Source organism: Astyanax mexicanus, chromosome 24 (assembly GCF_023375975.1).
Source record: "Astyanax mexicanus isolate ESR-SI-001 chromosome 24, AstMex3_surface, whole genome shotgun sequence".
NCBI classification, from domain to species: Eukaryota; Metazoa; Chordata; class Actinopteri; order Characiformes; family Acestrorhamphidae; genus Astyanax; species Astyanax mexicanus.
In genome coordinates, this window is record NC_064431.1 from 26,079,670 (window position 1) to 26,151,758 (window position 72,089).

A 72,089-nucleotide genomic window follows, 5' to 3' on the forward strand; every position below is an offset into this window, starting at 1 on the left:
AATTACATAGTGGACAATGGATTTAATATTCCGTTTTATTTTTCTTTTACCAAAAGTTTGGGTTATAACTGTTCTGAAGCTACCATCCAACAGCTAGTTAAAGTTCCACAAATCACATTTTTGTTGTCAAATGCAACACAGATGTGAATATATTTTTCAGTTCCGATTTGGGTGATCTTCATATGTGGTACTAAAATCTGATTCAGTCTAAACAGCCAGATCAATATATATATATATATATATATATATATATATATATATTTTTTTTTTTACATTAATTCAACGAGAAATGTGCCATAAATGATTGCTAGGAAGAAGGTAAAGTGGACTTTTGCGCATAGTGTGAACAGTCTAAAAAGCCTAAAATCAAATTTGGGCAACTTTACCTGCTGTGTGAATGTAAATCTAGAATTGTGATAAAATCGTAATGAAGCGTAATGAGTCATTTCCAAAGCTGTGCAAGCCTTAATCCACATTCCTTAATCCACAGTGTATGTTCCAGGAATGCTACAAAATCTTAAAAAAAAATTTAATATCATTGAAAAGTAACTTTATTTTTTCAGTCAAGTATTGTGACAAACTCACATTAATGAGTAATGTTGCCTTGCCATGAGCACATTGACCTCACTCACCAAGATAACACCTCACGCCATACGAGTGTACTTGTTGTTCATAGGAATTACTAAATGCACTCAATTTTTACTCTGGACTTGAACCTTCTCTTCAAATTACAATCAGACTCCACGGAGAAAAACGCACTCAGTAGTCCGTAATGGCGCCCAGAACCACAAAACACAATATGTGCTTTATTGCCCGTGCTAACTCAGGCCTTCAGGTAACAGATTTAGCAGTAATGGGCTACATAATTTTCTCGGTTCGCAGCTCCCGCTAGTTTATGTCTGTGCTCACTGGAGACGGTAATGACAGTAAAGATAATGTCGTTCACGCCCAATAAAAGGAGGGAAAAAAAGCCAGGCAGTCGTATTTGAAATCTGCAGAGTGCACTAACCCATGTCTTCAAATTGGAGCAAACGGCACGGAGAAAAAAGCGTCTTCCGAGAAATAAACATTAGATAATTGGGCAACATTGTCCCCGCTGATAGGCCCGCACGTCGCTCATTGGATTAGTTGCTTAGCAACCTATCTGCTAAGCTTGTTGTCATGGATTCGAGAGCTCTGGATGCCCTCTGAAATGCTCTGCTGACCACTGATAGCAGGGTGAGGGTGGAGGTGAAGCTTTGACTGTCTATGTGTGGAGATATGTGCACAGTCAGTTTCGCTCTTTGGGGACAAAATTTGTCCATAATGGTAATGTTACCTGCATTATGCTGTATAATGCACATAATAATAAAATATATAGTCCAATTCTACAAGATTATCTTTGGTTTCTTAAGGTTGGAGTAGATTTAATATGGTCATAGCAACATTTAGATACAATAAACAACAATAACTGTCTTTATTCTACTCTTAAAGGAAGGATTTTCTCGAGAATGTATTTGAAAAACATGGACAATAAATGGCCGAACAAATTTTAGACACCTGATTTTCAACAGGTTCTTCTAAAATCAAGGAGAGCAGTTATTGCATTTATTCTTTTAGAGCACAACTTTTTCTCTAGATCTAATAATAAAAAATGTAGAAAATAATAGAAAACATTGCTGTGAGGACGTGATTGCTTTTAGGCACTACACTATTGATATCTTTAAAGAACCTCTAAAACCCCAAAACATATGGGGTTGTGGTAATTTCTGTTCTATATGCGTGGGTGATATGTCCATCTACTTTGGTACGCAGACACATCTCAATATGCAAATCAGTCAATTATTTAACACCGCCCACTGCTGACGCCCAACCATCTGCATCTCACCACTATCAGAGGTACACTGCTGCTGCTGCAGCTTAGCCAATCAGCTCTCCCTCCTGCCCTGCCTCTAAACCCATACATCACCCAGTGCCCCTCCCAAACTACCCCTCCCATTTTTTTGCCTTTTTCAAAGTGCAAAAATCAGGGGGTTTAGTTATCCTTTAAAAGTATGTTTCAAATGGGTTCTTCAAAAAAATCTTTGGTACATAAACTTTTTTTAAAAAAGTTGCACCCAGGAGGAGTCCACCGACAGGAATGAAACTTGGTGGGTAGTTGTGCCAGATTGTCATGGAGTGACTCAGCATGGCAGCAGATCATCAACTGTTTGTTCTCATGTGTCACATGTCTATTAGTCTTGGTGTCGCACTATAAGGTACACTTAAAATACTTTAATTTTAACAAAAATCGACAGTGCACTTTATAATCTGATGTGCCTTGTTTATGAATTCTACCAGTCAGGTTGTAAAGAGCTGTAAAGCCACTCTGCTGAAGTACAGATTTATACAGGAGTTTCAGTTTAGTTTTTAAGCAGTATTAGCATTAGCCACTAACTGCACTATGCAACTGCTTTTTGACAGTTCAGATGTGAGTATTATTGGCTTGTAGCTTACTGCAAACCTCACCTAGCACTGCTGGAGCTGCATTAGCATTACCGTTAGCGGTTAGCTGCTTCAGCTTTAGTGATATGGAAGTCTAAGCTTGCTCTAAATAAACAGAAGCGCTTTACTCACCAAAATAAACATTTTTTAGGAGTGAAATCTGTGTAGATTAACATCCAGGGCTTGTTTGACTTGTCTAACCCATCTGAAATGTTTTTTTTTTTTATATAGAATTACAGTTTTGTTTACTTAACTTAGTTTTACAGGTCTCGCCACCCAGAGGAGAGACCTGCTGACCTAGAAGGAAAACATGGTGACACCCCTGTTCCTTACTAGAGTCGCATGAAATGCGCGTTATAATCCGGTGCGCCTTGTGTTTTAAAATACACTGAAAAATTAGACGTTTATTGACGGTGTACCTTATAGTGCTAAAAATATGGAACTATGCCTCAATAAATCACTTGCCCATATGAATCTAAATGTATAATCAGTTATTGGTTCTGGTAGCCTTTATCTCCCTTCTGAATACTGTAGCAATGCATCCAAGTATTTGTGTGACTATTTTTGCAGCCGCTTCTTTGACGATGAGTGTACAGACGCAAATAGAGGAAAACCCTCCTTTACTGTTTGCACTGTGTGTCTGTGTATCTGGGCTATATATACGCATACCCTGCTCATTCCTATTCTTGGTTTCGCCATGCCACAAACCGAACACTTTAATGGGCTCATTTCCCCGCAGCATGCTAAGTTTAATCCTGATTATTTCCGCCGGATTACTTCCGCTGAATGCAGGGCGGGCTAATGGCATTCGCCAGACGTATTGCAAAAATCTCACCTTTTGTTCCTGCATTTAATCGCGTTTCCCTGCTTTTGTGCGCTCCTACGAGCATGGTGATAGGTTTAGTCGCCATGTACGGAAAACGAGGTTATGGCCAAGAGCTCGCAGCATTTGCATCCAGGTTGTCAGGAGAAATGGGAATTTCAAAAAATGGGAAAGCCGCGTTTAAATAAAGCCAAAACAGCTGGAGGGCCTTGCTCTGTTTACTTCAGCATCCACTGAAATGTCTGACATTTTCATGCCAAGGGTCCATTCTGATCCTACTTTAAAAAAAAAACATCCTCAGGGCAGCCTTAACAACAGCGTTGTTGCATATGGAACAAGCTTTAAGGTAGTAGTTCCCTTAAACCCTGCTCTCCTGCTGTCCTTTTTTTTTACTTTCTCTCCTTAAACTCCATAGCTTCCATTAAAAGACCCATCCTGCGTTGATATGGATGAGTTCTGAAAAGGTATTAAAGTATTAAATTGTATTAAACATATAAACATGAGCTGAAACTTAATTTACGTTCAACATCATTCATTCCAAATATCAAAATAAATCTAACCTTTATTTATTCTATCTACAGCGTATGCATTCTTCTTATATCATAGACTAGTGATACAAATGATACACTAGTTACACCCAAACCAATACCTGAGCAAACACCTCCTGAGACACATACATTTCACATTAGTGACTGTGTAGGCTGGCAACACCTGAGCAACCACCTCAAACACCATAGTAATCAAATTGTATACAGATGAAACCACCCAACATACAGTACCACCCTAGTGACCAGATACTGTAGTGTACATGATCCACCTGTGTTAAAACAAACTTCTGAATGGTTGCTACGGTACACCAGGTAGTTGCTCAGGTGTTTTCAGCCTACACTGCAAATAAATCCATCTGCAAAAACTAGACAAAATATAGGTAAATTAATATAGTAAGCAAAAAAAAGTTCCTTTGTAAGATTTCTCAAAATATGCAATCTCAAGGTATCAAAATTAGTGAAGTTGTCACATCCTCGCTATGTTTCCCTGTGTTTTTCCCTTTTCCTAGTGTGTTTCCCCAGTGATTTTCCATCACGTGTGTCTAATTTGTAGCTCCGCCCCTTCCCAAGGTGTTCATTGTTTCTTGTTACTATATATAGTACCTATTAGTCCATGTTTATCGGGCGGTCTTTGCACGTTCCCGTGTTGTCTGTCTCGCCACGTTATTGTTAATCCTCGTTTCTTGGTTATTTGCATTTATACGCTCTTGTTTATTTCTAGTTTGTTGTTTCACGCTTATTTCCTGTCACGTTTAGTTCCTGTCTGTTTCCTAGTTTATTACCTGTATATGTTTACATATTTACCCCTTGTATATATTCCCTAGCCCTGTTTAGACACTTTCTGTTTAGCTTAGCTCTTTGTTGGTTTTCCCTGTTTGTTTATGTATATATATTTATTCGTTATTCCCTTATTTGTTTATCTGTTATTTATTAAAGTCTGTCTTACCCGCTTATAAGTCTGCCCCCCGTCTGCTCCCCTTTTCATTAAAGAAGTAAGACTTTTTGGTACCACTTTAAAATAAGACTACCTTTATAAAGGGTTTATAAATGGTTTACAATGAGTTTATTAATGGTTACTAATTAGGTTGTAAATGCCTTAAAATCATTAATAATCAGTTATAACACATACGTAGAAAGGGCAACAATGACCTGTTGTTTGACAAATTGTAAACCCACAGCCATCTATATTGTTGCCCTTTCAACGTATGTGTTATAACTGATTATTAATGATTTATAAGGAATTTACAACCTAATTAGTAACCATTAATAAACTAAGTGTAAACCATTTATAAACCCTTTATAAAGGTAGTCTTATTTTAAAGTGGTACCGACTTTTTTTTGCAAAAATCAATGATTTTATGGGTTAGATTTGGACGCAAGAATCAGAATAGCTTGACCAGTGATTTTTGTGCTTATTTTGAGTTCAGTAACTTAAATTAATAAGGAGAAAAGTTTAAGTAAGGCTGATTAAAATCATTATACCTACAATACGTAAAATAATTTTTATTTACAATACTTAGAAAGACAAAAAGATGTATTGCCTTTTTGATAAATCATTTCTCTCGCTAAGATTTAGTTTTTTTTTTTGAGTGTAGCAACTGTCTGAAGGCGTTTTTTTAACAGAATTTTTAAAGAGAAAAAAATGTTAAAATAATAGATATCATTAATAATTAATATCATTAAACGTTTCATGTAAAGTATCGAAAAAAGGCACCAAATTTTTTTAGACCTTTCGGTACTCGGTAATAACCAGACATTTCGGTCGGTACCTTTTTGATATCGAATTTCGAAACCTCGCCCTACTCACACATAGCCTCGTATAGCCTTTGTCTCAGCCTGTATATGTGCAGCTGTCTTGTGTTTCCTTTAGGAAATGCACTTATTTTGCTTCTCTTAGGCATCATGCTTTCACTGTAACACTGTCTTGGGGTTTAGACTGAGAGAAGCAATGCAGGAAGAATGTAATAGAATAATTGCTTTGAGGTCTTCTTTATCTCTCTCTCTCTCTCTCTTTCTCTCTCTCTCTTGTCTGTGAGTGGAGTGTCTGTGGTGTGAAAGAGGCTTAAGTGAAGGAGAATGATGCTAATTGTTGCTCATGTCACTCTGCATCCGATGTGCTCAGTGAAAGAGTGTCTCTCTCTCTCTCTCTCTCTCTCTCTCTCCATTCCTCCCTCCCTTCCTCCCACTTATGGCAGAGCCACACTCCGCAGCTCAAGAAGAGAGAGAGTGAATTTGACATGCTGCCGCTCTCTCTGTCATGTTCACATTTCATACAGCACTACAGCAACTGCAGCAATACGGGCGCGTCGTACGAATGTGAATGCTGCATACCATGAGTTATATAACACAGTGCACAATCACATCCCATGTGGGTCAAATCGATTCAGCCTATCACTGACCGGTGCTGTTTATTAGACGTACCATTACACTATTAATGCACCTAAAACTGTATTTTAAATCCACTTTTTCTTGATCTTTGTGTCATACTATAGGTCTCTTTGAGTTGTAAATGGATGCTGCACCTGAAACTATTCTTCAACCTCCATTGTCTGCAGTAGCTATTAAAAGAAAATATTCAGAAAAACGAGTTTATCAGCAACAAATGGTACCATTTTGTTATGGAATGATTTATAAATGACTCAACAATATATGTGTTTAATTGACTGGCATGTGTGATAAGTCATATTTGGCCATTTTTGGAGGAAACGAAGCAGAACAAGACAAGAAAAGACAAGATAATCCTTCATTAGTCCAACAGTGGGGACATTCAGGGATACCAAGGCACTCAGTACAGAAAATGGATTAAATAAATATACAATATATACAATATAAATAATAAAGAGTCAATAACGCTTAGGATTGTATTTACAAATGATTGCATGCTACCTCTTAATTGCACAGGGGTAATGGAATAATATTTCACATTATGTTACACTGAATTCTATAACGTTTTAAACCTGAGAGTTTTATTTACCTGGAAGAATAAGTATATCATAATGTTTCACAGAATGATTCATGAATGACTCATACAGTAACTCTGTTCATAGGCTCATGAATCACATTACAGGCTAGTGATATCACAGACAGGTAGATACTGATGAAGATGAGAGCAGCAAACAGAAAAGGAGCTTCAGTAAAGCAGTATAGAGCCACAGTCTTGCTCAGTGCAGTAAACCAGGCAAGTGCCATCTAGTGTTAGCCTGCCTGCATTTCAGCTGACTATCTCTCAGCTCCTGAATAAACTGAACTGAGATCAGAAATTATGAGCTATTTGAACAACAAAATAAGACCCGTGGCCTGCAGGACTGAGCCCAGGTGTGCTGAGGTCTTACATCTGCCTCTTCTGACAGGTGAGATCCATGTGGACACCTGCCAGACTGTATAACATCCTAATAATGTGCTCTGATCCACCCTGTAGGCATATTACTGATGCTGTTTCAGCACACAACACAGCACACCTGTACAGACGAGCATGAAGGCCTTTAATGAAGGCTGTACTGTAATTCATACATGTGGTATATAAATATACATTAGTGCTGTTAGTCAATCGTGCCACAGTAACTGCTGGTGTTGCGATCTCTGAGGATCTGACAAAATAAATAAATAAATAAATAAAATTACAGTTCTCCAAGTGCAAACAAATCATGTGAAAGCTACTTTCCACAGTCAATTAAAAAAAAAAAAACTATATGCATGGTTTGTAAGCTGCTCAAGTTTCATTGATTTAATCGAATCAATGGATTTGGAAAATGAGTCGATCTTGTGAGAGGTTTGAATGATCACCCACGACAGTTACATCTGCTAGACAATCAGATGCCAAATTTTGCCAAACAGCTGGTCTGAAATACATGCTCAGGTCAAGGTGATGAAAAAAGGCCAGGCGGCTTGCTTATGCAACCTAAAAAATAAATAAAATTTTAAAAAATGATCTGAGCCACAAAAAAAAAAAAAAAAAAAAAAAAAAAAAAAAAAAAAAAAAAAAAAACTCATTTGAGTCACTTTAGTCTGATGTGTGGTGGTGTATGGAAGGGAAGGGCCAGGACAACAATAATCTTTAACCAATCTTTATTTTCACTCAGGAAGACATTGAGGATGACCCTCATTTACAATGTTGCTGAGCATATACAGCATCAAAGAGATTGAAAACATTTAAGTAATTAGGAATAAAATAGTAAACAAAATAATAAATAAAATAAACAAAATAAATACTAACTTCAAAATCAAATGTTTAATATATATGAATTAAACAAGTGCAAAATAGAAAATTCTAAGACCATATAAAACAAGTTGACAAAATATAAAATAAACAAATAAAAATAAAAAAGGCAATAATAAGTAAAGTAAAATAAATTAATTAATTAATAAAAAACATAAGCAAAATTAAATGTTATAAAAAAAAGAAATATAGAAATAAAATCTATTAAATTAATATAAAAAGGAACCAATTTACTAAACAAAAAAAAAGGGAGAGAAAAAAAAAAGTTAAGTCACAGGCTTTCTGGTGGTGTTTAGAAACAATGTTTAAAATGGTTGTGATCCCAGTGAGCTGAGCTTCAACATTTCGTCTAGTGAAGCTGGTGCACTGTAGCTAAAGGCAGATTCTCAGTTCACTAAAAACTCTGATCCAGCCACTGGAGCGAGACTGATTAGCAATTAAACGAGATTGAAAGACAAAAAAATAATAAAATAAAATAAAAAAAAAAGTACAAAAAAATAAAAATACAACCAGTGGAACTACTTGTGTACAGACTCAGAAGAAAAAAAGAGAAAGAAAGAATCAAAAGAGAAAAGGGAGAAAGAGAGCAAAAGAGAGGAAAGCAACAGTGTGTGAGAAACAGAGGCTACATACCCCAAACCTTCACAGCCAAACAATTTCACAAGTAACACAAAGAGCACACTTTCCCCCATGAAGACAATCACAGATGAATCCATTTATCTGGCAAAGACCACCTCTTATCAACCAGCAGCAATTTCAGCAATAACAAACAACATCGCTTGGGCAGGTCTTAAAAAGCACCAAACAGGAAGTGTTGTGATGTCACCTCCTGCTATTTTGGCGGGAAACCTGTCAATAAAAGTCCCCCCAAACAGACACAATGGTTTTCTCTCAGACTGAAGGAAAATAAAGGTGGTGCCCACCACTACAAACAGCTACAGAAAACCACCTCAGATAAGTAGTTTAGTCTTAATCTTTCAACTCATAGTTAAAATAGTTTATTAATACATGTTTAAATAAAGTTCTAGTCAAAAATGCCAGATATTTTTATGTTAATTATTGTATTCTTATATTTTTTTATGTTGTAGATTTTACGCTCCTTTAGGTGGTTAACTTTACAGTCAGTTAAAATGGCTTAATGTAGGTAATTAATTTAGATTAATTATGATATAATCTAAATTAATCTAAATTAATCTAAAATTAATTTAGATTAATTATGATATAATTTTTACCAACATTTGTCTGTGTCTATCCAGAATGTCCTGTTTATATCACAATGTCCATATTTGGATTTAGCGGCTGAGAATAGCTCTGTCAAAATCCTATATCACAGTCACTCCTAGTAGTGATATGAGAAACATTAGCAGTTTAGTGATATGTAGGTTTCTCAGGAACACTTTCACTGGCCTGCCTGCTCACTAGATTTATCACAAGTTGAGAATTTATGGGACCAACTTGTAGGACCACAGCTTTAGCAACTTTGAGTGTGCACAGGCCTTGCTAAAAAACATTTGAGAGTAAATGTGTTGCAGGATGACCTTCATAACCCTGTATGTTTTCATGTTTGACTGTATTTCATCTTGTGTCTAGGCTTGAGGTTCCCAATAGAGTAATAGTCTTGTTTCAATTGTACAGTTTGCGTTTTTTTTCCCCCCCCAATAAACAAGTTTTGCTTTAAAGGAACAATCATAATAAATGTGAGTGAAAGTGTGAATATGCCAAGTCTTACTCTGTAAATGTAAACGATTCAGTGTTTAAAATGTCCAACTTCACTGTTAGTGTTGGTGGTAAATTTACCTAGCTATGGTTTGCGAACCTTACTGAAGCTCAGTGATTACCTGTTTAGCAGAAAAATTCAGATCATCCTTTTGTATAGCTGCAGCACACAGCTTTTGTGCTATGTTCTATACCTGGCAACCCTGCGTGTTGAAATGGGACTGGAGAAATTCTTAGATCTCAGATTATCTGCCCTACTCTGTTTTGGTCTCCAGAATTATTATTTTTTAATGCTATTTATATTTTAGATAAAGATATAGTTTGATTGCATTACAGCAAAGTAAAAATTGTTGTTCAATTTTTTTTCAAATTAGAATGTTCTATTCACACAGGTGTGCTCCTCCAGTTATCCGTATTGTGCACTTGACTTGCAGCGCTGTGCATATCTGTTATTAATAAACATTTTTCTTAAATAATAGGTCTATGCTTCTTCCGTGTTGCAATGTTATCATTCTGAACAGACTTTTCTCATTTAAACAGCCCAAATATTTTTAAAAGCTCTGCTTACTAAAACGTTTTTGGCTTTAAATCAAGCTTGGGCTAGATTTTGGGCCCGATCTAAGCTCTAGGTGGAATTATGATGGGCAGATTCAGAGGCTACAACCTACACAGATAACCATGATGTACTGCACAGTTCTAATAAGAAAATACTGATCTGATTTTATAAGTTACTAAAGAAAATATAATCCTTAAGGGTCAATTCATTTTGTAGTCACTTTTATATTTATATATATATTTTATATTTTATACTCTATTCAAACAATGAACTGGACTGTTACAGTATACTAACATGCTTTCACCCAATATATTGCAGATTATTTAAAGAAAAAAGGCCAACTGATAATATAAAGCTGTGTAAACATTGTGTATGTGTGTGTTTACATCCCTGGAGGGTCTTTTCTTACCACTGTAGACTGATGGTGGGGTATCTGACCTTGCATTGGCAGGCAAAGACACACACAGCTTCAAATGAACAGCATCTCACACGCTATACTCTGGGCCAGCCTGCAGGCTTCACTCTGACATGAAGCTGACTGATGGGTATCTGCAGGCGACATGTCATCCTAGAGGAAACTGTGTGTAAGCACATCTTCACAAGCCTTTCGAGGCAAGATCTAGAACGATGAACACACACACAAAATGAACAGTAACCCATATGCAGCACTGTAGGCTTAGTAACCTGCAGGTTTCACTTTGACACAAAGTCACTGATAGGATTCTCTGGGCTATAAATGATCCAGTATTGTGTATTTAAATGAACAATAGCTCTGGAAAAAATTGAGAGCGCTTAAAAATTTAGTTTCTTTGATTTTACCAAATTGAAAACCTCTGGAATATAATCAAGAGGAAGATGGATGATCCTAAGCCATCAAACCAAGCTTAACTACTTAAAGTTTTGCACCAGAAGTGGCACAAAGTTACCCAAAAGCAGTGTGTAAGACTGGTGGAAGAGAACATGCAAAGATTCATAAAACTGTGATTAAAAACCAGGGTTATTCTACCAAATATTGATTTCTGAACTCTTCTGACTTTAAAAACTCACTAAGACTTTATGAATTATGTCAGGTCTGAAAGTTCTGCATCTTTTATTTCAGCCATTTCTCATTTTCTGCAAATAAATGTTCTAAATGATTATTTTTATTTGAAATTTATGTGAAAGTATGTGAATGAACTTTAAAAGTTGGCTTGGAAAAATGCGCTATCTAGGTTTATAGGTTTAAAAAAAAAACCTTAAAAATGTGTGTTGTATGAAAACTGTAGCACAAGTAATGCAGTTATCTGCTTCCACGTCCAAAGCTGTGGGAGGAGTAGCGTTTAAAATAACACAAATAAAATAAGAGGAAAAACAGTAATTTGGCTTTTCCAAGCCAACTTAAGTAATATGAAAATAATTGAAAGGAGGCTTTAGCACCCTGTTGGGTGACTCCTAGATAAAAGATAAGATAAAGTTACATAAGATACAGTTGGGCACGTTTTTGGCACATTTGCCCACAGATGTTGTAGCTGGGCCTGTAGAAGCTACACACTCGTTGCCTTAGCTAGCATCCCAGCAGTCGGTCTCATAAATGCTCACCTGCTAATAAATGTGGCAATCAAGTATTCTCAAGTGCAGTTGCATAGACCCTTAAAACAGTTATGATGGAACTGGCTCTCATCAGGACTGCCCTAGGAATTAAAGTCCAAGAGTTTCCTCTGTTGCACAGGAGGTTCATCAGTTCATCAGAGGTACCAACTTAACTGCACCCCATATAAGAGCACCTAAAAGCTTTAGGTTTTAGGTTTTTAGTATTTTGGTTTAACACTTTTAAGTTACTATATGATTCCTTGTGTTGTGTTCCTTCATAGTCTGGATGAGTTAATTAAACATTAAACGAAATGGTGTGTGCAGCTTTTGACTAGTACAGTATACCAAGCATTAATATGATCACAGTATGATGTTTTGTCCACATTGTGCTGTCCTGGTGTGTTGGTAAATATAAAATTAGCTGTGTTTTAAGTGCTTGCCTTCAGTTGGCATCATTTAAGCCAAGCATGGCCTCTTTCTTTCCTTCCAGTTCTCCTGCCTGGAGGAAGATTACAGTCCAGTTATCACAGTCCGCTGTGGGCTAGGCACCAACACCAAGCTTTTAATAAAAATAGACGTTGTGTACAGTACCAGCCAGCATGCTGGGGTTAGTGAATTCAAATGAATTCACCTCCACAGTCCAGTCATTTATATTCCACGCGCTCGCTGAATTAACCTTTATTTACCGTTACATAATAGTGCATAACGTGCCCCCACTCTCTCTCCCTCTCTTATTTTCTCTCTCTCTCTCTCTCTCTCTTTCCCTCTGACTCATTCTGTTTCATCTAACAACTTAGTAAGGGCTTTCTAGGAGCTGTGGAACTTCCATTCATGCTGCTTCTTATGTTTCTTTCTTCCTTCAGAAACTAGACTACACTGTAAAAAAAAAACATTTCCGGAAAACCTGTTACTTTCTTTTTATAATATCTTTTTTTTATTATTATTATTGTACCACCCATTCAAATGCTACTCGGCTGTATATCTCACATCACTGGTGATGCCACAACACAAGAAGGGTGAAGACTACCACGTGCCTCCTCCAATACATGTAAAATCAGACTCCGCCTCTTTTATAACTACTGCTGATGCAGCATTGCCAAGTAGCATCACATCGCGTTTGGAAGAAAACGCAGCGACTCAGTTTGGAAACATCAGCTCACAGACGTCTTGTGCTGATCGACATCACCTTAAGAGTGATGAGAGGAAAGAGTGCCATCTAAACACCCAGAGAGACCAAGGCAAATTGTGCTCTCTCGGGGCTCCAGCAGCCGATGGCAAGCTGCATGACTGGGATTCCAACCAGCGATCTCCCGATCATAGTGGCAGCACTTTAGACCGCTGGCCACTCAGAACCCCAAAAATGACATTTTTTACAGACATTTTCTGTTACAAATTGTCTGTACTGTTACTGATTACGAAGAACAACTATTAGATTAACCATCAGATGTGATAAAATCCATTGATTAAAAAAAGGTAGGTCAACTAGATTTTTACACTGTGTATCTATCATTTGTTCAAGATTATAAACTAAAAAATATATATTAATAATTTATATATATATCTGCTGCTAAAAACCTGAATCAGCTTATGAATTACTCAGTAGGTGTGTTGGAACAGGGAATCACCAAACTGTGCTGTTCTACTGCCCTCTACCTAAAGCCCACTTTAAGCCCCTCTCTCTCTACTGGGGACTCCCCACAGAGTAAAATAGGACAGTGGTTATGTTATATAACTGAGACTTTCAGTCCCACTTTCAATGAGCTGGGGTAGACAGACTATATACACTTTACACAAGTAGGAAATACAGTACATAGAAGGACAAAGTATTGGGACACCTGTCCATTTATATATTTTTCTCCCAAATCAAGCATGTTAACTCTTTAAACCTTGGAAATACAGCTCTGGGCAATTAAAAATTATGAGTTTATTTGATTTTACCAAATTGAAAACCTCTGGAAGATAATCAAGAGGAAGATGGATGATCACAAGCCATTAAACCAAGCTAAACTGCTTGAATGTTTGCACCAGGAGTGGCATAAAGTTGTCCAAAATCAGTGTGTAAGAGGAGAACATGACAAGATGCATGAAAACTGTAATTAAAAAACAGGGTTATTCCACATAATATTGATTTCTTGACTCTTAAAACTTTATAAATATGAACTTATTTTCTTTGCATTATTTGACGTCTAAAAGCTCTGCATCTTTTTTGTTATTTCAGCCATTTCTCTTTTTTTTTTGGAATTTGGGAGAAATGTTGCCCGTAGTTTATAGAATGAAACATTATACCTGTAAATAGCAAAATTAAGTTCTTAACTCTTATTATTGCAATTGTCCCATGATTTACATTATTTTCATTGACCCTATAATAGAACGCTGTGGGTCACCGCAAAATATGAAAAACTGTTATTAATAAGATTTTATAGTAGTTTCTGCATAATGATTAATACCAGTATAATACAAATAGGGTTCAAAGGGTTACAAACAGATTGTCCTACTTTAATTGGAGTAAGATTTTTTGTTGGTCTCTACTGTCATAAAGAAATATTTATGGGATTTGATTCCATTAAAAAAAGGAATGCAGAATAAAGCAGCTGAATGCATTCATTAAAAGGAGCATCTACGACCATTTAAATATATTTGGATTATCAGATAATATTCACTGTCTTACACTGTATGTATTTTATACTAAGCACACTAGGTATTTGTTAGGCTTTATTGTCATGATATATATTCACTATATTCACTGTACCAAAATACATAAAACACAGGAATTCATTCATAATACAACTCTTTTTTTCAGTAATAAAGTGTGAATAACTGTTCCCGTATTAGCATTTATTTCAGACGCACTGCGCTCGATTTGTTCCACGTGGATAAAAACAGCTCGCGCTATAAGCCTTGTTTTGATTTCTTTTACCCGCCCGTTTTCCGGCTGAACGGACCAGTTGTGCTATGATTGGCTAGATGCGTTCTTATGCTGTGATAGTATTGGCTACTTGTATCCCTTCTCCTGTTGGCTACTGGCATTCTTCATTCCGTGCTAGGATTGGTTACTTGGCTACACCCTTAACCCAATGTTTTATTTTTTCCAATACTATAGAGAAACACATAATGAACCATACAGTAGTTAAACAAACAAACCAACATAGTCAGCATTTGGATGCACTTATCTGAGGTTAAGCTGTTAACTTAACTGGTTCTGAATCAGTGAAACTGATGAGAGCCAGTTTCATCATTACATTTATGATAGTCTTTGTGATTGCACTTGAGTTTTTTTCTGGATTGACTGACTTTTTTTTTTTTAATTAGTTCAGTAGTTACTCAAATATATTGGCTATTACCATCCTTAATCCTGTGCTATGATTGGCTAGTACTGAAATATATTAGATACTATCATTCTTAATCATGTGCTATGACTGGCTAGTACTTGAGGTCTTTTCTGGTTTAACTGATCTTTATTTATTTATTTTTATTATTTACTTACTTGAGTAAGTTTGCCATAATATATGGATTCGAACATTACTCAAATATATTTGCTACTAGCATCCTTAATCCTGTGCTATGATTGGCTACCCTCGTGTGTCGGGATTGGTCACTAGCATTGCTCCCTCTTTTACTATACTTCACTACTACCATCCATCATGTCGTAGAATTGGCAACATCCCGTGTTCTGTGCTATGATTGGCTATTATCATCCTACATTCATTCTTTGACAGGAATGGCTACTAGCGTTTCTCATCCTGTATAATGATTGGCTTGTAGATGCCTCTTGCATCAGGATTGGCTAACAGCATTCCTTGTCCTGCATTATGATTGGGTAGTGGTTGCCTCAAGAACTCAGATACTCAGATAGAAGACCTATGAATCTGTACTATGAATGATCTTTATTATTATTCATCCTGTGCTATAATTGGCTAGTAGTTGCCTCTTTTGTCAGGATTGGTCACTAGCATCCGTCCTCTTACTATTCTATACTTGACTACTATCATCCATCATGTGCTAGGGTTGGCTACTAACATCCACTCATCCACACACTCATCCTATCTCCTGTGCTCTGATTGGCTCTGAGTTGTGTAGTGCTTTGGCTCTGATGTTCACTATAAACACTCACCAGTGATTGAACTACTAGCCAATCAGAGCGCAGGAGGGCGGGGCTCTGCCTGAATACGGGTGGTAAAGAAAGCCCGCGGTGCCACAGTCAGTGCGTTCCTCGCTGTTTACGCGTTCCCACACCGATCAGTGCGCTTTTTTATCGTTCAGGAGCGAGAATGGACTCCGCTAATCAGGTAGGTCGCCGACCACGATACTTTTTTAATAAATTAAGCGAAGAAAAAAATACGACAAATAGAATAAACTGGTTTTCTCTTCTGGTTTGTATATTTTTTTCCAGATCGTTGCCACTGGGACATTTCAGGTGCTGAAAGTGCCACTGGGGTTTATTCGCGTTTTGGAGTGGGTGAGTGCGCGCGCGCGCTCGTGCCTTTTCTATCCATTCATTCACAGCAAGTTGATGGGAATTAAGCTGATAATGGAAAACAGGGAAGGCACTGTACTGGGAGATGTGGAGTAGTATTTGAGGCGACAGCCATGTTCAATAATAACAGCGCGCGCCAGGCTTTGATGCTCCATCATGCGCGCGGCGAATAACGTGTACCTTATACAGTGCAACGTGGCGTTTGCTTGAACCAGGGTGTATTGGGGTCTTTTGGGACATTTGGGGTGTTTTGTGTGTGTTTTTGGTATTTCAGCGCACTGATGCTGGAAAAGTTCCTTTTTAATGATTGATGTGGTCCCATAAACAGGTACCCCATCTGAAAATCCAGAATTTTAACCAGTACATTGTATGTTTTCCATTGAGTTTAATGCTGGTTTTGCTGGTCTACAAGCATAATATATTTCTTATCAAACTAGACAACCGTTAAGAACAAGCATGACCAAGCTGTCAGTATTAGACTGGCTGCCATCTCAAACATGGGCTACAGAATTTTGCACAACCAGGCTACTAAATTGTGTACATGTGTACATCTTTTAAATCTTTTACACAGGATATGCAATCTACATTTTTATACATGGTCTAATTATTTTGTGCATGGTCTGAATATGTTATTTCTTATGTCTAACTTGGGCTACTAAAATTGTCCATGGGCTACTACTTTGTTTTTATACACTGAAGGTTTTTTTCTATTACTATATTTCTTCTACAGACCTCTAAATTGTGTGCTTGGGCTGGCTAATATTAAGATGGGCTACTAAATTTCTTCAGTGGGCTACTACATTCTTTAAACAGGATACCAAGGTTTGCTAGTAAATGTCATCCATTGGCTACAATAGCTTCACTATTTACATAGGATATGTTATCTCTCCCTTGGGCTACTAGAATTTTTCATGAGCTACTACTTTGTTTTTATACACTGAAGGTTTTCTTGCTATTACTATCTTTCTTCTACAGACCTCTAAATTGTGTGCTTGGGCTGGCTAATATTAAGATGGGCTACCAAATGTTTCAGTGCTACTACATTCTTTAAACCGGATTCCAAGGTTTGCTATTAAATGTCATCCATTGGCTACTATAGCTTCACTATTTACATAGGATATGTTCTCTTCTAATTTGACTACTAAATTTTTTCCATGGGCTACTACTTTGTTTTGTACACTGAAGGTTTTTTTTATTACTTTATTTCTTTTATAGACTACTAAATTGTGTGCTTGGGCTGGCTAATCTTCTAATCATATTTCTATTAAATCTGACCCATCTATGGGCTACCATAGCATCATTGTTTACAAGGGACATGTTTTATGTCACACAGGATATACTCTTTAACATGGGCTACTAAATGTCTTCCTTGGGCAACTACAACATTTAGACTATTACATTTTGTGCATGGGCTGCTTCATCTTTATTTTTCTAACACATTTCATCCATGGGCTACTATAGCTTCATTATTTACACAGAATATGTTGTATACCATACATGATATACTTTCTAACATGGGCTACTATTTTTTTCATTGGGCCACTAAAATGTTGGGCTGCTTCATCTTCATATTTCTAATAAATGCCATTCATTGGCTACTAAAGCTTTGTCATTTACACAGGATATGTTGTATTCCATACTGGATATAGTTTCTAACATGAGCTACTAAATTTCCTCCTACTACATTGTTTAAACAGTCTATTAGATTTTGTGAATGGGCTACTATAGCTTCATTGTTTACACAAAATATATTGTATCCCACAAAATATACACTCTCTAAATTTCTTCTGTAAGCTACTAAATTGTTTAAACAGGCGACAAAATTTTGTGCATGGGCTGTTTCATCTCCATATTGCTACCAAATTGTATCCATGGGCTACTAAAGCTTCACTATTTACACAGGATATGTTATCTCCCAGTTTGGATACAAATTTTTCCTCTGGCTTCTACAACTCTTTTTCAATGCTTTCAAAGTTATCTGTCACCTGGGCTTCTAAATTTCTTGTATGGGCTACTACATCATTTAAACATTCTCTTACATATACTACTACATATTATATGCAGGCTACATTATAGCTCACATAGGCGACTATACAGCTCTGGAAAAAATGAATAGACCACTTCCGTTTCAGAATCAATTTCTCTAATTTGACTATTTATAGGTATATGTTTGAGTAAAATCAACATTGTTGTTTTATTCTATATAACTACATTTCTCCCAAATTCCAAATAAAAATATTGTAATTTAGAGCATTTATTTGCAGAAAATAAGAAATGGCTAAAATAACAAAAAAGACACAGAGCTTTCAGAACTTAAATGATGCAAATAAAACAAATTAGCATTCATAAAGTTTTAGGAGTCCAGAAATCAATATTTGGTGGAATAACCCTGGTTTTTAATCACAGTTTTCATGCATCTTGGCATGATCTCTTCCACCAGTCTTACACACTGCTTTTGGATAACTTTATGCCTGCACTCCTGGTGCAAAAAATCAATCAGCTTGGTTTGATGGCTTGTGCTCATCCATCTTCCTTATGATTATATTCCAGAGGTTTTCAATTTGGTAAAATCAAAGAAACTCATCATTTTTAAGTGTTCTCTCGACTACAGCATTTAAACAGGTTACTACTAATTATATTATGGCATTTCTGCTTGACTGTGTTAATGTCAGAACATAATTAAATGCAATTAGATTAAGGTTAAGAGACTCATAATATAAAGGCAGACAGGTACTATGAGTGTGTGTGTGTGCGTGGTCAAGCAAGCGAGGAACAAGTTAGCAAAAGTTTAAAAGAACACATTGCACGTGTGTGTGTGTGTGTGTGTGTGATAGAGAGATTAGCATATTCAGGAATCAGTTAATAAGTCATACATAATTAAGCAAACATATGTAAGGCAGTGCAGTGTGTGTGTGTGTGTTCTTATATCGTGCAATCGTGTTTTTGGTTATTCTTTTATATGGGTGGGTATATAGAAGTTATGTATGAAGAGATCCAGGCAATTGACCCAAAACATTATGACCACTCCCCTACTATTGTGTTTATGTTACCAGAACAGCTTTGTTCATCAACAATTGCCATTGATGCCATTTGAGCCAGTGATGGTTTAGTAGATTCAGCAGAGGATGGACAGGTGATGGACCGATTGCTGCCTTTGCTAGGACTGGCTACTAGTATAACCCAGGAGGAGATGGCTTATGGGTTACAGTGTTGATGGTGTGGAATCCATGTTCTGTTACGTATCCTTCTAACAACCCCAGAGCCAATAAAGTAAAGTATGCTGCTCTGGTGATTTCTTGGCATCAGTAAAACCACAGTAATCAAAGGTCAGCTCGAGTTCAGAAACTCCCTCTGGCGACGAGTGACCAGTGATTTGTTACGACGAGAGGCGAGAAGTCTCTGCCGGTGTGAGCACAAAGTCAGACTTACACACTTACAAACTAACCTTAACACTAACCATGCTGACATTTACACACACACACACATGCACACTCATCATAAAAGGCGCAACTTAGGTTTAGTTGACGCCTGTGAGAGTGTGTGTGTGTGTGTGTGTGACAGGCTGGAGCTTTCACTCTCTGGCACTCTGTCAAAGGCTGGCCAACAAGCTTCAAAAGGGCTGCAAGCAACTGCCATGAAGTGAAGCAGAAGCAGTTCTGTGTGTGTGTGTGTGTGTGTGTGTGTGTGCGCGCGCACATAGGCATATGTTGTTTTAATTGGTTTTACATAGATCCATCCACTCAGCGTACAGCAGTTTTAACTCCACACATCACCTCTAACATCATAGAAAGATAGATGGATGGATGGATGGATGGATGGACGGACGGACAGATAGATAGATGATAGATAAACAGATAAGCAGATTGATAGACAGACACATATGCAGACAGATAGACAGACACAAAAGAGAGACAAATAGACAGATAGAAAGACCGACAGAAAGATAAATTGACAGGCTAATATGTATACAAAAGATGCATCTATAGAAAGACTGGTAAATAGGCATATAGATAAATAGCCAGACAGACAGACAGGAAAATAGGCAGATGGATAGATGGCCAGACAGTCAGAAAGACAGACAAATCAACAGGCTAATATGGATACAAAAATAGGATGGATACTTAGACAGACAGATAGAAAGACAGACAAATAGACAGGCAAATAGGCAGATGTATACATAGACAGACAGATAGACCAACCTTCTAACATCATGGATGGATGGATGGATGGATGGATGGATGGATAGATGGATGGATAGATGGATGGATATCTACGCAAACAGGTAGATAGATAGTTAGACAGATAGACAAGATAGACAGACAAATGAACAGATACAAAAAGCATACAAAAAGATAGACAGGCAAACATGGATACAAAAGATATCTATAGAGACAGAGAGACAGTTAAATAGGCAGATGTATACATAAACAGACAGATAGACCGACAGGTAAATAGACCAGATGGCTGGATAGCCAGAGAGATAGACAGACAGGTAGATAGGCAGATTTATACATAGACAGACAGATATACAGACAGGTAAATAGTCAGATGGATACATAGACAGACAGATAGGCCGACAAGTTAACAGACCAGATGGATGGATAGCCAGAGAGATAGACAGACAGATAAACCGCCAGATGGACCAACAGGTAAATAGGCAGAGAGACAGACAGGCGGTGGTATATTATGCAGACAGTTGACTGCTGTTGTTGAACCAAAACACATTTCTGAACAACGCCAGATGAGTCAGGCAGCGCTGGACGAAAACCAATAGTGTATTTTTATGGAGAGGTAATTAACCTACAACTCTAAAATGGGACAGTAATGGTGCACGTGTGTGTGTGTGTGTGTGTGTGTTATAGAGGAAAGCGTTCAGGCCATCCGCTCAGATTTGAAGCTCCTCCAAACCGTGGCTCTGCTAATCCCTGCATTCAGAACAGGGTTATAGATCCAGGCTAATCCCGGACCCTCAGAGTCCCCCCAGGACCCCTCGCCCCTTCATTCCCCAACACAGGGGCTCCCCAAGGTCAAAAGGTCAAGTGGGTCCACTCGGCTCTGTTTGGATTAAAAAATTCCCCAGCAGTGGGCTGTGAGATATGTAAGTGTGGGCGGGTTTAAGTGTGGGTGGGGTTTGTGGTGATTGGCGGTTGGAGGTTGGGGAGCTGGAGCTCAGTTCTGCTTCTCCTGAGGGATCCAGTCTCTGCTCTCTGTGTTTGAAGTGTCCTCAGCTCCAACCAGAGGCTTATCACCCCCAGCACACTCTGCACTAATCACGTTTACTACACAGCTCTCTCTCTCTCTCTCTCTCTCTCTCTCTCTCTCTCCATATACCTCTCTCTATCTTTCTGCCTCTCTTTATCTACCTCTCTGGCTCTCTTTTCCTCTCTATACACAGCTCTTTCTCTTTCTTACTCAACCTCTATCTTTCCCTCTTTCTCTCTCTACACAGCTCTCTCTCTCTACCTCTCTCTATATATACCTCTCTCTATCTTTCTGCCTCTCTTTATCTACCTCTCTCTTTCTCTCCCTACACAGCTCTTTTCTCTCTTACTCAACCTCTATCTTTCCCTTTTTCTCTCTCTACACAGCTCTCTCTCTATCTACCTCTCTCATTCTCTCTCTCTCTCTCTCTCTCTACACAGCTCTTTCTCTCTCTGACTCAACCTTTATCTTTCCCTCTTTCTCTCTCTCTACACAGCTCTTTCTCTCTCTCGCTCAACCTCTATCTACCTCACTTACTGTCTCTTTCTCTCTATACACAGCTCTTTCTTTCTCTCTACCTCTTTCAACCTCTCTTCCATTTTATACACAGCTTTCTTTCTCTCGTTAAGCCTCTACCTGCCTCTCTCACTCCTTCTTTCTCTCTCTACACAGCTCTCTATCTATCTCTTTCACTCTCTCTTTTCTCTATACACAGCTCTTTCTCTCTCTTGCTCAACCTCTGTCTGCCTCTCTCACTCTTTCTCTCTATACACAGCTCTTTCTCTCTTTCTACCACTTTCACTCTCTCTTCCTTTGTATACACAGCTCTTTCTCTCTATACCTCTCTCACTCTCTCGTCCTCTCTCTCTCTACCTCTCTATCTATCTCTCTTACACTCTCTTTTTCTTTTTCTACACAGCTCTCTTTCTCCCTATTTCTATCTACCTTCACTCTTTCTTTCTTTCTCTCTTTTGCCTCTATCTTTCTCTCTTTTGCTTCTCATTTTTGTGTCTCTAAGCTTACTGGTTATATGACATTTTTCTTCTTTTGCTGTCTATCTCTTGCTCTGTCTCTCTCTCACTTTCTATAGGTCTGTATATCTCCCTGTATCTTTCTTTCTTTCTTCCTTTTTCACTCTCTTTTTTTTTTTTTTACAAATCATTACTTTATTACTTTATTGTAAGAATTTTTATTGTAGTTGGAATGGTGTTGCTGTGTGGTTGTCATGGGTTTCTAGTTGGTTGCTATGGTGATTGATATGGTACTTCAAGTGGTATTTTAGATTATTTCTGTAGTGTTGCTAAGTGCTTGCTTTGGTCTTGCGAGTGTTGCTAAGTGCTTGATATGGATATGGCATTGCTAGATGCCTGCTATGCGATCTTGTTAAGTGGAAACCATTTGTCTTGTCAAAAAGGCCTGATCCAGAACCTGTTCTTTGGGCCTGTTCAAAAGGCTCCTGGTCACATCAGCCCATCCCTGAACGCCTGGGTGGATCCTCCAGGGCTGTGGACAGATGTGGCTGAGTCAGAGAAGAAAGGTTGGCTGTCACTGCCTGTTGTCTGGTCCAGAGCCCACGGCGATACTAGACCCCGAGTTCACGTCCCGTTTGAAGGGACGCAAGTGGGCGGGGGAGACTCAGGCAGATTGGATCTGATCACATCACCTCACACGCTGCTTTTCTTCCTCTGAACGCACAGGGCAGGTTGAATGTGTGGGGGTGAGCTGTTCAGAGTCAGACAGTCTGGGTTTTAAAGTGATGGTTTGGTCAAAAAACGAATCCCAGATTTTGTTCAGGTTTAGAGTCTTAAGTTAGGCTCAGAGTGGTCCAGCGGGTTAAGCGCTGTCACTACGATCAGGTGATCAGCGGTTTCGAATCCTGGTCATGGAGCTAGCCATCGGCTACCGGAGCCCTGAGAGAGCACAATTGACCTTGTTTTCTCTGGATGGGTAGATGGCGCTCTTTCTCCTCATCACTCTTAGGGTGATGTCCACAGCACAGGGCGTCTGTGAGCTGATGTATCCGAACCGAGTCACTGCGCTTTCCTCCGAGCGCGCTATGATGCTACTCGGTAATGCTGCACCAGCAGCAGTTTAAAAAGAGACGTTGGCTGACTTCACATGTATCAGAGGAGGCATGTGCTATTCTTCACCCTCCTGGTGTGTTGGGGCATCACCAGTGATAGCGGGAGTGCTGATGAGTGGGTTGGGTAACTGGCTGTGTAAATTGGAAAGAAAATGTGAAGTCATAAAATTATCCAAAAGCAGTGTGTAAGACTGCTCTAATACTCCAAAATACTCTAAATGACATTTTTATTTTGAATTTGGGAGAAATGTTGTCTGTAGTTTATAGAATAAAACAACAACGTTCATTTTACTCAAACATAAACCTATAAATAGCAAAATCAGAGAAACTGATTGAGAAACTGAAGTGGTCTCATAATTTTTTCCAGAGCTGTATAAATTTTCTATCTCTGTACCACTCTTTTTTGTCTCTCTCTCTTTTTCTCTGTCTCTCTAACATGCAGACAACATCCACACACATCGGATCGCATCCCGGTCGGGTGGCCAAGTCTGACAAACCACTGTGACAGTCACCGCAGGGCAGGGGAGGGGAGGGTCTACGCTGGGTCACGTGACCTAGTAGCCATGGAAACTCCACAGGGAGATAGCAACCACGGGAAAGAGGGACGGAGGGAAAAAAAAGAGTATTTCAAAAATAAATTGAGATTTTATGCCTGCTTATGGTCAGTGGAGCATGGAAGCAATGCCTGGATCCAGCCTGGCTCAAACGGGCCAAAAAGCATCTCCAGCGCAGGCACGTCACGTACAGGCTTTACACGCTGCCAGCCAGAAACGCTTTACTGCCACGACCTCGCTCACGCTCAGGCCTTTATTATCTCCCACAACTACACAGCTGACCAGAGAGATTCACCAACAGAACATCACTGTATCGGGTTTAACCCTTAAACATATTCAGAAGATACAGTGTCTTTTAACTCACCTTTAAATCTTTAGTATACAGTGCTCCCCAAATTTCTTCTGTAGACTGAAAAAGTTTGAATTTGACATTAAAAGATGAATACTAGACAAAAGATCAACATTCCATTTGCTTTTATTTTCCAGCTATTTACATCTGTATCTGATGCACAGTTCATAAGATAGCACCTCCTGTCTAAACCCGAACCATTTTACTCGTGAGCAAAAGTGTTGGAACACGTTATTGTCACGTGTGTTTTGTTGCCCAGGTGTGTCTTAATACATTAATTATTCAAACTTATATTATGCCTGTGCAAACGCAGCATTTATAGTTATAGGAGGAAAACCTGTCTATAGATGAAATCTATAAGAAAAAATCCATTAGAGCCATTGCACAAATATTGGCCATGGCCAGTACAGACTTTGGAAGAAGAAGAAGAAGAAGAAGAAGAAGAAGAAAGTCGTCACTGGTGTACTAAGTAACAGGTATTGAACAGGAAAAATTGTGAGTGCTGTAAAGAAAGACCCTAAAACATAAAACTGTTACTGACATCAGCAACAACCTCCAGAGGGCAGAAGGGAAGGTATAACATTATCCTCTGTCCTGCCATTTAACGAAAATACAATTGGTGTATTATTTTTTTACGTAAAATTTTGGGAAACTGTTTGGCCCTAACACCCAGTGAATAAGGTTAAAGAGCCGAAGATGATTTTTTTTAATTCAGCAAGTTGATTGCAAAATCTTGCAGGTGCAATGCCTGTTAAAGGGTTAAGTACTGCTTTTACACTTCACTCTAGTGAAGCATTGAAATAAAAAAAAAATTGCTCATAAACAATGATGAATAAAATGAAACATATCGAATATACATGCAGAATTTTTTTGACAAATCATTTTGGTTGCAGAGCAATTAGTGTGTACTTACTTTAGATTGTTACACACTTCATTCACTATGTTAGTACAGGAATGCAAATATCTCTATATCTTATGCGCGTGTGTGTTTGTGTGACTGTGTGACTATCTGACTATTTTGTGCATGCCTAGCTGGCATAAATTGCCAGTTGTTAACTCAGTCCGATGGTTGTGTGTGCCTAGTGAGAGAGGATGGGGACTGATTCCGCCCGAGTGGTCCGGTGGGATATTTTTACTCAGTGCGCACACACACACACTTACACAATTTGGGTGGCTCTTGAAAGAAGCCTTGCATGAAAAATAGGGGGAGGTTGGCTGAGGGAGGTGTAACGGATAACTTGGTGCGGGGGGTGTCTTTTTGCAGTGTGTATCTGGAGTGTGAGCATGTGCATTTGAGCATGTGTGTATTTGATCCTGTGTGTGTGTGTGTGTGTTATGCCTGTGTAAATCATATCTGTGTGTACGCATTGTGTGTGTATATGTTTGTTGTGGGGTTGTATATAATGGATGCCTCTGTGTGTGTGTGTGAGTGTGTGTGTGTACACGTTAAGCCCCTGAACTGGAGGTGCTTGTTAAGTGTGGCGCAGGAGTGGAACTGTTGTTCAAACCGAGAGAAAGATAAAGAGGTAAAAGACACTCTTCTGAACAGCTCACAGCCAGCTGAGTGCGTGTGTGTGTGTGTGTGTGTGTGTGTGTGTGTGTGTGTGTGTGTGTGTGTGTGTGTGTGTGTGTGTGTGTGTGTGAAAGGCTTGATGACCTGCAGGTGTGCTTTGTTCTCTGTTTCACTAAAGACGTTGATTAGATTCACCAACACACAGGATGCTCATTAACATAACATACTGTACACCATCACCAGACTCTACCGTTTCTCTCTCTCTCTCTTTTCACTGTATCTATCTACTGTATAAATTTAAAATAAAGTATCTATTCTATCGGTTTTCCTCTCATGATGTTTTTGTATATTTGAGTGGAGGAATGAATGGATGAAAAAAGTAAGAGACCACCTAAAAATGATTTTGCCAAATTGAAAAACTCTGAAATGTAATCAAGAGGAAGATGGATGATCACACAAACCATCAATCCAAGCTGACCTGCTTGAATTTTTGTACCAGGAGTGAGTAGCATAAAGTTATCCAAAAGCATTGTGTAAGACTGGTGGAGTAGAACATGCCAAAATGCAAGAAAACTGATAAAAAAGGCAGGGTTATTCCACCAAATATTGATTTATGAACTCTTAAAACTTTATAATTAGGAACTTGTTTTCTTTGCCTTATTTGAGGTCTGAAAAAAGCTCTGCTTCTTTTTTGTTATTTCAGCCATTTCTCATTTTCTGCAAATAAATGCTCTAAATGACAATATTTTTATTTTGAATTTGGGAGAAATATTGTCTGTAGTTTATAGAATAAAAAAACAATGTTAATTTTACTCAAACATAAACCAATAAATAGCAAAATCAGAGAAACTGATTCAGAAACTGAAGTGGTCTCTCATTTTTTTCCAGAGCTGTATATGAACGAGTGAATTGTTGATTTGGTAGATGAATAGTTGGTTGGATGGGGTAATGGTTGGTAGGACAGTAGAATGGATCAGTATGGATGGAAGAATGGATGAATGTATACATGTATAGTTGTTTTGATAGATGGAAGTAGGGTTGGTTGGTTGGAGGGATGGATGAGTGATTTGATTAATAGATTGTTGATTGGATGACTGGATGGAGGAATGGTTGATTGCATGGATGGATAGATGGATGGATAGTTGGGTGGATGGGAGATTGGATGTTTAGATGCATGTTGGTTACATAGACAAAAGAATAAATGTAGGGTTCTTTATGGAACCCAAACTGGTCTGATACCATGAAAAGGACTCTGAAGTATCTTTACCAGTGCTGTGTTCTTGTCTTTAAACCTCTTCCTTTCTCTCCTTTTATTTTCTCACTTCATTTCGTTTTATCCTCTATCCTTCCACCTCTTTTCTTTTTTGTTTCAATTCCTATCACTCTCTCCTCCTCTCTCCCCAATTTCCAAAATCCATCCCCTCCTTTCCTTTTCTCGCCCCCTTTATCTAGTTTCCCACCCCCCTTTCTCTCTCTCTCTCTTTCTCTCCATAATCCAGCAGTCCTCTTTAGCTGCAGCAGCCGGAGGACAGCGCTGCTCTTCATCCTCCTCTTCATCACCATCCTCATCCTCACCCTCCTCCCTGCCCTGCAGAACACAGCTGGGAGAGCCTGATAAACAAGCTATACACACCAGATCACACACACTCCAGCCACACGTGTTTGAATGTGTGTGTGAGAAGGGGGGAGGGGGGGATAGGTGAATGGATTGGGAAGGATGGGAAGATAGATAATTGATAATCGATAGATTCATGGAAAAATGAATGGATGGATGTAAAGATAAACGCTTGGATGGACTGGTGCAAATCAAGAGAGATGAATAGAAAGACACATATATATAATTGAATGAATGGATGGAGTGATGGATGGATGGATGGATGGATGGATGAATGGATGGGAAAATGGATGGCTACATGAATTCATGGTTGTTGGATGGGTTGATAATAGGATGGATGGATTAATTAGTAAATAGATGGATGAATGGTTGAATAGATGGATGTATGCATAGATGATGGTTGATAAACAGATGAATGAAGAGATGAATAGAAAGACATGATTGGATGGATGCATTATAACATGATTTGATAAATAAGTGGATAAATGGTTAACTGGATGAATTCATGATTTATGGAAGAGTGAATAGTTGACTGGATGGATTGTTGGTTGAATTATGGATAAATGATAGTTGGTCAGTTAGAGGGATCTATAATTAGATAAATGGATGGATGGAAGAATCATTGATTGAACAGATGTTTGGCTGGATGAACTAATAGTTCAATAAATAGACGGATGGATGGATGGTTGGATAGTTGGATGAGTAACTAGTTGGATGTATAGGTAAATGAATGGATAGTTAGACTGATGGACAGATGAAGGGATGGATGGTTGGAAAGTAGGTTGGAATTTAGAATAGTTGGTTGGTTGGCTGGATGGATAGATGTACTGATGGATGGGTGGATGAATGATGAAGACATGCTGTAGGTTTAACAGTCAGAGGACCTTTACACACAGTCTCTCTCTGTTATTTTCCTTTTTTTCTTTTTTATTCATGCATTCTCTTTTTTTCTCTCACCCTTTTATTTTTTATTTTCTCACTTTCATTTTCCCTCTCTCTTCCTCTCTCTCTTTCTTAGCAGACGAGTGCTCTTTCTTTAATTATGTAAGATGAGATAAGCAGGCCTGAGCCAGCAGCTTAACCAGGAACAAATTAGGACGTTATTATAGTCATGGCGACACTCTCCCCCAGCCGTATTCACTCTGCAGCCTTCATCCATATCCTCATCATCACTGCCTTTGTTCTGCTAGGCTGCTCTTCATCTTCCTGAGGAAGAAAAAGAAGAAGAGGAGGAGAAGAAGGAGGAGGAGGAAGAGGAAAGGGCTGTTTAGCTAATTGCACAGTAGTGAGCACTCGTGAAAAACTCATTCGTGTTTGGAGACACGACCAAATGGAACCAATTCAACAGTAATTCAGTAAAAGTAGTACAGCTCCTGTTGATAACTGATCCCTTAGATGGTGCTACATAATGAACATTTATTCAACAATGATAGAATTTTATAGGCAAGGATTAGCTTTGGCAAACCTTTATCAAGCACTACAATACAGAGTTACACTGACAAATACCACTTTGGGCCCTATATAACATCCTGCGCAAGGTTCAATGCATCGTTCATTACTATCTTACACCCCACCAACTGTCTATTTTCATGTATTGCACCTGCATTGTTACACAGATCTAATTCTATGCTAAGTTTAATGCGATTTGCACTACTGCGCTATAACACTGGATATCTTTAGATTTACATACAGCACAATGACCATTCAGGGCTTAAACTAAAGTAGACTTAAACATGGAACAAAACAATAATTCACTTCCAGACTTTTATTTCCATTATTTAGGTTACATTTGAGTACGTCAAATGCAAAGGAAAATGTAAAAAAATAAAAAATAAAAAAACTTGTTAAAAAAAGGTTTTTGAGTTTACAATGTGAGTTTACAATGTGTGTATAAATGTTGGTGATTAGTCAATGCTCTACATTTCCTGATTTAGTAGGGTCTCTTGACAAACAACTACAAAAGCTACACAGTATTACATTAGGTGTCCACTAGGTGTCTCTAAAGGGTTCAAAACCTCACCAGAGCGCATTTCTTTCTTTCTTTTTTTTTTTTTAATGATCTTATGCAAAATGTACCCAAAACCTTTCGGACACCACATATTGTACATCAAAGTCTTTTAAAGGCAGTAGTTTATCTATTCTTCAAGCATATCCATACCAGAGCACCGTTAGCCAGTACAGCTGCACTGTTATACTTGCAATGTTCAGTTACCACCTCCTACAATGTGGATGAGGCGTTGGATTTTAGGAGGCAAAAACAGAACAGAACAACTCAAACTATTTACAAGAATGTACAAAAGTATGTGTGCCTAAGCGCTCTTCTGGTCGTGCCACTCTGTAAAGCACATTCGGTCCACGATTATGCAGAGTGGAGTGCTGCACGATCTACACATGAACGCTGTTTTCATCTTGCACTGCACACATTTCCTCCTGCCTTGTGTGGCTTTCATTCGATTCTCAGCAGACACCTCAGAAACTGGAACAGGAAAGCACCCCTTTGGTTTCAACTCTTTATCTTGAGGCACCGATGAAGAGGATGTCTCACTGGGGACTTCTGCAGGGATGGATACCTGTGGCTGCCCAACATCAGCCAGCTCCATACACAACACCTCCCTGAAGCTCTTCTGGCTGAGAGGCTTCTGCTTCCTTGCCAGGGCCATCTCCTTGTGGATGATGAAGCTGTTCACCACGGCAATGTCAACAAAATGGAGAAACAGCTTCACATACCAACGCCTGGTCTTCTGCGTCACAGAATAGTATTTTATGAGAGCGTCAGACAAGTCAACTCCCCCCATGAACTTGTTGTACGCCTTCACTGGTTCGGGCACAGGGATCTGTTGGGTGGACCAGGTTCCGTTTTTTATTCTGATGCGACGCTGCACAGACTGCCCGCTGTAAGCTTTGTGGACAGTGGAGCACACTGTGACGTCTCGCGTGTCCCTCCACTTCACAAACAGCAGTGAGCCATCCCTGATCCATCGCATGTCGCCACGGTTCGCATCTTTTGGCAGGGCATTGACCGTTGTTTTTGGGAAGCCTATCCTGGTCTCACGGATGGTTCCGCAGGCCCCAAAACCAATTCTGTGCAGGTGATGGAAGAGCAGTGAGCTGGTGTAAAAGTTGTCAACATACACCGTGTACCCTGTGCCCAGAGAGGGCACATGGAGCAGACTGACAACAGCATCGAAGCTCAGGCCTTTTCCTGATGGTTTCCTTGCCTTTCCTTCATAGACACTGAAGTTACATGTGTAGCCACTGGAGCTGTCAGCCAGGACGAAGAGCATGTACCCCCACTTGGTGGGCTTGTTCTTCATGTACTGCTTCATCCCGATTCTCGCTTTGGTTGCCACCATGCGTTCATCTATAGAGAGGTTCTGGTGTGGCTGGTAGTAGGCTCTGCAGGCAGACAAGATCTGTTCCTGAAGCGGCTTTAGGCGGAAGAGACCATCGTACTCAGGCTCACCTCTGAGCTGGTCATTTTTGGCATCTGAATCTGGGTCACTCATGTGCAGGTATGCAGCGATATCCCCATACCGGTACCCGGCCATCACAGAAGCAGGAAATGGATGGCTGTGTAAACGGTCCTTTCTCCACAGGTCCCGGACAGCTGAAGGCTTCAACAGTCCCATATAGATGATTATGCTGAGAAAATGAAGCATTTCATCAGCGTTTACATCCTTCCACTGCTTCTTCATGCCCTCCTCGCTTCTCCGTGCCGCATATTTGTTGGTATTTATGCACAAGGTTCGGATCACCTCTTTACTGAAGAACAGCTGGAAAATTTCCGAGGCACTGTAGTCTGTCTGAAAATCCAGCTGAACTCCTGGAGTCCTCCTGGGGCGAAACTGCAGTGGACGAGGCTGCTCGTCTTCCTCAGAGTTGTCAAACCATCTCTCCAGTCCTGCAGGTGGTGATGGGGCTGTGCACTTCTTCGCTGGACTCTTGAGCACTCTTCTTTTTGCTGGAGATGGGCCTGGGCTCCTGGTGCCACTGCCATTAGCCTGTCCTCCAGCAGAGGTGTGAGGGCTGTCCACAGACGACCAAGGCCCTGGGAGTGGTTTTGAAGGAGAGACACCAGGTGGAAGAGTGATGGATGAATCCACTTCACTGTGAGAAAAAAAGTTGAACATGTCCAAAATTAATAAAACAACAACATTTCTTTGGCACATTACTGCTAACCTGTCTCACACCTGACATAACCATTTCCAGATGCTTGCTTTTGATGTGCTAGCTGACACGGTCGTGGATCCCTGTACGATCCCTGTTCATTGCTAATCGGCTAAAAGACTGAGAGGGTCCATGTGCAACAGGAGCTTCACAACGCATCACATTATTTATCACATTCTGTGGTAAATAAATATGTTCTGAACCCTGTACGTTTTATTCTGTGTACATTTACCTCCTAAATACCACTGGATTCTCTGAAATTCAAGATGAACAAACTGCCCTTACTAAGGAGAGCTGAGTGTCACAGCAGGAAATCACTAAAACAGAGGTCAGAGTTACCCTAGAACCAGTTGTAAACGCAGTAGCACGTTTTACCATTTTTAATATGCAGTGAAATAAATTAGAGATGTTTGCTGTTTCTGGCTCGTTGTTTAAGTACATTAAACCACGTTATGAGGTGTCCCTACAATAAGTTTTAATGGAAAAAAAACTTCATTAAGTATTTTAGACTGGTTTTAGATAGTTCAGTTAGTTAGTGCTGTGGTTCTGAAGTAACTCTGTCCTGCTAGTTTTCCTGCTGCACCACTCAGCTCGCCTCAGCGAGGGAAGATAGTTAGCTATTAAGCTAGTTGTTAGCTGATTATTTGGATCAGGTGTGTTGTAATCAGTATAAACCAGTGACCTTAATTTACTTGACCGAAGTCTGAAAAGGGGGACAGCGTCTGGATTGGTTCTGTTCTCTCTGCAATTTGTGGATTATTAACATGTTCACAGCTTAATTTAATGTTACTCTCACATTGCCTAACACAGCGGAGGTAACGTTACTGAAATGCGCTGTGTGTAGTTTTTTTCCGATCCTCCTGTCCGGAAGTAGAGACTACCGCGAACGGTAAAAAATTGGTGGAACAATTAATGTTTAAATTAAGTAGTTTTTTACAGAGGAGTGACAAGAAAACATCCAAATGTCTAGAGAATCCCTGTTCATTTCAGCGTTTTTGAGTGGTATGGCGTTTTTGTGTGGACAGGGATATTTCTGAAAACGCTGCTCGTGTGGACAAAGATATTTTTAAAAACTGAGACAAAAACCTCCATTTTTAAAAATATACGCCTTCGTGTGGAAGGGGTCTTAGAAAAATGCTAACTTTAAGCTAATGCTTAACTGACGTCACAGCACAGCGGCTGGAAATGACACTGGACTGGATTCTGCATAACAACAGCGAACTCCGGGCAGATCGTGTTTTGGATTATTATGCTTCTTCACAGAGGATCATTAAAGTATTTTAACAGATTAAAAATCTTTCAGTAATGTTGAGCAGTATAGTCTGTGTTAGAGCTTTAAAAGGCAGATAATAAGAGAAAATGGCTCTCAGTTCAGCTGCGCTTCCCCGAAGGGTTTAGTATTTAATTGCGGTCATTAGTTTATACTAATTACAACACCTGATCCAAATAATCAACTAATCAACTAACTACCTGCCCTCACTGAGGCGACAACGAACCAGAAACACCCATTTATTTCACTGCATAGTAATGATGATAAATGTTAAAACGTGTTACAGCTGGTTCTGGAGTATCACTGACCTGTTTTAGTGATTTTAGGCTGTGACACTCTCAGCTCTCCTCAGAAAGGGCCGTTACTTCATTGGTTGGCTCAGTTGTGTTTAATACGCTGTAGTTACGGCCAGAGTTTGCTGGTGTTGCGCCAAAAATAATCCCCGGCTGATCTCTGCATCTGTGCTGGGAGGTCAGTTCACGCGCGCTGTAGCATTAGCTTAAAGTTAGCATTTTTCTCATTACGACTCGTAAACGATCTCGAAATTCAGAGGGTCTAGTGATGTTCAGGAGTATGGAGTGAATTTTGTGCCAAAAGTTTTACGTAAAAAAATAAAATCCACAATCAAAATTTTAAGAATCAAAAGTAAAACATGTATGTTGCAAATTCAAAAGAGAAAAAATATATATCAAATATATATATTTAAATATACTTGGTTATTTTATTATTCTTTGCACTTATTTGAAAATTATTTTAGTTTGGATTTTGCCAGTCTTTGCTTTCATTTTTGGATTTTTTTTGGATTTTCTGTGGATTTTTGTGGATTTTGCTGCTAAAGACTTTTGCTTCTGGAATCTCTCCTTTGCTTCTGCTTCATTTTTTTGGTTCTGATTTTTGGCACACTTTTCACGGGTGGGCGGGGCTTAGAAGAAGGCGTTCCCCTTTAATCTCTATTGGTCACCTACCCTGAACCCTCGTCTGAGACAGACCACGCCCACCCCGCCAGCTTCAAGCTCTTCCAAACATGGCGGAGCGAACGGGTTCAGCTCACAGCAGCACCAGCAGGTACTTTTCCAATTAAATTTCATACAGACGTTATGTTTAATGTTATATTTCTTTTTTAAGTAAGTGTTTAACTCTATTAAGATGCTCATGTTAGCGGGGTGTGCTAAATATCCATGCTTAAATTATACTAGTTAGTTAGTGAACACTAACCTACCTAGTCAGTGAGTTAGCTACTTAACCTAGGTCATCTGGTCAGTGAGTTAGTGGGTTAGCTAAGCTAGTTAGGTTACCTAGTCAGTGAGTTAGCTAGTTAACCTTAACCAGCACTTACTTGGCTTTACCCTGGGGCATAATAACTAGCTTAGCTAACCCACTAACTCACTGACCAGATGACCTAGGTTAAGTAGCTAGGTAACTCGCTGACCAGATAACCTAGGTTAACTAGCTAACTCACTGACTAGGTAACCTAACTAGCTTAGCTAACCCACTAACTCACTGACCAGATGACCTAGGTTAAGTAGCTAACTCACTGACTAGGTAGGTTAGTGTTCACTAACTAACTAGTATAATTTAAGCATGGATATTTAGCACACCCCGCTAACATGAGCATCTTAATAGAGTTAAACACTTACTTAAAAAAGAAATATAACATTAAACATAACGTCTGTATGAAATTTAATTGGAAAAGTACCTGCTGGTGCTGCTGTGAGCTGAACCCGTTCGCTCCGCCATGTTTGGAAGAGCTTGAAGCTGGCGGGGTGGGCGTGGTCTGTCTCAGACGAGGGTTCAGGGTAGGTGACCAATAGAGATTAAAGGGGAACGCCTTCTTCTAAGCCCCGCCCACCCGTGAAAAGTGTGCCAAAAATCAGAACCAAAAAAATGAAGCAGAAGCAAAGGAGAGATTCCAGAAGCAAAAGTCTTTAGCAGCAAAATCCACAAAAATCCACAGAAAATCCAAAAAAATCCAAAAATGAAAGCAAAGACTGGCAAAATCCAAACTAAAATAATTTTCAAATAAGTGCAAAGAATAATAAAATAACCAAGTATATTTAAATATATATATTTGATATATATTTTTTCTCTTTTGAATTTGCAACATACATGTTTTACTTTTGATTCTTAAAATTTTGACTGTTTGATCAATATAAAATTTTCCTCGTCCTAATCAGTTTAATAAGTTTATATATGATATGAAAAATTTGTGCATATCAAATTTTAGTTTTTTTAACATTATTTTATATGTATTGTTTGTATTAAACCATATTTGTATTAAATACGTACATTTTGTATTTTATTATACCCTGTACTGATATCCTGGTGTACAAAGGGGCATTTAAATTAATATCATACATTTTGTCTAAAAGCATTGTGTGTGTAGAAGGGTCCCAACTATTCAATGCATTTAATGAACATTGATTAAATGTCAGAATTTTACCACTAACCAATGCCTGTAAGGGTATGTTAAATAAAAGGTTGTTTTTCCATCAACATTAAAATATGTAACGTTAGTGCAACCATAATTCAATGTTAATTAAAATGTTTTTTTGTTGTTTTTTTTGCTATCTGGGACATAAGAGAACTAACACAAACTCAGTATAGTGCTTTATAGTGTGGCTATTAATCAGTGTTCCAAATACATTTTGCTTAAAGGAGTTATTTTATTTGATAGACTCCGATAGATATATAGATACAGATGTGTGGTACAACCTGATGTTCAAGAGAGAAAGCAGAGAAAATGAACCCAATAAAACATAAGACACCGTTTATTAACTTTTTTTTGTATTATTATTTTTTTACTTGGCGCTTGCGAGTGCATTTCCGGTTCTTGGCGGTGCATGTGTACTCTGGAGCTCCTGTTTTACACAGATAGTCTTGGAAAACTTACATGTCGAGCACAGCATCTATTCCAAGCAGGAATGCGTCCTCGTCCTCCGAGTCCATGCTAGCCGCCATTGAACCGTCATCACTCTCGTCTTCAAGCTCATCAGACCTAATAACCTGCTCTCGAGCTTCAGCCAGAGTGAACATCCTCCCCGCCGTGGTGTCCAAAATGTTGGAGATCTATACTTACTGCCGAAAACGGTTAAAAGTACAAAACAATCTCCAGAAACGAAATCACACGAGTACACGTGAGTTCAGGGGTGTGATTGTTTTTTTTTCTTCTGGTGACCAGGGTTGCCAGATCCAACATAAATATCCAGCGCAAAGTCAGTCTAAAACCCGCCCTTCAGAAGCTATAACTAACCCAAAATATACAGCTCAGGACAAAAAGAGACCACTTAAAAATGAAGAGTTTCTTTGATTTTACCAAATTGAAAACCTCTGGAATATAATCAAGAGCAAGATGGAAAATCACAATATCACAATAAAACCATAAAACCAAGCTTAACTGCTTGAAAGTTATCCAAAAGCAGTGTGTAAGACTGGTGAAGGAAAACATGCCAAGATGCATGAAAACTGTGATTAAAAACCAAGGTGATTATAAAACTACAGACATTTCTCCCAAATTACAAATAAAAATATTGTCATTTAGAGCATTTAATTGCAGAAATTAAGAAATGGCTGAAATAAAATAAAAAAAGATACGAAGCTTTCAGACCTCAAATAATGCAAAGAAAACAAGTTCATATTCATAAAGTTTGAAGAGTTTAGAAATCAATATTTGGTGAAATAATCCTGGTTTTTAATCACATTTTTCATGCATCTTGACTTGTCTTCATGTGCTCCTCCACCAGTCTTACACGCTGCTTTTGGAAAACCTTATGCCACTCCTGGTGCAGAAATTAGAGCAGTTCAGCTTGGTTTGATGGCTTGTGATCATCCATCTTCCTCTTGATATATATTCCAGAGGTTTTCAATTTGTTAAAATTAAAGAAACTTATTATTTTTTAAGGGGCATTTTATTTTTTCCAGAGCTGTATGTGTGTGTGTGTGTGTGGAGTACAGAGTAGTGAGGAAGTGTTTGAGATACATGGAGATACTCAGTGTTCTAGCTGTCATCATGAATGTTCCTCCTGCACCTCACGTTTTTGACGTGTGTGTGTGTGTGTGTGTGTGTGTGTGTGTGTGTGTGTGTGTGTGTGTGTGTGTACATGTGTGATTTCTACTCAAAGCCGATGAACACCAGCACTCCTGTTTTTGTGTCGACCACCAGATGGCGTATTTTACCTTCTTTTCACTGTCACTGAGCACAATCAGCTCTTACATAATCCACTGCATGGATATGCAACTGTACCGTCAGTGCGGGTCTGAGGGAGACAGTATATCACACACAGTGAGACACACAGCTAGGCCTCCAGTAAATACACTGCCATGCTCTTATATAATACATTAACATATATTTACATGCATTTATGAAGTCAGTTTTGGCCACATATCTGAATAAATCTCTAAAGAAAGATGTGGAAACATGGCTAGTGAATGTGTACGTTTTTAAAAAAAACCTAAATGTTAATATATGCTTGAGTTAGATGTTTGTGGATTTGCCAATATAAAAAAAATATATACAGTAAGTATTACAGTGGCTGCATTCCTTCTATGTGCCAGCAAGTGGCAGTAGAGACCTGCTTTTAAATGGGGTTCAGTAGGTCCTATAGTTTATTTAATACTCAGGTTTACTAATATTTTATAAAAAATAATAATAAGAAGAAGAAGAAAAAGTACATTTACCGAAGGAAACCCATGGTTTACACTGATTGCTAAGGTATTCCAGATGCTTGGTGTGCTAAGGTGTGGTTAAGCGGTTGCTATAGTGTTAGGCGGTTGCTATGGTATCCAAGATGCTTGCTCAGGTGTTGCTAAGAGGTTGCTAAATGGTTCATACAATGTTTACACTGGTTGCTAGCTATAGTATCTAAAGTATTTTCTATGCTGATGCTAAGATGTTGCTAGGTGATTGCTCGATGGTGGTAAGTTGTTGCTACAGTAGGTGGTTGCTATGGTATCCAAGATGCTCACCAAGATGTTGTTAAGAGGTTGCTATGTGGTTGATACAATGTTTACACTGGTTGCTAGCTATAGTATCTAAAGTATGTTCTATGGTGATGCTAAGTTGTTGCTACAGTAGGTGGTTGCTGTGGTATCCTTGATGGTTGCTACTGTGTTGGTAAATGTTGCTAGGTGGTTGCTAGGTGGTTGGTAAGGTGTTCAAATGAAACTCCAGGCTATGGCTGTGGACAAAAAATAAAAAAAGTTATTGTGATTAGGATGAACGTAGGATATAAAAATGACAAATGGATGAGGGCCGGTCACTAATGCTGTGGATATGCCTTGAAAGCTTAAAAAGCCCTTAACACAGGGGTGTCCAAACTTTTCTTATTGGGGGCCAGAAGGAGGAAAAATATGTGCAGTCGTGGGCCACAGACTTGATACTCAAACAAATAATGAAATATACTACTTATAATAATACATTTGCTTGATTACTATAATTTACACACCATCACAATCTTTACCTTTATAGATTTTCTATAAATTAATGTTTCGTTTCATAATCTCTTAATATTATACTCCTTCATTATGGCAACTGATTCCTGACTAATTAAACATACACACTTCTTCCCTCTGAACTCTGTGAAAAAACAGTAATTTTTCCAACTTGCCTGAAATTTTCTGCATTTGCTGTCTATTTTCCGTTTCTTTGGAGCTGCCATGTTCTCCCAAATGCTCAGGGAAATTAAAATAGGCATAAGAAAGGAATAAAAGGAGATGAGGAGCATTTTAGATGCTTAGATGGGTTTGTCATAGCGACCTAGAGTTCACACTTTGAATCTCACATTCTAAACACCTGCTTAATAGCAGGCCAATTTTTATTTTATTTTTAAAATACCTTGCAGGCCGTAGTTTGGACACCCCTGCCTTAACATCACAAAAAGGCTTTAGAAAGACGTTTAAAAGACGCTGGAGCATCAGGTTTCAGACACATTCCACACTTCCTATTCGGACCTAAATGTGTTGCTTATCAGATGGCAGCGGAAAAGGCCACAGAAACTGGATTCTCTGATTCTTTTTCTAGCTCATATCATAAGATACAGACAGGATGATTTATTTAAAGCCAGCCGTTTTCACTTTGGACAGCCGGAAACTCATTGAGCTGGTTTCTCATTGAAGTGACCCACAAGCAGCGGAGGCAACTTGGGCCCGGCGGAGAAACGTACCGGTATACCAAGCAGCGGGCAGCCACTGTCGACCATCAGCCAACAATTAATCTCCATCTAATGAGTTCCACTACATTACACTGTCAGACATTCAGAGTTATTACAGCAGAGCGGGAGGAATACAATAACGGGTTCAATCACTTTTTATAACTGTGAAACGATAATGGAGGGAAAATCTCTGTTAGAGAATCATATTGTTAAAGGGAAAATGTAACAAATCTCTCAAAACCAGACATTTAATACCTCTAAAAGCTCTTTTAAAAAGATTTGTTCAATTTTAAGTTATTACAAAAAATAGATATGACTATACTGCCTGTTAGTGCGCCTTATAATACGGTGCACCTTATACTCCGTAAAATATGGTAATCCTTTATTAATCTTGGTAACCTTTATCTTAATTTGAATAGCGCTGGAATGCCAAATGTCACAAATAATTTTACGCAACATCTTGACCTTTATTTATTGCAGCGTTCTTCCAGCTGGTTCTGAATGGGAACAGTACTCTAGGTCAGGTACTGTATGTATGTGTATGGGGGGTGATTGCTAGTGGCTATCACGCACCAGCGTAGGTGCCAAGACCCACAGGACTGCCCAGAGCTCTTACTCTGAATGGGTTCTTCCAGTGGCCCTGGCCTAGAAACCGTTGGGCCACGCTGGAGCCTGGAGAAGGAGATCTATCTGAAGGTGACAGATAGAAAGTGATGAACGCTTCTCGTTATCCAGCCGACAGGTGCTACAAACACGCCTGGGCAGCTGTGACAGAATTCGCCTCGATTTTCCCTCCCACACATCGTCCACCTGTTATCCCTAGAGCTGCTCCCACTGCTCCCACCACTGCTTCCTCTCCTCGCTTATCCACTGGCTCACATTCACACACTCATCTGCATACACACACACACACACACACAGACGCTCGTCCTTTAGATTCCGGTGTGACCGTGCCGCTGTCGGACCCACTTTCCCCACATTGCATCAGAATGGCTGGTGCCGGTGCCGGTCTTCCCCCGCCGGCTGGTGGGCCGCTACGGTTCCCAGAGGTTCACTTTGACAGAATGAGACTGTTATACCTGACCAGTTACAAGAGGAACCATCCTTTGAGGCGCGCTGTTATTAATACATGCTTCTAGCATTCGTCTTTCACACTCTCACACACTCGCTCGCAAGTGGACAGAGGTCGAATTCTTGGCCTAAAAAACGGGGCTGGATGCTTTTTAGATCAGGAAAATAAAAAAAGAATAAAATCGGTTTGACTTTAACAAGTTCAGAATCACATCTCTGAGAGCAATTTTCTCAAAAGTGCACTTTTAACTGGGACAACCTTTACAAATTGAAGGCCTGTAGCGTTTTGGAATGAAAGAGTTGATTCAGGCGCCGATGCTGAGAGCCAGGTCCATGAGATGCTCCACATCTAAAAATGGAGACATGGAAGATGTAATGTTCATATATTGTGTAGTGCAAGTATACTACATGCTGCATAAAGCTACATAAGACTATCTGTGTCCAGTGTTCAGGGTTTCAGATTTTGTAAATAGTAATTAATGGGATGTGAGAGCAGTCAAATTTAATCCAAACCAGCAGCCGTTTTAAATGTGTCCAGTTTGTGCGACTGGATTTAGTTAATATTCTAGACATGCTGTCTCTGAGTGCTCCTGTGACCGTCTTGTCTATACATTGAGCTGATGAGACAGAGATGGGAGCAGATGGATGGTGAAATGGGAATGGAATGAGCAGGTTGGAATTGTGAAACTGTGTGCTCTAACCATGGTCTGATTTGCTGAGGTGTTGGACACATTAGAACATCAGGGACACCATTTACACCATTTTAATTTTTGGACCTAGCAATGGTAGTACCTATACATTTACAAGGCACACATTGCTACCACTAGATTTTAATTATTACCTAAAAAAATTTTAGTACAGGCAAAAAGTTGGACATGCCTTAAATGTAGTGTTTTTTATTATTATTATTATTTTAGAATGTTCTGCATTGTAGAATAAAACTAAGTGTTAAAAAAAGTGTTAAACCAACCAGAATATGTTTTATATTTTAGATTCTTCAAAGTATTTCCTCTTAGATTAAAGTTCTTCAAATCTTGACATCTTTCTCAATCAGCTTTATGGGGTAGCTGTGCTTAACTTATCAAGAGTTAATCACTTGAATTTCTTTGTCTCTTATTGTGTTTGAGATCACTAGTTGTAAAGTTGTGAAGAGGTAGAGTTGGTGTACAGTGAATAAAAAAAATCAAGAATTTTGAAAGTACTCTCAATTGCAGTTGCAAAGGCTGTCAAAAATGTTATGATGAAACTGGCTCTCATCAGGACCGCCCCAGGAAAGGGAGAGCAGGAGTTCCCTCTGTTGAACAGGATAAGTTCATCAGAGTTACCAGCCTCAGAAACCTCAAGCTAACAGCTTAACCACAGATAAGATCACCTAAATGCTTCACAGAGTATTTTGGTTTGTTTAAACACTTCTAAGTTACTACATGATTCCTTATGTGTTATTTTATAGTCTGGATGGTGGACTCTTTTTTTTAAGCAAGCATTAATACTAACGTGTTAAAAAACCCAGCAACATCACTATGACTGATACACTTGCACTAGCCCCCATCAACACCACCTAAATAATATCTGGTTCACATCAGCCCTGTGGTCAGAAACTGACCAATGATAAATGGTATAAAGGGTAGCTTATGAATAGCCTGTATTGGACTTAAACAGCAGGTAGACCTGTCCAGTAACAGAAGATCAGGGTGTTAATAAAGTGGGTGAATGTATCTGTGGTTCTTAATAAGTCTTTATTTGATAGTTATGTTTAGACTAAACCTTGGGTGATCTGTAAAACGTTATAGTTCACTAGCTTTTGATGAAGACTGCCCATCAAATGAGTGCTGGATGTTAATCTAGACAGATTCCTTTCCTGGAATCTGTTTATTTAGGTGATTAAAGCACTTCAGTTTATTTAAAGTAAGCTTAGATTTCCAGATTCTACATTTCCACTAAGGCTGTTTGCAGCAGAATTAGCATTAGTGGCTAAACGCCAGTAAAAGCCACCCAAGAGAGCTACACTGAGGAACCCTGAGTGTTCTGATAAGCCAGGGCAATGTTAGCTAGCGGTTCTTCCCATGTAGCTTGTTTTAACATGATGAAAATATGCAGGCTACAATCCGATAAACTCGGCTCTAAACGGCGAAAGAGCTATCACTTAGCACGGTAAGCTGCTCCAGCAGTGCTAGCCGGGGTTAGCAGCAGGCTACAGGCCGATAATAGTCACCTCTAAACGGTGAAAGAGCTAGCTCTCAGCGCCGTTAGCAGCTAATGCTAATACTAACGGCTAATAATAATACTAAATGCTAATACTAAATGCTAATACTAACTTCACTGAAACTCCTTTATAAAGCTGTACTTATATGGAGTGGTTTTAAAGCTCCTTACAACCTGATTTGTAGAATTCATACATAAGGCACACTGGATTATAAGGCGCACTGATAATTTTTCAGAAAATTAAAGGATTTTATAGTGCAAAAAAATACGGTAGTTTTATTGTTGTTGGGTTTTTTCTAATTGTTCCAACTTTTTGTTACTTTGGGGCGGTATAAAATCAATGTGTGTGTGTGTGTGTGACACAGAAAGAAAATAATGGTGTCACATGTCTCTGGGTGTCTCCTCTCTCCTGTAGGGGCTTCCATTGTGTGTGTGTGTCACACTCCACAGCAGTGGCAGTTTCCTAGAGAGAGCCTTTCTCTCTCTCTCTCTCTCTCTCTCTCTCTCTCTCTCTCTCTCTCTCTCTCTCTCTCTCTCTCTTTATACGCTTCGCGAGAGCAGTAGAGCTGGAGAGAGACAGAATACTCCTCTCTCTCCAGGAAAGCTCCTCTCGTGTCTAAATGACTTGGAATAGCGGGGGCTTCTTGCGCTGAAGGGTTTGGATATCTGTTGCGTTTAAATGTGTATGGTCATTTTTGCTCCGGTAAGTGGCAGGATCTGCTTGTTTTCTACATCTGGGCTTCAAACAGATTTAGATTTATTATACTTTAGAAGAGAAATGTTAATTGAACTGCATGGACTGCATGGTGGTCAGTTTTAGCATTTTGCATTTTGTTGGTTTTAAGTGTAACTTCTCAGTTTAAAGTCTTAACTTCTGAGATACTGGAGATATTAGTAAGATATTAGCTTTTCATAATCAAAATCTACAATACCAACATTTGCTTTGTGCTACGGTCGCTGTAATGCAAAATCTTGCAGCCTTGCATTCTAAATTTTCATTCTAAATAAAATTTAGAAAATGTAAAGAACAGCTGCAAGATTCACATCATGTTAAAAAGTAAAAAAAAAAAAGGCAAAAACAGGGATACTTGATTTCTGCACTGCAGCAACCATATGCAGTTATACAAAACCCCTCTGTGTTGAGCAATTTGGAGCCAAAAAGCATTTAAAGCCATTTCATTCATTTGCCAATTAAAATTACCTGTTAGAAGTGAAAATTGTGCACACCATAAAATTGTATTGTATGATAATTGACATTGTCAACATTGTCTATGATTATTTTTTTTGTGTTTTTGTGATTTTTTTTGTGTTAAATTTGATTTTTTATTTAATTCTATTTATTTAATAGAATAAGATGCAATACAGGGCAGCTAATCTGCACAAATGCTATTCAAGTACATGCAGGCTAGCAAAATAAAAGAATTATTACTTTTTTTTATGTATTTGATATGTTAAACCATATACCATATACAGCTCTAGAAAAAATAAGAGACCACTTATGAATTTCTTTAATGATTTTACCAGAGTGAAAACCTCTAGAATATAATCAAGAGGAAGATGATCAAAAACCATCAAACCAAGCTGAACTGCTTGAATTGTTGCACCAGGAGTGGCACAAAGTTATACAAAAGCAGTGTGTAAGACTGCGAGAACATGCCAAGTTGCATGAAAACTGTGATTAAAAAACAGGGTTATTCCACCGAATATTAGTTTCGGAACTCTTAAAACTTTATAAATATGAACTTGTTTTCTTTGCATTATTTGAGGTCTGGAAGCTCTGAATCTTTTTTTATTATTTCAGCCATTTTTTATTTTCTGCAACTAAATGCTCTAAATGACAATTTTTTATTTGAAATTTGGAGAAATATTGTCCGTAGTTTATAGAATAAAACAACAATGTTAATTTTACTCAAACATAAACCTATAAATACCAAAATCTGAGAAAATGATTCAGAAACTGTAGTGGTCTCTTAATTTTTTCCAGAGCTGTAGTTCTAGAATCAAGGAAGAAATGAAGCACAAGACTAAAAATACAAGGCCATTCATAAATGTAGTAATCTATCTGGTCTTGTTTATGACAGTATCCCTCCTCCATGCTCAGCTAATGCTAGCTCAGTTAGATTACCTCAACAGGTTTGTACAGCTCAGTCTCAGTAGAGCAGTTAGAGCTTCTTTAGTGCCACATTAGCAGGAGCAGACCTTCTCTCCATCAATTATTCAGCCCTTTTACAGTTCTGGACTCTGGCACAAAATATATCAGAACTGAAATCAGATATTCAGGAGAGCCTGGGACTCAATCAGAGTGCACTTTTGGGACTGTTGTTCAATTACAGGATTATTAGCACAGTTAAGAAAGGAAGTCTGTCTGATCCTGGATCATTTGCTGTGTTGTGAGTTCTTTAGCCCAAACTATTGATCTGAGGAAAGTAACAAAGGATTATAATTGTTGACTAGTGTGGGCATAACTCTATACCAAGTTTAAGGGCATCTTTAACACTAACTTTTTTTTCCAGATCCAAGAGAACTTGCTCTAATGTCCGGATCAGACTACAAAAAGTTTCATTGGACAGCTACGCTACCATGTCCAATTTAGCCAACATGAAAAATTCAATAGTCTTTGTTTAATTAAGAATTATGATTGTTGACTAGTATAGGCATAAGTTTAAGGGCAATTTTTATCCAGATCCAGGAGACTTTGCTGTAATGCCCAACTACACAAATTTAGCCCAAGCAACGCCGTGCAACTGTCTGATAAAAAGACTAGCATGTTAGAATTTTTTATATTTTATCACCTATTTTGACATGCTCCACGACATGCTCCCTAGCACTGACCAATAGTAAGACAGAGCATTCTGTGGCACACAGAGTAAACATGAGGAAAAAAAAGAAGGATGGGAATCCGGCAGTTTGCTGGACCTTTTTATTCCAATAATCTACTTCATTCATGAGATATTCTGTTTACATGCACTGAAACTGGAGGCTACAGCTAACATACATCTTTACTAGGGCTGCACTATATACTTCCACATGGCTGGGCATGTGCTTGTAAACACAGCAGCAGACAGCCTGTCGAAAGCTGTGCACCGCAGTTCGGCACAGTTTTGTGCAGATATTTCCAGTTGCAGCCAAAATCACGCTTTTAATTCCAGGAAAAGCTTCTTATTTACCTTTTAAAAGGCCATTTAAATGTCCGATTGTTAGCGTTTTGCTGTTTTCTGGTCGGTCCAGATCTCTGACACAAGACAGCAGGGGGGTTGGGGGCAGGGCTGGTGACATCACATGTCCTGCATTGTTTAATAGCACAATATATATAATTGAAAAAAAAACATTGCAATGTCAGATTTTTTCAGTATAGCGAAGCCCTAATTTTTACCATACATCAAGTTTTTTCTGAAGTGCACAGAGCCCATGATGTCCTCCAGGAACCCAGGAACGAGCACATAGTCACTTCTTCTTTTTCTTTTTGTGTTTTTCGGAGCACAAGCCGATAACATCATCCAAAACGCTTCTGTAGCCATAATTATTAGATTTTTTGCTCCTCCTTCGCGATCACCTACAAACTCACGCAAGGACATGGACGATTATTGGTCATGACTAAGGTGCAGGGTTGCCAGTTCCCCGAGTAAGACATGAAACAAAGATGACTGCTTAACCTGACATAGGGAAAATTGTGCCAGACAAAATTGTTATGTAGTCTGAGCTTGGCATAAGGGTGCTTTCACATCTACTTTGATTGGTCCACTTTCTGACCAGAACTGGACTTTTTTTTAACTGGTATTTCTAAAAATTATAATTTACAACAATGCTAATGCCATATAGCTGGGATATAACAAGTTAGCTATGCTGATTTGTCAGCAGAGCAAATCTATTCAGAGGAAGTTCTAGTTGTTGAGGGAATGCACACACACACACACACACACATGACTGACATAGTCTGCTAACTATGATATCACTAGCCTTGGCCTTGTTCCCAAAACAGGGAACTGCATTGAACAGTTTTAACAGAGAATTTACTATGTTTAAAACACAAATCCTGTTTTCTTCCTCTGCCAAATCCACAGTGTGCTGCCATATTTGGTTTGCATGCGGCAGATGCAGCCAACTGGATTAGCGGCACTTAAAGTGTAATTATTAGCAAATTAGCAAGTCCAGATGGCACTGCTGAACTCAGGCTCTCTTGGTTCATCACTGGCTAAAGTTTCCAGACCCTGCAGGGAATATTTGAACTCACTGTGATGCCAAAGTGTCTACACTGGAGTCAACAATAATAAAACTGTTTTTTACCGGTTCTATGGTGAAATCAATGGTTATAGATAGAACTACAGCAACTCAAAGAAAAATTTAGGTTGAGTTATACCACAGTTAGTTCCGATCCTGCAGTGTGATTGGCTGAAAGGCCTTTATCAGCCGGTAATGCACTGTAACCAAAGCTCTCCATGTATTACTCCGCCACATACAGGTAACCTAGCAACAATGCAGCTCAACTTTGTTTTTTGGTCAACCAGCTTGGTTTTACTGCTCAACCAACTTGGTCTTGTTGGTGATAATGTTGGTTTTGCTGGTGGATAGGCTTGGTCTTGAAGATCATGCTGGTTTACCACTGTGGTCATGCCTGCTCATACTGATTGTCAAGTCAACTCACTCAGGTTGATCAAGCTTGTAGACCAACTGAACCATCTAACTCAAATAGAAACATGGTTTAAAGGTGAAATCAGTTGACCGATTTGAGTTGATCAGGTAGCTTACAATGCACAAAATATAAAGGTTCTTTACCCTTAACCTTTAGAGACCCAGGCCTTTTCTTGCTGTTCAGTTTGAATTTTCCTAGCTATTTGGGATAAGTAGGACCTAACAAGTATAAAAACTGAATTTTAGAAATGTATAGGAAGCTAGAGATGTTTTTATACAGATATAAACTAGTTTCAAACATACAATTCATTGAGAATGTTTTACTTGGCTCATGTTTCAGTCTGGACTGGCTGTAGAAACCTGTGTCTGGAATTCCCACCATCTTGGGTTTTTCATCAGTTAAGTGTAATGTTGTCTTGTGACCACTAGATGATATAAACAGTGTCTCCATATGAGGTCAAAGGGTCAACGTTTTAAAATTTTAATATCATGGTGCAGAAAAACAAAAGTTTATTGTCCTGGTATGAGGACACAGGGTCTCAGTAAGGTTAAAGATACCATATGCTAAGCAAAATGCTAAAACTAACATTTACCTTATTTCCTCTGGTATGCTTTGCTAATGCTATCTCATTTTGAATACTACCCCAACAGGTTGAAATGGTTCAGTCTCTGTAGAGCAGTTGGAGCTCCTTTAGTGCCACATTAGCAGGAGCAGACCTTTCCTCCATCAATTATTCAACCCTTTTACAGTTCTGCCATAAAATATATCATGTTTTTCTGGCCATTGTTTCCAGCAAAATTGATGTTTTATTCTTTTATCATGAGCTGCCACACTTTCATTATTAGCCGATAAATGACACGCAGTAAAGTGGGCCGAGGTGTTCACATTTCATATATTTTATTTCCTCCGTCTTATTTTCTTCCCATCATGATTCTGCATCACATTTCCCAATCCACCGATTCTTCAGTCGAGGGGCAATTTGTTTCACTCAGAATATACAATAAAACACTTGACAAGGAACCGCCAGAATTTTGTCAATGCACTTATCTCAGATTTTTTTCAATTTTTCACTGCATCTCTGCCAGCTCGGTCTGAGCGGTACCTGGGCACGGTGAACAGTATTACCTCTCTCAGAGAGAACCCATTCTCCGCACATTGCTCAGATAATGTGTTTCAGGGCAGTCACTTTAGCTGTGGGCGAGCTTGTCTTCCATGCTTATTAAAGCTAGCCTTCTCTCCAGAGCTGAGGCCTGAATAAAAGAAGCCCCAGCATAAGGGCAAGAGTAGAGAATAAAGAAAGGAAGAGAGAGAGAGAGGGAGAGAGAGAGAAAGAGAAAAGCAAGAAAGTGAATTTCCTGAAGAAAATAGTATGAATGGTTATTCAGCTGAAGTAAATTCCACTTCAACACATATGCTTTTTCTGAGGGTTGTTATGGTATTCAAGGTGGTTACAATGGTATCCCATGTGGATGTAATGGTCTTGCTAACTGTTGGCAAAGGCTAAGGTGGTATCATGGTATCCCAGGGAATAAAGAGATGAAGAGAGAGAGAGAACAAAGAAAGTGAATTTCCCCGAAGAAAAACGAATAAATGGTTGTTTAGCTATTGTGTTGCTAGGTGGTTGCTATAGAATCCCAGTAGGCTGTCATGGTCTTGCTAACTGTTTACTAAGATATTGCTAGCTGGTTGCTATGGTATCCCAGAGAATAAAGAGAGGAAAAGAGAGAGAGAGAACCAAGAAAGCAAATATCCCCGAAAAAAAACAGAATGAATGGTTGTTCAGCTATTGTGTTGCTAAGTGGATGCTATGGAATTCCAGTATGTTTCTATGGTCTTGCTAACTATTGGCTAAGGTGATGCTAGGTGGTTGCTAGGGTATCCCAGAGAATAAAGAGAGGAAAAGAGAGAGAGAGAACCAAGAATGTGAATAACCTAATATGTTTGGCACAGTTTTAGCTTGTCAACAAATGCATGTGTACATCTGATCATAAAGGGGCAGGTTCCCTTAAGTCCTGTCTGGACGAGATAAGCTTCTCAGGGGGACAAAAAATATTTCACACTGCTACTCAGTGATAAAACTCTTGCATCCGAACTGGAATTAAAAAACAGGAGGACCAGTGAGTTTTCTGGCTTTCTCGGTCACATGACATTGCGTTCAGTAGCTCCTCCATTTCCACTCACTGTTGTTCCATGCACGCCCAAAGTGTAATTGCGGTGTGTGGCAGTGGACAAATAGCTATTTTATTAAGTGCGAGGAGAAGAATGAAACTCAGTGGACCACAGAGTTCAGCGGAAAACAGTAGATAATTCAGCCTGTAATTTTCTCAGAGGACGTCTGAAAAAAACACATACATGGTCGTTCCAGATGGGAATAAAATCACAGAGGACCACCCATAAAAAAAAAAAGAAAATTACCCCAGAACCCCCTGAGAAACTAATCCCATTCAGGTAGGGCTTTAGTGTGATTTGTATTTTCTGTGTATAATACTGTGTATTTTGGGTCTTGTGTCCACAGCTTTTTGCAATCTTTGCTTTCGCGACATGTGGAGGCTACTCGGGTCAGCTGCGGGTTAGGGTGGACTGTGAAAATAAGCCTGACAGCAACCTCAGCATCAACATTGACTTTGCTTATCCATTCAGGTAAGACTGAATATACTGCTGAACATTGTCCACATACTGCTGCCATCTCAAGACCTTACATTAAAGACACATAAGCTATACCATGGCCAGCCTCATCCACAGACCTATCCCTGATTAAAAATGCAAAGGTGATACAAGTATTGACATTCGTTAATCAGGTAGAAGTACGGATACTAGGGTTAAAGTCTCAACTCAAGCTTTTTATTCTTTAAAGGAGAACTCCAGCGTGTAATATGGACTTTTGGTGTAGTAAAACATGATAAAAAGTACTTACCTTTGATGAATAGCACACCTCCGTTCTCCCACAGCGTTCTAAGATCCAGAAATTTTAACAGTTTGTTCAAACACCTCTCAGACTAGGTGACACAGGGCATAATTTGCCCCGATAAATCACTTTTTCCAGCTCAAAGTAGCTCCAAACCTTCTTGCTAGAATCTGGAGAGCCCTGACATTTAAAACGAGGCATAAGTAACTTAAAAAGTGCACAAGAAGCTTATTAAAAACCACTGTTTACATCCTATAACATGAGCTTCAGCTCCGAGCGCCGCTATTACTTCTGGCACCGGCTGCTACGCTATGCAGAGTCTATGGAGACTGGATAACAGTGGAAAAAGCGATTTATCGGGGCAAATTATGCCCCATGTCACCCAGTCTGAAGGGTGTTTGGAAAAACTGTTAATTTTTTTGGATCTTGGAACACTGTGGGAGAACGGAGGTGTGCTATTCATCAAAGGTAAGAACTTTTTATCATGTTTTACTACAACAAAAGTCCATTTTACCCCAGAGTTCTCCTTTAAGTAAAAGTGTAAAAGTACTGATTTGAAAATTACTTAAACTATAAAAGTAAAAGTAATGTAAGGGGAAAAAATGCCATTAAGAACAAAAGCTCAAACCACTCCACAGGATCATATAGTGCACTATATGATCATATAGTGAATTAATGAGACTACATATAACTAATATATAGTCAATATAAATATATAGTCACATGGGATGTTGCAACTTGACACTACTTCTAAATGTGTGGCTCAATAAACAGAACTATTGCTATTGGTACAACTCTTTATTTAATGATGACTGTATTTAAATTTTATAAAATAAAAGTTTAACTTTTCAAACTCTTACTTACATATTGTGCTCATACACTTACACTCTCACACACTCAAAAATGTGTAGGAGCTGGTAAAGGCATTTGAAAAAAGCTTTCCTCAGATCTTTTCCAGTTTGCTTACCTAAGTATCCATGTACTCCCTGGAGATCATACACACACACATACGGATGAGCCGGAATTAGATGCTATTTTGAGATGAGGAAATAAATATTAGCTGGAAACTCCAGAATCTCCAGTCAGTGGTCTGCCTGCAGGGCAGCGTGGAGGACGGGCAGGTGAGCGTGATGCCGATTCTCCTGACTGTCTCCTCTCTTATCTCAGCTGCCAGTTCCCCTCAGGCCCCGGCTGAACGCTTGTAGCAGCTGATATCAGGAGGCTTCCCTGACTCGGTGTCTCTTTTATTCACTTTTATCTCTGCTTTACTGAAAGGATTATTGATTGAATCGGTTCTCCCTCCTCTGGGGAAGAACAGAGGGAGGTGGGATAGACCAGACTTTTCCTTGTTATTGAGCTTCTGCTGCTAAAGCCTCAGAGTGTTTAGGGTCAGTTTAGCTCATAGATGGACAATTGACATGGGAACTAATAAACTAAGGCCAAGTCCTGAACATGAACGTGAGGGGCTTACTATTGGTGTGTATGATTGTAGCCATAACTTTCTTTAACTATTTTTTTTTTTTTGTTGTTTAAATTGTCAATGTGACAAATGGATTGACAAAACAATCATAAATCCTTTGTGGTTGTTGTGCATCTGTATTTCTACATCCATGTACATAATACAATCTTATAATAAATGGATGTTAAACAAGTTGAATGTACATGTAAAATGTGGCTTAACATGTAAAATATTGATAAACTGGTTTGGTTAAATTTAATTTAGATATATTTGTAAATATGCACATTATCTTTTGAAATGTAAATTTACTTGTTTGATCTAGATTGCCATGTAAAACTTGTATTATACTGTTAAAATTTACATTCACTAATGACATTAAAATTAACTAGCAAAATTTGGATTAATTTGTTACATTAGTATTTTCTGGTAAATTTTGAATTGACTGGTAAAATTTAAAATTAATTGTAACATTCTGTTCACTGGTATGTGGATTTTCTTGTAGAATTTGTATTAAATTCAATTTGGTAAATTTGTATTAATTGATAGAATTTGCATTTACTTGCAATATTTTAATTCACCTGTAAAATTTGGATTTTCTTGTAAAATTTGCATAAAATGTTAAATTCCTATTCATTTGTAATTTAGAATTTAACTGCAAATTTAGATTTTTTTTGTTTAATTTCTATACACTGGAAAAATGTGAATTTTCTAGTCAAATTAGTTTTAACTGTTACAATAAAATTCACTGATACAATTAGGATTTACGTGCAAAATCTGGATTAATGTGGTATATTTGTATTTTTTGGTAAAATTTCTGCTCATTAATTAAATGTAGTCTTGTAAAAATTGGAACTTGTAAAAAACTTGTAAAAATTAAATTTACTTACATTTCTGCTGTCTTGTAAATTTTAGACAGGCAGGCAAATTCCTGTTTAATGTTAAACTTTTGGATTTACTTTCTAATTTTGATTAACAGTAACATTTCATTCATTTCATTTATTCACCAGAAAATTTTGGATTTTCTTTTTTAGTTTTTATTTATTAGTAAAATACAAAATGTGTGGCATTCGGATTTACTTGTAAAATTTAGATATGATATAAAATATAAAATTCAGATTTACTTAGATTTGGGTTTAGATTAACTTGTAACCAAGTGTGATTAACTACAGTAAATGCAGCATCAAAATTGTTAAAACATTTTAAATTAAATTCTGATTATTTAAAATAATCAGCATTTAAAATGTCTTGTCCCGAACAGTGTCTGTGCTAATCTTACCTGCTCTCTCTGCTCACCTGTTGCAGGTTGAATCAGGTGTACGTTGACGTGCCCACCTGTAAGGGGAGGAGCCAGGAGCGTCTCTTCCTGGTCGGGGATTTCTCTTCTTCCGCTGAGTTCTTCGTCACCATCGCCGTCTTTGCCTTCCTGTACTCACTGCTGGCCACCGTGGTCTACATCTTCTTTCAGAACATGTACCGCGAGAACAACCGTGGACCCTTTATAGTAAGATTTAATGCACAGTATTAGCAGCAGCAGCAGCCTGTCACTCACACAGACACAGAGACAGCGCTGTGTATCTACTTCTTGTGTCAAGAATTAAAACATTGCAACAAGACGTGTTTGATTTGATTTAATTGCCTTAAGTGACATCGCAAGTCCTGCGATGTGACGATTGCTCATGTGCACATCGCAATGACGATGCTTAAATGATATATTTCGTGCAGCCCTAGTGTCAATGAGTGTGTGCTGATATGCTTATCAAAACAGTCACCCACTGTGAAAGAAACTCAAAAGTCACAAAAGTTAAGCGTGTGGGGAGTTTGAATGGAAAGCAGAGTTATGGCTATATATATCAGATATAAAGCTGCATATAAATCTGACTTTTAATGGTCGCTACTGGGTCAAGATGGCTATTCTAAGCTTCTTTGCAAATGGATGGATTTTCTCATTTATGTGATGGATGTGTCTGCGTGTACAGTAACCTCCCATGAGTCAAACAGAGAGAGCTATACAGCGATGTCACGATCATGATAAATGATTGCAGAGAGTACAGAGAATCTGTAGTTTTGGGAACGTTAGCTGGGGACTTGTTGGACCCCAGGTAGCAAACAAATCACGTCCCAATTCTGGCCCACGCTGGTGCTGTACTTTTTGGTGCTGGGCTGTTTACTAGAGATGGACCGATCAGTGTTTTGGGGCATATTCAGTAAAATGCTGTGCATCGTCTAATAGCAGGACACGTACTTTACTTTTGATAATAAAAAGAAGTAAAAAGAGTCATTAAATTGCATTTAGCAACAACACTGCAGAGCTTAAAGTGGAAAAACAGGTTAAAAAGTGCTGCTTATCCAGTGCTAAAACTCAAAAACCTTTTTGAATGTTTGCTTTTGTGTGTGGTTAGCTGTGTTTGTTAGCTCTGCTACTTACTGAATGGGCTGAAAGATGATCTGTTGAGAGCGGTACTTTCTGGTTAGTCAGGGTTAAAAGTCTTTAATCTCTTTTCTCCACAAATTTTACACATTCAACACACAGGAATGGCAGAAACTGGAAATATGACTGGATAATTAGTGTTGGGCAGGGTCAGAAGTTAAAACCCACGCATATTACTGCGACATACCACACACTGTCTGAAGCTCTGTCTGAAGCTCCGCTGACAAGGATTACAGGGCTTAACATGTTTACTTAATATCTGATGATAATACATCTTGATCATGTAATAAGTTACTACAGAAAATATAAGCCTTAATTGTCCTTTAAGAATAGGTTAATAATGTAATTGTAAAAAAAAAAAAAAAAAAGAGTTATGGGAGTTAAGGTAGGAGGTAGGGGAGGGCAATTTTATATCGTATACAATATCGTGACACAGAAATATCATGATATTAAAGATCCATATTGTGATAATAGGGCTGTTCTGTCTTAAAAGTAGTCTATTATTATTTACTGTGAAGCTTTAGGTGTATTTATTGTATAATTGTTTTAGTTTGCAGTTTATATGCATTCACTAAATATTCTGCAATATTATTTGCTGCTTTATATTATTTTATGCTGTATTATTTATTTTGCCACACTATGATTATTCTATATAATATATAATAGTTATACTATATTCCTGAAATTAATGAATTATTTTAGTTTTCCTATATCGCCAAGTATATCGCTATCGCAAAAATACCCTGAAATATCGTGATATTATTTTAGAGCCATATCGCCCACCCCTAGTAGGAGGGTCTAGTAGCCCATCTTATCAGATGGGGTCTGGCTGTCTTCTGCGAAGCAGTGCTCTTACGTTCTCCTCCCACTTTTAATATATGGACCAGTAGAAATGCTCCAAATTGACTTGTACTCAATTGATGCCATCACTGAAAGAATCTTAAGTATCTTATTTTCCTCATACAGGACTTCATAGTGACGGTGGTGTTCTCCTTCATGTGGCTGGTGAGTTCCTCCGCCTGGGCGAAAGGCCTGTCGGACGTGAAGGTGGCCACGGATCCAGAAGAAGTGATTCTGCTGATATCTGCCTGTAAGGTCCAGACCAACAAGTGCAGCTCTGTGTACGGACCCATCTGGTCAGGCCTCAACACCTCTGTGGTACTATCTTATTTACTTTTATTCTTCAAACCATGTACCATATTTTTCACACTATATGGCGCTCTGGATTTTAAGGTGCACAATCAATGAACATCTATTTTCTGGTCTATTTTCATACATAAGGCGCAATGATTATAAGGCGCATTATGTGACACTAGTAAGGAATAGGGGTGTTGCAATATTTTCCTTCCAATTCAGCAGGTCACGCCGCTGGGTGGTGGTGGGGGATGGGTTAACTATGTTTAGTAAAGCTCATATAATGTAAGCAAATCTGAGGTTATAACTTGTTACACTTGTAACACTGATACACCAAAAGTCATGGGACAGCAGAAGGTAACTTGATTATAAAGTGTTACTTCAGGAGTGGCTTGGGAACTCCCACAAATTTACAAGTTGTGAGTTGTTATCTTGTGAATGAGGATTGATAGTAAGTTGTGCGACCACTTAACATTCTTCGATCTACAGTGTCGCACATGTACCATTAAAACGTCATAGACAGTGTAATTTATGTGTAATGATTGTGACCAGCAGCATCTGTCTAGAATTGTCCTGGCAAACCAGCCAGTTCAGCGTTCTTTATCTTTCATAGGGCACAATATTAGTCCCATATCCCATGACATTTGGCATATCAGTAGAAGAAAAATTAATCTTCTACTTATGTAGAAGCTCCAGACACATCTTAAAGTTATATGTGTTTAATAAGTTTTTTAAGTTTTGTTCATATCAAACTTTGATTTAAATTGCGTTTCTAGGTGTTTGGCTACCTGAACTTTGTCCTGTGGGCTGGAAACATCTGGTTCGTGTTTAAAGAGACTGGCTGGCACAAGGGCGGAGCTGCTCGGTACCCGACATCCGCTCCGGAGAAACAGGCCGCTGCATTCAACCAGCAGTCCTACAATCAGGGCACCTTCGACCAATCAGGAGGAGGCTTCAGCGGGTCAGGAGACCTCGGCCAGACGGAGTACAGTCAGGTGGGAACTTACACCTCGAGTGGACCCACCTCCTACTGACCAGCCACGACTTTGTCTTCCTATCACATGTGACCTACGCTCTTAAAAATGAAGATCTTCTTCCTGAAGCATCTCTGGTTCTTTAAGGAACCTTTCAGTGGAGGGTTCTTTAAATAACCATTTTTGTAAATGAGATAGATGGTCTATACCAATGACTGTAGAAAACATGGGAAGCTGTGGTTCCATTCCTTTTTGTTCTGTAGATAGAAACGAGGGCAAAGTTGTCCGCCATGTTGTCAAATTTGAAAGCAGAGGCTCCAAGTGTCTCAGACTGCCTTCATTGAGTTTACAGTGCAGCCTAAAGGACCATAAGCAAAGTGCCCAGATTATCCAGTAATGTTCCATCAGCAAAGGTACTGTTTATACGAGTTACACTAAAACTCAGCGCTTTATTTTAAAGACCTTTAACTGTCTGTGTTTTATCCATTCATTGGTCTCTACTAATTTAATTGATTTCTTAGAATCTTACTTATTTTTAAGAGCGTACTCACATGGGGCAATGCATTCTAAGGGCAAAACTTAGGTGTAAAGAGAGTGATGATGACTTGTGTAACTTTACAATCAGATAATAATTGTGTTACTTGTATTTATTAAAATATGACGATGGCAAAGGGTACAGAAAAATGTTTGTTATTTACTGCAGGGATACAAAACTCATATCTGCATATAGATGTACAATTTTTGTTATTTCGACGCACAAAAATGTCGACATGACATTTCTTTCCAAACAAGAATCACTGGTACAAACGGAATACAAGCGGAATACAAGCGTAAAAATATTAAGTGTTGTTGTTATACAGTACTGTGCAGTGGTTTTAGGCACCTGGATGTGTTCAATTCCATCAGCAGCTCACCTGATTAAACATTAAAAAATAAATTAAATATTTGCTAATATAATTAAAGTTTTTTGCATTTATTGTAATTAGTGCTGTTCTGATCCAGTTTTGCCCTCATTTCGATCTGATTCTCTTAAGGCCACTCATTAGCCACTTATTAGGACTCGACACACCAGGAGGGTGAAGGCTAGCACATGCCTCCTCCGATACATGTGAAGTCAGCCACCACCTCTTTTTAAACTGCTGCTGATGCAGCATTACCGAGTAGCATCACAGCGCACTCGGAGGAAAGCAAAGCGCCTCGGTTCTGATACATCAGCTCACAGACGCAGCCTTGTGCTGATCGACATCACCCTTTAGAGTGATGTGGGGAGAGAGCACCATCTACTCACCCAGAGAGAGCAAGGCCAATTGTGCTCGGGGGTAGCCGATGGCAAGCTGCATGAACAGGATTCGAAAGGGATCTGATCTAATCAGTTTTTAATAGGAATGTCCCTATCAGGTGGTTTTGCTCTTGGATCTAATTTGAATCCCACAATGCTAAGTATTAGTTTTGAAAAAGGACAATTATTTCCACACTGCAGACTTAATGACGCCTTGAAGATACCAAAACACTGTGGTTAAAACAAAGACTCCCAACTGGATTGGGATTAAAATGGCCAATACCTGATCCAGTAAAGTAAATGCCTTGATCAAAATAGGACATCCTTAATTTTAATATTAGTGTTTTACTAAGTAAATAAATGCTTGAAGCCCAGATTATCAGCTTTTTATTCTATTTTTTACAGGTGGCTAAAACTCTGCACAGTATTGTACTAGATCGTGATACAGTTTGTGTATGATTCTATTCAAGAAAACACAGATTTAAAAAAAATCGTGGAGCCGAAAAAAGGAATAAATCACATTTAGCTTGTATTTATCTTTATACGATTGCTTGTTGATTCAAATTGTTAATCAATTTTCTAGACTTTCAATCCCACGACTCATGTAATGCCTGTGTTTTTTTTGTGATGAGTGTTCCATTCTTTCTAACAGTCAGTATTTTCCAAACGGTTTGCACTGTGGTGTACGAAAAAAAGTCAAATCTGTGATCCACGTTTCTAAACTGTAACTCCTTAGGTTTTTTTCTATGTTGTGTTGACTAGGTGCATGAAGTTGTGCCGTCACAGTTAATGTGCCTGTTTGTGCAGTTGAACTTTGAACTTTACATAAGGTGGGCAAAGTTGTATTATTATCTTGAGGCTTTAAAAAAAAAAGTTCTAATATATTGAAAATCGTTTGAGAAGTTTATATTAACCTGTAAATGAAATACCTTAAATTCCTGTATATACTGTTCTTAAAATAGAGGAGAAAAGAAATCATGAACCAATTCTTTTATCATGATTTTCATACAGTATTGGGATTTTGTCCTTCTAATTTCTATCTGCTGCATCATAATTTTTAAACATACTTATAATATAAGCTAATAGGCAGTTGCTAAATCATTCACATGTAGCTATCCATAATCAGGGTTTTTTTCTCTTTTATTTGACAATTTCATCTGTTAATATACTGAACATCCATGCCTACATTTTAGTCCTGCAACACATTCCAAAAAAAATGTCATCTTCACCACATTTTTCGTTTCTAAATCCTCCACATATTCTCCTGGTAAGGACAGGTCAAGACTGCAGACAAGCCAGTCCAGTATCCATACCTTCTTCTTCCAGAGCTAACTAAGTTAAGTAAAGCTAAGCTAAATAAACAAAACAGTAATAAAAATACGTTCTTTTAAAGTCAAATAAGTGCTGGGTGTACATCTACACATATTTCTCTCCTAAAAACTGTTTATGTGGGTGAGTAAAGCACTTTTGTTTATTTACAGTAAGCTTAGATTACCAAATTTCTCCAGCACTAGCATTAGCGGCTAACTGCTCTAACAGTGCTAGCCAGGGTTAGCAACAGGCTACAGGCAGATAATAATCACCTCTGAACGGGGAAAGAGCGGTTAGCAGCTAATGCTAATGCTACTCTAAACTGAAACTCCTGTATAATGCTGTACTTCAGTGGAGTGGCTTTACTGCTCCTTACAACCTGATTGGTAGAATTTATACATAAGGCACATTATAGTGCAAAATATGGAATATTTTTCCTCTTTAGTAACAGAGATGCTGTGAAGTATTGTAGAAAATTGTTATATTGTGATATTTTGAGGATCACAGAATCATCAAATCTTTGTTATCATGGGCAACATATCATTATAATGCCATATCATGAGATGCCCCAGAATTTCCACTTCTAGTCTGGATGGTTTGATTATACATGTTTACATGATCTTATTTTATTTTATTTTTTATTTTTTAGTAGCCCCTAATTGCCCTAATCACAATTTTGCTGGCCTGAAATGCAGGAATGGATGTATGTTATTAAATAAAATTAAGTTGACCGGACAAACCATAAAATATAATGGGTTCTTTCTATCTGTGATCAAATAAAAGTACAGTAAATGTAAGAAACAATGTATTTTTTTTATTTTGGAGGAATATATAAGAAGTTACTGGGACAGTTTTTTAATCACCTGCTTTTTTACTTCCAGCAGATGCAGCAGATAATTATTAGCATATATAAAAAAAAACACTGGTGTGGTCTGTTTGGTCACTGTTGCCGAGCTTGACCCGCACCAATCTTTTTGCGTTTAGCTGTTGCTAGGAACTTTAATGTCCATGATCTCTGTATATAATTATAGGTTGAAACTATTATTATTATTATTATGGCTCTCCATGCTTCATCAGGGATCTGGGCCTAGCCTTCGACTCCCACTTTTGCACACGTCACTGTTTGCTGTTTGGTAATTGTTGGTAATGTCAAACTGAGAAAAATACACTTTACAAGCATTTTTTTTACTGACACAGCAGGCTTGCTCTTATGATCATTACAAAGCATGAGGCCTGTAAAGGTCATCTAAACCAATGACAATTTTTTCAATATGCATCAGCGTCAGGTTGCTTGCTCTACTGTTTGTGTTACATTTTAATGTGACTGGATTTTTGTCTATAATAATGTTTTTTTTTATGTAAATCAAGTCTTGAAATGGAGTGAATGGTACTGCACTTGCATTTTGAGTAATGCTAATAAAGACTATGTACAGAGCTCTGGATTCAGTCTGTCATTCACACTTCACAAAAAAAAACTGATACACTTACAAACACATTGAAATAAATGCAATAGCTGCTTCTGGAGAATATGGACACAAAGGCAGACATCCCATGTTGCAAAATTTATTTGGACCTGGACTTGAACCCCCAAACAAACCAATCATCCGCCCCAAAAAAACAAAAAACAAAAACTCAAGCACACACCAAAGGACATCAGAACTGTACTTTTAGCTATTTTATATTTATATTAACTCACCTTAATATGCCTTCTGATATCATTTAGTCCCCCGTGGGCAATGCTAAAATTACAATTACAGGCATGGATATACTTTAGAGTAGTGAGAGGTGAAATTAGTTCTATATTTCCTCTTTTTGGAAGGCCCTGCCTCCAATTTCCCTGTGTCAGCCATGATGCTCCTTCCTCTTACTCACTGAATGCATCCCTAAAGGAGGGAAAAAAACACTGCCATCCACGCTTAATACTGGTTGGCTGATTTACAGACTCTTTGCAGAGAACAGGCCAATCAGAACACTCTCTATTTTGCATGCGCTTCATGAACTTCCGAGAGACGTCTGCAAAGGCGAAAATAGAATAAAGAAAGTGTACTATCTATCTTGTGTTTACCACTTAGCATGTAGTTCTCACCACTTCTTTATGTAAAAACAAATACACCATGTCTTTTAAGGGGCTTCGTAGGAAGGGCATTGACAGGGGAAAAATGAACATAAAGTGTTCTTTTAAAAATGACTTCATTTCAAGGTAAAAAAAACTTCAATCAATCAACCACAATGGATTGACCATGGAAATGAAGTAAAAAGATGCATTTTGAATTCACGTTGAGTTTTTTGGTTTTAGAGAAAATTCTCTTCAGCCTGAGACTCGCAGGCACACAGGCATAATACCGTATTCCACCTCCACAAAAACAGTCAATACCACAGACCCAGGGCAGCTATTAAACGTTGTGCCTCATTGTGTCCAGTTGTTTTCTCTTTCTCGCTAAACTCATGTGTTCGTGTGCTCTCAGTGAGAGAGGATTACTGGGCTTTGGAGTGCAGTTTCACACACTGCCTCTCCTCTCGTCTTTCCTTTCACTCTTACAGCACATAAACAAACACAATCACTACTCATTAGCCTTTAGCTGAACCACAATCCACCATGAGGCTGAACAGATGTCCAGCAGCAGGGCTGCTTGTGTCAGTTTTACCAAATGAACATGATTTTGGCATGTGGTGTGTTTTTTCATTGGTCATTGAGCTAGCTGTTGAACATTAGCATATGGAGGCTAATTCTGTTGTAGATTTGTGTTCCAGTATTATCTGTATTACCAACAAGTCCAGCTTGCTAGTGCTTCATTTTTAAGGGGCACTCTTAAACCCCTGAATTTAGCTGACTCCACCCTCAGCTCAAATTTGAAAAAGACAAAAAAATGTGAGGGGCACTGGGTGATGTATGGGTTTATAGGTAGGGAAGAAGGAGGATATGATTGGCTGAGCTGGAGCAGCGCAGTGTGCCCCTGATAGTTGTGAGACGCAGATGGTTTGACATCAGCAGGGGGGCCGGTATTATTGAATGGCTGATCTGCATATATGTGATTTTGTGTCTGCGTTCCAATGTACATGAACACATCATCTACGCTTATAGCACAGCCGAACCAGAGAGGGCGCTGCAGAGGCAGAAATGACCACAATAAAAGTGTTTTCTAAAGGTTAGGAAATGTTTTTAACAGGTTTAAGCAGGACTAATATGTTTCATTATTTCAAAGAAACATGTTTCAGCTATTAATAAAAAAATATTGTTTATGGTTTAGTGGTTCTATAAGCATATACGTACATATTTAGGTGGGATATAGGTTTCATCAATGCTAAAGCACTGATACAACGTTGATCTCAAACATCAGGGTTGATTGATTATTTTGATTAAGTCAACGTTATGGTTTGCATTAAACATTGTGTACTATTGTGTACAGCCAATAGCGCACAGCGTACTCTCATCCGGAAACGACCGTCCACCTGGAGGACTGCATCGAGCACTACAGCATTTTACCCAGAACAGAGTGCCAATCCATGTCTGGGCACAATCATACACACACACAACTTACATACATACCACATACTTTTTACACATACACACCAGATCAATTTAGAGTATTCAATTTTTCAGGGCAATTTAGAGTATCCAATTTACCTGATCTCCACGTTTTGGACTGTGGGAGGAAACCGGAGTCCCCGGAGGGGACCCACGCAGACACGGGGAGAACATGGAAACTCCACCAAGATAGGGACTTGAACCCAAGACCCCAGCGCTGAGAGGCGAACGTGCTAACCATTAAGCCACCATGCCGCCACATAATCTGCCGCCACAAGTCTTCATAGCAATGCTCAATGCTCAAAATCAGCATTAAAAAGTGGATCAGTGGTTTTCTATGATTCAGAAAACGCTTGCGCTTGTTACGCAGGTGTCAATGCAAATAGGACAGGTGGAATAGATGACAGCCAGGCACCACATGACCTGACCTCATACCCAGCCGACTGGGCCCGAGTTCTGACCTAATGTTCCTAAAAGAGAACACCTTGGTGCTCTTACCATAGCGATGTGATAAGGGGAGATGTGTCACAGCAACCCGCTTGGGTGCTTTCTTTCTCTCTCTCTCTCTATCGCTTTCTTACTTGCTCGCTCTGTTGCATTGTGTATTGAAGAACAGAGTGAGGACAGACAGGACCAGGAGAAAGAATGCGCGAGAGAGAGAAAGAGAGAGAGAGAGCGACAGGTAAAGAGAGTGAGAGTGCACACTGTTCCGGGGCTGATTGGCAAAAATCACAATTTATTTTATTTTTTTTTGTATTTATCTTGATATCTATTTTGTTATATTCTATTTTTATTGTGTTCTTTTATTTTGTTATCTTATCTTATCTATTTTAACAACTGCTCTTGGGTGTAAACTGGACCATGAGATTCTGGACACAATTCCATTCCACCTCATGTACGACATGTGATGCGAATGACAATAAAGTCTCCTTGAATCCCTAAATCCTTGAATATCCCATATACTGTGGGCTGCAGGCATGATCTCCAGATGACATCTCCTATGACAGTGACATGAGTGTGAGATGCCATAGCCATAGTAGGGCCATCACAAATGCATGTGCATGCTATTTTATTCTAGAGCTTCACCGGCTTTTGTTCGAGTCCACCAGCTCCTTCAGGCTAAGGCCCGGCATCCACTCATACAGTACAACTCTTCTAAATAAATAAGCAAATACCAGCATTCTGGATTTATTGGTGTCAGTTTCACAGAATTTCACAATCAGTATTCTTTACTGCAGACTTACCCTACTCATTTGATTTATAGCACCACCAAATTGAGTAATGAAGCAGTAACTTTAGTCAATCAAACTGGGTGTGAGTCTTAAGGAGTTAAGAGCACCTATGTTTTAATAAAAATGTCAATATTTAATACCAGGTATCTGTATAATAGTGTATTGCAAACTAAAATTATATAATATATACAGCTCTGGAACAAACTAAGAGACTACTTCAGTTTCTGAATCTGTTTCTCTGATTTTGCTATTTATAGGTATATGCTTGAGTAAAAGGAACATTACTGTTTAACTACGGACAACAACGTCTCCCAAACTCCAAATAAAAATATTTTAATTTAGACCCTTTGAGAAATAACAAAAAAATGTTTTAAAAGTTTTTTTTTTTTTTTTAATGTTAAAAAGTTTTAAGAGTTCAAAATAAACAATATTTGTTGGAATAACCCTGGTTTTAAATCAAAGTTTTCATGCATCTTGGCATCATGTTCTCCTCCACCAGTCTTACATAATGCTTTTGAATAACTTTATGCTACTCACTCCTGGTGCTAAAATTCAAGCAGTTCAGCTTGTTTTAATGGCTTGTGATCATCCATCTTCCTCTTGATTATATTCCAGAGGTTTTTAATTAGGTAAAATCAAAGTTTTTAAGTGGTCTCTTATTTTTTTTTCCAGAGCTGTATGTCCTGATACCAATAGTTTGTCCCACCCCTAGTGCACAAGGGTCTGTACTGTGGCCTGCAGGTACTGTAATATGGCCTCCATATGACATGCACATTGACGTTAACATGTGTGACCTGTTGTACATGTAGGCCAGTCACTCATTACCTCATTACCGTCAATCACCTCACATTTGTACATTGTAATTTAAGAACCTGTCCACTACTCATCCTCCTCACATATCATATCATCTACAACAGGCACTGAATGTCCAGCAGTTGGTACGGTTATAAGTGCTGTCAGGGCTTTGCAGAAATGCCACTGTTGACGTCTACAGCATTGCCTGTGGCAGTGTAGCAGTCAGTACATGGCCATCTACCAGCACCAAATAATGATAGCCATTGGCTATAAAACAGGGAAACATTGCCCATAATGGGGAAAAACTCAATGTCTCAATGTAGTGGGATTCCAGATCCCCCACCACACCACTTAGTGACATTGTCTGCCTGTCAGTCGTATAATAGCTGCAGATTATGACAACAGGTCAAGCTAAGGTAACGATAAGCTAAACAACAGTTCAGGAGAATAAGTTCATGACAATGTGGACAGAGATGGGGAAAAAGTCCCTAAAGACAAAAGTTCTCAGTGTCTGTTTACCCATCCTGAATCTGACTCACCGGGCAGCCGTGTCTCTCACCGCAAAATTCTATTAAGGACGCTCTTTCTCCTGCTGGAATTGGAGGAATTTGGCTGCTGTCGACACTTTAAAACAGAGAGTTAATTAGAAACAGCACGGCTGACTGCTGGGACTGCATCTGATTATTCATGGGATGGTGCGGAGTTCTGACTGCTCCATTGTGAGCCCTAATGTTCCTCACTGTGTTCCTTTCTTCCAAAATAACCTGGTGGAGATGCTAGTGTTGAGCTCTGGTGGTTAAAAGTCTAAGACACAGATAAAATGTATGTGCTGCCAGACAAAATTTGACTCACTGCATATTTAGACTCTACCCAGATTTGTTATTATACCAAATAAAATCCTTAAAATCCACTGTGCAGTCTGCGCCACACCAACCACATCCTCAAGTTCACTTGCAAGCCATTACCTGAAGTAACAATTTATGATCAGTTCACATAGACAGTTGCTCTAATAAAGTAGGTTTCAGAAGAAACAATGAATGAGTGGGTGTCCCGATATTTTCTAACATACAGCTCTGGAAAAAATTAAGAGATCTCTTCAGTTTCTGAATCAGTTTCTCTTTGAGTAAAATTAACATTTCAAATTCCAAATAGAAATATTGTCATTTAGAGCATTTATTTGCAGAAAATGAGAAATGCCTGAAATGACAAAAAAGATGCAGAGCATCTTCATCAAGTTCATATTCATAAAGAGTTTAGAAATCAATATTCTGTGGAATAATCCTGCTTTTTAATGACAGTTTTCATGCATCTTGGCATGTTCTACTCCACCAGTCTTACACACTGCTTTTGGATAACTCTATGCTACTCACTCCTGGTGCAAAAATTCAAGCAGTTCAGTTTGGTTTGATGGCTTGTGATTATCCATCTTCCTCCTGACTATATTCCAGAGGTTTTCAGTTTGGTAAAAATCAAAGAAATGCGTCATTTTTAAGTGGTCTCCTTTTTCCCCCAGAGCTGTATAATGTAATTAATAATCTGGCAACCCACTGTAACAGAATCTAATGGATCTAATATAAGAAGAAGAATAAAGTGACCCCAGCCTGCAGTTCCACTGCTATTCTCAATTCAGTAAGTTCCATCTGTGTGCTCTTAGAGGCTGAAATCTATATTTGAATCCTAGGAGGTCATCCTGACAGTTGTGGACAGGCGAACAGCACTAACAGGGCAGCACTGGGAGACTCTTTCCTCTGTGTTCGGCCGCCTGTCCGTCACTTCTGCTCTGATCTACTGTCAGTACCAGAAAACACGGCTCCTACAATAAGAGAGCCTCAGTCTCCGCAGTGTCCCCTGCCATCACACGTCTCCAACCATCAGCCTCATTCCTCCATACGCAGGGTGCATCAGTGTGATCTACAGGCTTGTGATACTCTTCCTGTTTGTATCTGCAGTGGAAACAACTCACCAAGAACTGAATACGTGTAACTATGGGTTATCTGCACTGTGGAGCAGCTAAAAAGTAGCTACTGTATTTTTCGCACTATAAGGCGCACCAGATTATAAGGCCCACCATCAATAAACGTCAATTTTCTGGTTTATTTTCATACATAAGGCGTATTTTATGCAACATTGGTAAGGAACAGGGGTGTAAACCTGAGCTAAGTAAAAAAAACTTTTTAAATTTTTAAAAATATTCAGAGGAATCAGACAAGTGAAATGAGCTCTGCATTTTAAACTACAAAGAGTTCTCTCCTGAAAACTGTGCTTCAGTTTATTTACAGTAAGCTTAGATTACCATTAAAGCTATCGCGGTTAGCAGGTAAAGCTAATGCTGCTCCAGCAGTGAGTGCTAGCCGGGTTAGCAGCAGGCTACAGGTTGATAATACTCACTGGAGAAATACTGCTGGAGAAACTACACTGAAATTCCTGTAAAATGCGGCACTTCAGCGGAGTGGCTTTATTGCACTGACGATTTTTTGGAAAATTAAAGTTTTTTTAAGTGTGCCTTATAGTGCAAAAAATATGGTAAACAGACATGATATACACGACCATGCAAAAGAATGCTGTAATGACCTGTGGGGTTTGTGAAATATGGTTTTCTACATTGATTGTGGATGTGATTTCTGCCACAGTCGCTTGTCTATACCTGCAGACATGTCAAACCAGATGCCACTGGTCACAATAATTACTACTCACTTTATGTGGTAACTTATGCCCACATAACACTGTAGAGCAAGGAATGCTAAATATAGGGATGAATCGTGTATTCAGTAACAGAAAGTATTCAGCTGAAAATAGTATGACATTTACGGTGCATTGATTAACAGTACTTACAGCAGAATGTCTCAACTATTCATTTATTGACACTCCTTTACATTACTATTACATTTTTTAAACTAAAGTCTCAATTGTGAAATGAATGAATAAATGAATGAATGAATGATTAAAAGAAACATTGCAATGGCACCCCCTGCTGGTTCAGGGCTGTAGTACACCCTGTCACCTCAGTATATAAACCACACAAGAAGCAGCACTATTAAAACATCACCTTTATTCCAACAGGTACTCAGCTGTTATAAAAACAAAATGCATTGCATTGTTGGTTCATGAAATCATGAAAAATTACATTAAAAGAAAAAAAAAATGTACAGTGAAAAACTAGTCTCCATTTTCTGCTGGGCTTTCTTGGCTCGCTTCATCACTTTCCATTTTTTCATCATCTACAATAAAAAAGAAAATTAATGTACATTAATCATGTTAAGTTATATTATATTAACATACTTTTACCATTTTACCTTTTTATTTTTTGCCATTTCTTTTATTTTATATTTTTGGCATAATGTGAAGCTGGTGTTTCTCTACTCTGTACTGTATTACTTGATTAATCCACTCATTATACAATTATAGAAATGCTTTAAAATTTTACATTGACTTTCATTAAAATATATTTTTCTCCCTTTTCTGGTAAAGTTATATTAATAAATATTTTTTTAAATGATTACATAATATTACAATACAGTATCATGCATTAGTGTATTATGATATTATATACATCCATATCTATGTATACATGTTAAAAATGTTTAAAAATATGTTAATGGGGCCTATTTGTTCACATGACTGTAAAACGTTGTAATGATGAAAGTTCTTTTACAGATATTAAGAATGTTTATGTAATGTTTTATGGAGTGTATGTTTTTTTTTAAGTTTTGCCAACATAATAAATAAATAAATAAATAAATGAATGAATGAATGAATGAATGAATGTGTACACACTCTGCAGAAAAAAAATACAAAAGAAAATGATATATAATGTATAAGATCAAATTCTTCACCAATGTCAACCTCCATATATTTCTCAACAATTAAAAGAATGCTTGGTGAACCAGCACCTAGAGTATTTAATATTGTAATAAATCATTACTTACTCTCAAGTGTTTGCTGAAGCTCCTGGATGGTACTAAGCAGCACATGAAACTGCTTCTTACGAAGCTCCAACTGAGAAAAAAATGACAAAAGGAGAAAAAGAGAGACAGAGAGAGAGAGAGAGATTATGAAGGAGATGATATGATGTGTATTTTTATGTCTATACAAGTAATAGAAAAGGAATTTACAACAAACAACAACAGGAGACTCACCTTGTCCTCCACATTCTCTTTAATTTGTGAAAGCTGCTGAAGCTCTTTGTCCAGAGCGGCAAGCTGCCTGTGATTACCAAAACGTACAATTACACTGATTACAAACAAGAAGAAACTACGGAGCTAAAAAAAAAAAAAATAATAATAATAAGCTAAGACAACATTTTATTTTTTTTACCTTGTTTAACAGGTTATACTGCTGCTATGATGCTCACACTGTACTCATGGCTGCACATTTGCATTTTAATATTTAAAAAATATATATATTTTTAAAGTCATATACATTGGTTTACAGTTAAACTGCAGTTACTAGTAGAAGTGTGCTACTAGTCTACAAGGCACTGATATTTTTAAAGCCTTTAAATCCATGATATGAATCCATGACCTTTAGCATATATTCCACAACATGTATTACAAATGTAGCAGTTTTTACCCCCATCTATTAGACACTACTCCTCGGCTGATGTTTCTGGTTGGCGGCAGTCCAGCAGCGACACTAAGCTGTTTAAATACTCCAGCAGCACTGCTGTGTCTGATCCACGTATACCATCAGAACGCACACTAACACACTAATACACACCAATCAGTGTCACTGCATTACTAAGAATGACTCACCACCCAAATAATTCCTGAATCTTTGTTACAGTGTACAGTCCATCACCTAAGTTTGTGGTTTTAAGAGGACAAAATCTGAAAAAGTTCTTTTGTATTCTATGTTGCTACCAATCCATTTACACCTCTAGTTACTGTCTTCTTGTTCTGTATTTATTGTATTTAGCAGAATTTAAAAGGTTTACTTACTTCATCGTTTCATGTCTGTCTGGATGTTGCTGGATTACTTTTGCCAGTGCATCATATTCTAAAAGAAGACAATAAAACATTCAAAGCATTAATATAACATGTTTTCTAAAATATTTCACTACTGTATTATTTATAAATAACTTTAATGACTAATTACATAGACATACTGATCAGGGAACACACTGCCGTAAAATTTAGAACACCCCAATTGTTTCTTCTTTATTTTATGCCATTTAAGCTCTTCAGGTCCAGTAAATAACCAGAAATGGCACAAAATCCCGATTTTTACAAAATTTTGCAGATTGTGTTACTGCAATCTTTACTGTAGCATTTACACAGCACATTCACACTTTTATTATTATAACTAGAAGAATACATCTGAAAGACCTCAGACAACTCTGTTACTATTAAAAGTAGAAGTCTTTTCTTTAAAGAAAAGAAATTTAAATTTCTTTAAATTAAAGAAATAACAGATGAAGCCAGAGAGCGGTGAGTACTGTTTCCTACACTATCAGAAGACTGGTACAGGAAGAGTTCTGGCTGACCCACATGGCAACAGCTTTAGCTTTTAGCTCATCTTAACAGTAGACCAAGTCTCAGTTTTAGCAGTCAAGAGAGGAATTACAGGTCTGACAGATAAAATGCAATAATAAAGTCACTGCTAAGATGAGAAAATAAAAAAGCAGCTTATCTAGGACAAACATAATTGCTGCTTTTGATTGGAAGTGTATGTCATACTCTAAAAACAAAGGAGGCTTATTTATCCTTCTTATTCATTCAGGGAAATTTTACTCAAGTTAAACTGATAAAATAACCAAACCTTGACGGTTCTTTCGTATCCTCTTAGCCCTCTGGATTTCTTTCTTGCACTCTGCTATCTTCTCATGTGCTGATGATATGCTCTGCCCTGTGATGTGGAAAAGACATGTTTCATGGTTACATCAAACAATATGTAAAATGTAATACTTTAAACCTCTGATTCTGAATCAATAAAATCCTCACCAATGTCAGAGTAAATCTTTTCATAGTTCTCCATTTCTCTCAGGTTCATATCGTACACCAGCAGCGTCTTTCCCATGGAGAACTCGCACTGCGTCAAGGTTCCCAGCATCCTCTGATACTGTGTAAACCTGCAGGAAAGAGGACAGAAATTCAGCAAATGTGAGCAGAAGAGGCCCTGGTGTAGATCTTCGATCTTCAACAATGCTCCTCACCCTGTTTTTAGCAAGCTACCTTCATGCAGACCTCAGATCTTATTCAAACTTATCTATCGCAACTTTATGACTGTGTTCAGAAGTGAGAATGAGCTTTGAATGAATCAAATGGGTGCTGGGTTCAAATGTATGAATGGTAGAGTCACCTGCCGTCTTCAAACAAACACTAAAGACCAATTTCTTGCAAGATGAGCACAATTTTTACACTTATTACAGCAGGGTTTTTAATCCTAGTCACGTCGCACTTCTGCCCTGCAAATGTATGGTTTTCCCTTCTCCCTTCACACCTGATTAATCTAACCAGGTCCTTAATTTGCCCTTTCAGAGTTGCAATGTGTGTATTAACGCAGGCAATCCTCTGAAATATGCTGGAGAGGAGGGTCCTTAATCCCAGTATTGAAGAACATTGGACTGAAGGCTGCACTCATGACTGAAAAGTCTCAGAGCATTGTGCATTTTGATATCCATACTGGCAACAAAATTAGCTAGGGATATTTTTTGAATAATCAGCAGAGTAAATCAAATTATATAAAGGATCTGTTGAACGAAATTACCCTTCTTCTGGCGTCACATTTGAGTGACACCATTTGATGAAGCTCTTCAGCAGCACATTTATACGCCGGTCATCTCCAGCACCATCTCCATCAATGAGGAGGCGCTTCCGGATGACCTCATCTGATAAAAGACACAGTTGTATACAAAAGTTTACAAAAGTTTCATTCATATGCAGATGCCAATATTACAAAGGTATATACAGTATCTGCCAATGCCGAAAAATACATATTTATATTAATTAATACTACCAATTAACTATTAAGTAGGCCTGGTAGATTAAAAAAAAAATCTTGGATGGTTTTGATATAATATAATTTTCTCTTACATAAATAATTGTATCGCCATTACTGTTATTATTATTATTATTATTATTATTATTGTTGTTGTTATAAAAGGGGGAAATGCAGACCTAAATTAACATTTATTTATATTAATAAATACTACCATTTAACTATTAAGTAGGCCAGGTAGATTTTAAAAATATATATTGGATAGTCTTCATATAATATAATTTTCTGTTACATAAATAATTTTATCGCCATTACTGTTATTATTATTGTTGTTATAAAAGGGGGAAAATGCAGACCTAAATTAACGTTTATTTATATTAATAGATACTACCATTTAAATATATGAGGTGGGCCAGGTAGACTTAAAAAAACTATTGAACGGTTTTGATATGATATAATTTCCTTTTATATAAATATTACACAGTACTCATCACAGTGCATATCATTTAGAATCCTAATAGCGACCTAGCTGTTATCCATAGCTGTTACTGTAGCTCATATTCATGCAGTTTAATGCAATAATATCAGAGAATTTCTATTTTATTCTTTTTATAAGAGCCACACAGTGAGATCTGTTGTAGTTCTGCTGCAGCCTAAGTAACGTTAATGAATGAATTAACTAAGCTATATTAATATAGTTATCAATTTTTAATTAAATGTTTCCGTCGTTGTGAGAAAGCCTCATTTTATATACCAGTGTTTAAACCCGTATGTAAACTGTACATTAGCTTATTAGCTCCTAATTTACCTCAGAGAGCTAAGCTAAGCTAAGCTAGTTAGCTAAACAGTTAACCGGCTCGCTATTAGTTTATTTACAGCTTTTTTTAATCTGTTTCCGTAACCTGTATGACCTCTATAGTCTGTAAACACTCATATTCTCTTC

General features: G+C 38.3%; 3 protein-coding genes across 4 annotated transcripts in view; 1 reads left to right on the plus strand and 2 right to left on the minus strand.

Moving 5' to 3' along the window:
* The first annotated feature begins 16,076 nt into the window (after window positions 1–16,076).
* Window positions 16,077–60,091, plus strand: synpra (synaptoporin a). 2 transcript variants are annotated; one of them, XM_015602563.3, is made up of 6 exons: window positions 16,077–16,177; window positions 16,282–16,347; window positions 49,683–49,807; window positions 52,834–53,032; window positions 54,926–55,117; window positions 55,870–60,091. In XM_015602563.3, exons 1-6 carry the CDS (start codon window positions 16,160–16,162, stop codon window positions 56,125–56,127), a joined length of 858 nt encoding a protein of 285 aa, XP_015458049.1. In that variant the 5' UTR covers window positions 16,077–16,159; the 3' UTR covers window positions 56,128–60,091. The 2 variants fall into 2 exon arrangements, with proteins under 2 accessions (XP_015458049.1, XP_007228775.1); XM_007228713.4 differs by lacking the exons at window positions 16,077–16,177; window positions 16,282–16,347 and adding an exon at window positions 43,053–43,240.
* Window positions 29,749–36,272, minus strand: LOC107197084 (piggyBac transposable element-derived protein 4-like). Its single transcript, XM_015602562.3, has 2 exons — window positions 36,009–36,272; window positions 29,749–31,788 (listed from the first exon to the last, which is right to left on the minus strand). Exons 1-2 carry the CDS (start codon window positions 36,149–36,151, stop codon window positions 29,991–29,993), a joined length of 1,941 nt encoding a protein of 646 aa, XP_015458048.2. The 5' UTR covers window positions 36,152–36,272; the 3' UTR covers window positions 29,749–29,990.
* Window positions 60,092–67,242: 7,151 nt separating the features above from the next.
* thoc7 (THO complex 7) overlaps window positions 67,243–72,089 on the minus strand; it is a 4,988-nt gene continuing 141 nt past the window's right edge. Inside the window, exons 2-8 of the mRNA XM_007228710.4 lie at window positions 70,916–71,036; window positions 70,150–70,277; window positions 69,968–70,054; window positions 69,148–69,205; window positions 68,347–68,413; window positions 68,137–68,206; window positions 67,243–67,428 (exon numbers count right to left, since the gene is read on the minus strand). Coding sequence (XP_007228772.1) covers window positions 67,367–67,428; window positions 68,137–68,206; window positions 68,347–68,413; window positions 69,148–69,205; window positions 69,968–70,054; window positions 70,150–70,277; window positions 70,916–71,036 — 593 coding nt within the window. The 3' untranslated portion in view covers window positions 67,243–67,366. The remainder of the gene's footprint in view (window positions 67,429–68,136; window positions 68,207–68,346; window positions 68,414–69,147; window positions 69,206–69,967; window positions 70,055–70,149; window positions 70,278–70,915; window positions 71,037–72,089) is intronic.

Coding starts and splice junctions, on each gene's coding strand:
- synpra (XM_015602563.3), top strand. Junction 16,348..49,682: donor TTATTCGCGTTTTGGAGTGG/GTGAGTGCGCGC, acceptor TTGTGTCCACAG/CTTTTTGCAATCTTTGCTTT. Junction 49,808..52,833: donor GACTTTGCTTATCCATTCAG/GTAAGACTGAAT, acceptor CACCTGTTGCAG/GTTGAATCAGGTGTACGTTG.
- LOC107197084 (XM_015602562.3), bottom strand. CDS start 36,151: ATGTTCACTCTGGCTGAAGCTCGAGAGCAGGTTATTAGGTCTGATGAG. Junction 31,789..36,008: donor ATAGATGCTGTGCTCGACAT/GTAAGTTTTCCA, acceptor TTTTTCTCACAG/TGAAGTGGATTCATCCATCA.